This window comes from Helianthus annuus, chromosome 12, assembly GCF_002127325.2.
Source record: "Helianthus annuus cultivar XRQ/B chromosome 12, HanXRQr2.0-SUNRISE, whole genome shotgun sequence".
NCBI classification, from domain to species: domain Eukaryota; kingdom Viridiplantae; phylum Streptophyta; class Magnoliopsida; order Asterales; family Asteraceae; genus Helianthus; species Helianthus annuus.
Window position 1 is genome coordinate 160437118 of NC_035444.2, and position 72089 is coordinate 160509206.

The following is a 72089-nucleotide window of genomic DNA, read 5'->3' on the forward strand; positions in this document are numbered from 1 at the left end:
AAAAAATTCTTCTTATTTGAACCCTCCAATATATATATAGGTTTAGATGATTCATAAGTTTGTTTGAAAGTCTCGTTTGATTGGATTATGAGCTTAAGTTGGTTTTATTAAAATCGTGGTGTTTAATACATTTGATGCAATCTTTTTCGTGTGGATGTATTGATTATAGTTGGTAGATGTATTTGTAGTTTGGTATAGTTTATCTTTGGATTATAATCTAGGTTTTTTGATCAAAAAATAATATAAGGGGGATGGTTACTAGTGATAGAATTTCATCACTCACAAACATCCAATCAAGTTCCGCCATGTCACCAACCACTATTATATCACTCACAAGCCTTTTTTAGTGGCGGTGGTCATCACTAGTGATGGAATTCCATCACTCACAATTTTTTTTATTTTTTAAATTAGAAATTAACAATAAAACACTAAATTATAAATTTAATTAAAATTAAAAAATAAATTACATAGCAAAATAAAAAACAACTAAACATTGGAAAAAAAAAACTTAAATTAAACGGGTAGCATCTCCCAACCCCACCTTTCGCAAATCTCGCGCTTTTGTTGAATTACAACCGACTTAAACGGTTCGTCGAGATGGGCAATTAAAATTTATATAAAGATGAGGGACCTGAATTGCAATTAAAGGAAAGCTATTTAAAAATAGCTAACAAAATTCGAGGGGCTAATTTGCACTTTTCATGAAAGTTGCTATTAATTCACTTTCATAAAACGACAAAACAACAAAAGTGAATTGTTTTCAAAGCGTGATATAAACAACGCGTTTATATTTCAACACGTTAAAAAAAGTGGTGACGACGGTGTGTGATCAACTTCCATGTGTGTGGCCATCACGGACCACCCCACTCCCCTAAGGCCCAAAAGAGTTGTCAAAGTTCACAGAACAGAAGATACAAAGTCCATAAATAATTCTTCCTCTCGCTCTTACATGTAACAGGATCACACAAAAACATTAAAAAAATAAAAAAAGATGTGGAACCAAAAAGAACACATGAGTGGTGGTTGAATGATAATAATAAATGGATGAAGATGGGGACAATAAGGATAAAGGCGGTGGGCAAACACATGAGGCAACACGTGTTTACTTTTGCTTTTATTTTAACACCATCATCTTTTATTATTCGTTACTTGTCCGACTAAAACACTCACCATCTCCTCCTCCTCCAATCCATATATATTTAATTTAATTCGCTATACATATATATATATATAGGAGGAGCCGAGGAGGAGGAGGAGAAATTAATCAAATCAATCAGTAGGCAGTGAGTGAAGATGGCAGACTGGGGGCCCGTGGTGATCGCAGTGGTGCTGTTCGTGCTGTTGTCGCCGGGGTTGTTGTTGCAGATACCGGGAAGAAACAGAGTGGTGGAGTTTGGAAACATGCAGACCAGCGGACTCTCCATACTTGTCCACACCGTCATCTATTTCGGCCTCCTTACCATTTTCCTCATCGCCATCGGCGTTCACATCTACACCGGCTAGCTAGCTACCTCTTTTCTTTTCTTTTTTTTTAAACCTTCCTTCCTTTTCAATTCATATGCTGCTGCTGCTGCCGCTGTTTTAATTATTACTAGTTCTTTCTATCATTTTGTTGGTTGGTTTCATTATTATGAATTATTATTATTGTAGAAATATATGAATAAACACTAATACAAACAAAACAGAAGAAATAGCGACAAAACAGGTGACAAAATCTTATTAAACCAACCCAAAAATGATTTGCCCCCCAAATACCCAAAGATCTTACAATAACAGTAAGATCTGATCTTACAAAAGTAAGATCTAAAGTACAAACAATACAGAAACAGAATAGAAGATCATCTACAGATGATGATCAACAACAAACACAGACTACCAGAACAATCTCTCAGACACAGATGAGAGATTGTTCGTATACAAGATGATGAAACCCTAGCAGAGCGAACAAGATGATAACAAGTACAATAATGACCCAACTGATCAACAAGATCACTTAAATATAATGAAACTAAGGATATTTCACTTTGGTCCTTGTAAGTTGTACAGCTATCCAACAACAGTCCTTGAAGTTACATCAAGCCCCTTAGATATTTTGAGAACCTGTAACAATAATAACAACTCAACAATCACCAGGCCAACAACCATTAGTAACGAGTAGCCCAACATCTAAATGTCAGCCCAAATCTACAATAGCCCAATAGCTAAAATATAAATAGATATAAGCCCAATGAATGAAAGATAACAACACTTATAATTTCAACACCCCCCCTTCATTCATTTGGCTTGAACAGATCAACAAGAGTAAGCTTTTTACAAAATTCCTCATGTTGAATTATTCCAAGACCTTTGGTAAAAAGATCAGCAAGTTGACTTTCAGAGTCAACCTTGACAGTTCTAATAACACCATTTGCCACTTTTTCTCTTAAAAAATGTAGATCAAGCTCAAAATGCTTGGTCCTTTCATGAAACACAGGATTAGCTGCTATTGAAATAGCAGCTTGACTATCACAGTTCAAAGGCATTGGCAAACTACATTGAACATTTAATTCAAACAATAAATTTCTCAGCCAAATCAGCTCACAAGTAGCTGAACACATTGCACGATATTCAGCTTCTGCAGTAGATCTAGAGACAGTACCTTGTTTCTTGCTTTTCCAAGAAACAAGACAACTCCCTAAAAAAATACAAAAGCCTGTAACAGACTTTCTAGTAGAAAGGCATTTACCCCAGTCAGAATCAGCATATCCCAGCAAGTTAAGATTATCACTCTTCTTAAAACTTAGTCCTTTCCCTGGACTTTGTTTCAAGTACCTCAACAGTCTCAAAGCCAACTGTAAATGCACTTCATTTGGTTTGTGCATAAATTGACTCAAAAACTGAACTGTGTAGCTTATATCTGGTCTTGTTAAAGACAAGTATATAAGCTTCCCAATCAGCTTTTGAAAACCAGAAATATTTTTAAGTAATTTCTGATCTTTGTCAAGTTTTGAAGACACTAAATAACTTTGTTCTATTGGTGTATTAACAGGTTTACACCCCAAATAACCAAATTCACTCAAAAGTTCCAAACAATACTTTCTTTGGCTAAGACAAATAGCATTTTTATCATAAAGCACTTCAATGCCAAGAAAATACTTTAGCACACCTAAATCTTTAATCTTAAATGTTTCATTTAAAATGTGCTTAACTTGACTAATTTTATCAGTAGAATTACCAGTTATTACAATATCATCCACATACACCAACAAATAAACAGTAATTCCATCTTTTAAGTAAAGAAACAAAGAATGGTCACATTTGCTTTGTACAAAACCAAGATCTAATAACACAGTGGTTAACCTCTCATTCCACTTTCTTGGAGCTTGTTTTAGTCCATATAAGGACTTAACAAGCTTGCAAACTTTAGTTTCATTTTTTGAATAATAACCAGGAGGTAATTTCATATACACATCTTCAGAAATGGTACCATGTAAGAATGCATTATCAACATCAAGTTGAAACAATGGCCAATCAAAATAAACAGCAACAGCTATAATAGACCTAACAGTAACCATTTTAACAACAGGTGAGAAGGTCTCTCCAAAGTCAAGACCTTCTCTTTGGTTGAATCCTTTAGCAACAAGTCTAGCTTTGAATCTTTCAACTTCACCATTTGACTTATATTTGACTCTAAAAACCCATTTACAGCCAATGGCCTTTCTGTTTTGAGGAAGATCTGTCAGAACCCAGGTATCATTTCTGAACAAAGCTTCCATTTCTTTGTTCATAGCCTCAACCCATCTAGGATCAGAGGCAGCTTCCTCATAACAAGAAGGTTCTATAACTTTATTCAAAGAAGCAACAAAGGACATGTTTTCAGAAGACAAACAAGAATAGTTAACAACTTTATCCAAACTGTATTTAGATTTACTATTCAACACAAACTGTTCAAATTTTTTTGGAACAACAACTTTCCTACTAGATCTTCTAAGAGAAGAACCTATTCCCTCAGATGGGTTAATCTCATCAGTTGAGATACTAATGTCCTCTGCCCTACCATATCCTTCACTACTACTACTACTCTCATTTTCAGTTAATGATTGCTGCATATCAACATTAACTGGAGAGGCAGATGTAGAGGGGATAGGTTGCTGATCATCATCAGTAACCTCATGAGATTCAAGTCTCCCTTCTTCATCATTGGGAATTATAGGACTATTGATTAACACTTCAACACTATCAAAAAAGTTTAAATGATTTAGACTATCAGTAGACAAGCTATTTTGTTTAAAAGATTTAAAAGGGAAAACATTTTCATAAAATTTAACATCTCTAGAATAAAACTCTTTTTTATTGTCTAGACTCCAAAGTTTATAACCCTTTTTTACATTAGAATAGCCAATTAGCACACATTTCTCAGCATTAAAGGACAGTTTATCTAAATCATTTAAAACAGTGCTAAAGCATAAGCAACCAAAAGTCCTAAGATGCAAATAAGAGGGTTTAAATCCAAACATTAATTCATATGGACTTTTTCCTAGAAGCACAGAAGATGGTAACCTGTTAATGATATAAACAACAGTCAAAATACATTCAGACCAAAAATTAAGTGGCACACTACTTTGGAACATCAATGATCTTGCCAAGTTTAAAAGATGTCTATGTTTTCTCTCCACAACACCATTTTGTTGTGGAGTGTAAGAACAAGATGTCTGATGTAAGATTCCTTTTTGTTTACAAAAATTTTCCATTTTATTGTTCACAAATTCAGTTCCATTATCGCTTCTAAAAACTTTAATTCTTTTCTTAAATTGAGTTAACACTAACTCATAAAAACTTTCAATATTATCAAACACTTCCAATTTACTTTTAAGTAAGTAACACCAAACAGCACGGGTATAGTCATCAACAACTGTTAAGAAATATTTAAAACCATCTTTACTAGCCACTTTATAAGGTCCCCAAACATCTAGATGAACTATATCACCTAACTGTTTGGTTTTATGTTCACTTAAAGGAAAAGGTACCCTAACTTGTTTAGCTCTATGACATACTTCACATGGATTATGCTTTGTATTTTCAGTAATCCCTATATCACCTTTTAAAACTGACAAGACCTGATCAGCAGGGTGACCCAATCTACTGTGCCACAGATTATTGTTATTCAAACTATTAAAACACAAGTTAACAGTACTATCACCTTTATTAACAAAATAAAGACCATTATCTTGTTTACCAGTCACCAACACTTTCTTGGATTTCGAATCCTGAAGTAAACAATTACTCTCATTAAAAATAACAGTAATTTTGTTATCTTTAGACAATTTGTAAACAGATAACAAGTTCACACTATAAGAAGGAACATAAAACACATCTGTTAAAATGACATCTTTAGTAAGTTCTAGATTACCAATTTTTGACACCTTAGCTTTTGTTCCATTTGGATGAGAAACAGTTAAATCAAATTCAGACACATCAACACAATTAAACATGTTCTTATCTGTTTTGACCATATGCTGATTTGCACCAGAATCACAAATCCAATTATTGTCAAAACCAGAATTTATAAGACTAGAACAACAGACAAACTTATCTAAAGAACTAAAAACACAATTTGACTCACCTCCCATGTTAGGAGATTGAGACTCAGTGCTAGCCTTTTCACCCAACAAACTTAACAATTTAGCAACCTGCTCTGAAGAAAACTGAGCAACAGAAGGAACAGATGAAATATTTGATCTAGAACTAGTAACATTTTTCCCAGTCTGACCTCCAGGTTTCTTTTTGAAACTTGGAGGATATCCAACTAACTCAAAACATCTGTCTATGGTATGACCAATTTTGTTACAATGATTACATTTTAGATTAGGATTAGGACCTCTAACCTCTTTTCTTTTTTGATCAAATGATTGATTTGTTTTAGAAACAAAAGACACATTCTGTGTTTTAGATCCAACACTAGAGTTCCTATGTGACTCTTCTCTTGAAACAATTGAAAAAGCAACTTTAACAGTGGGTAATGGCTCTCTAGTTAACAAGTTAGTTCTTACAGGTTGATAAACATCATCTAAACCCATAAGGAACTGCATTAGCTTGATTAAAGTAGAAAAGTCATTAAAATCTTTTGCAGCTTGACATGAGCATGTGGGCAGTTGAAGCACAGCATCAAACTGCTTCCACATTGTATTCAACTTATGGTAATATTCAGAAACAGAACTTCCATTTTGAGTAATACAATTGATTTTTTTATACAAATCATAAACTATAGAGCCATCAACCTTGTCATAAGTTTCTTTTAGATCAATCCAAACTTCTGAGGCTAACTTAGAAAACACTTGTCCTAAGTATAGTTCCTCAGAAACAGAATTCAACAACCAACTAAGAACAACAGAATTACATCTGTCCCACTGACTACTTAAGACTTCATCATCAGAATTCTTTTTACATTTACCATCTATAAAACCAAATTTATTTTTAGCTTCAAGAGCCAGTTTCATAGCACTAGACCACACCCTATAGTTCTCAGTTCCTTTTAACTTTATACCAACTATAGTTAAGGAACTTGAATCACTAGGATGTAAGAACAGAGGATCTCCTATATCCAACTTACTAATCAAGGTCTGAGAAGACCCTGAACTATCATCTTTACCAGTCATGATCAACAACCAATAAAAGCAAACAAATATAATCACAACAAGATAAGAACACAACAAACCCTAAGGCGAAGCTGTATCAGTGTCCAGATTCCAGGTTCGTCACTTATAGTGCCTGGACAGGTCTTAATACAGGAGCCAACACCTAAGATCAATAACCAACTAACAACAACCACAGATAAGAAATCAATCAAACAAACAAACAAATGCCGGTCCTCACTACCCCGACTTCAACTAATCAACCAACAACAAAAAAACGAAAGAGAGGAGAGTGAAAGATCTCACAGTGGGTGCAAGCTATCCAAAGAATACCAGATCTAACTAGATCTGATGTTCCAATACAATATCAAAAATCAAGACAACTGGTCAGTTTGCCCTAAACCTTCGAGGGTTTAGAGACCAACACAGCTCTTCAACAAGATGTGAGAAACCCTAGCTAGGGTTTGAACACCAACAATCTCCCAAGATCCAGAAGATCTAACAACAACAGGCACAGATCTGCAACTTGAAGCAGACCTACACACCAAGAACAACAGATCAGATCAAACAACAGCGGAAACAAGACTGGATCAAGAGCTAAAAAGCTCTGATACCATGTAGAAATATATGAATAAACACTAATACAAACAAAACAGAAGAAATAGCGACAAAACAGGTGACAAAATCTTATTAAACCAACCCTAAAATGATTTGCCCCCAAATACCCAAAGATCTTACAATAACAGTAAGATCTGATCTTACAAAAGTAAGATCTAAAGTACAAACAATACAGAAACAGAATAGAAGATCATCTACAGATGATGATCAACAACAAACACAGACTACCAGAACAATCTCTCAGACACAGATGAGAGATTGTTCGTATACAAGATGATGAAACCCTAGCAGAGCGAACAAGATGATAACAAGTACAATAATGACCCAACTGATCAACAAGATCACTTAAATATAATGAAACTAAGGATATTTCACTTTGGTCCTTGTAAGTTGTACAGCTATCCAACAACAGTCCTTGAAGTTACATCAAGCCCCTTAGATATTTTGAGAACCTGTAACAATAATAACAACTCAACAATCACCAGGCCAACAACCATTAGTAACGAGTAGCCCAACATCTAAATGTCAGCCCAAATCTACAATAGCCCAATAGCTAAAATATAAATAGATATAAGCCCAATGAATGAAAGATAACAACACTTATAATTTCAACAATTATGTTTATGTTTGTAACTTGTGTGAAATGTAAATGCCAATGATTTCTATTTTCTAGTACCGACGTGTGTGTCAAGTGACGCCCGACTTTTCTCCTAACGCCACAACTAATATGTTTACGTGTCAGATCAATTTGGATGGGAACATAATATTGCCTTCATTTATCTTTTTTTTTTAAGGGACCCCTTTTTCTAATCTATAACTTGCACAAATTAAAAAAGAATTATGACATGCCTAGAAAATATAAAATAACTAGGTTATAACCTCGTGTATTACACGGGTCGAATAAATGAATTTTATATACTAACTAAAAAAATAATATATCTTTAAAAACCTCTTTTATTGCACGTGTTGAATAAATATAATTTTATATATTAAATACTAAAAAGTTATATCTATAAGAACCATACGGGTTGAATAAATACAATTTTATATACCAAATAAAAAGAGTTATATCTTTAAAACCGCAAGGGTTAGAAAAAAGACGTTGGGGTCCAAAAGGGTTAGAAAAAAAGGCGTTGAGGGCTCAGATGTTAAAAAATTATTTTTGGGCTAAAAGGGTAAAAGTGATATAACCACAGGGGCCAAAATCGTAATTTACTCTAATATCAAATTAGATAGAAAAAAAGATGTTGGGGTCCAAAAGGGTTAGAAAAAAAGACGTTGAGTGCTCAGATGTTAAAAAAATCATTTTTGGGCTAAAAGGATAAAAGTGATATAACCACGGGGGCCAAAATCGTAATTTACTCTAATACCAAATTAGAAAACTAAGTTTGAATTTGAAGTAAATAGATAAATATAAAAGTAATAATTAAACTAAATAAATATTTAGTAGGAGGATTATCTATAATTAATTAGAAAAGATTTAACTAAAATTATAATTATCCATAAGACATGACCTAATATGATGACAAATGTCCTCAAATTGGTTTCTTTTATTATATGTATAGATTTTCATATTTATTTATTTATTTCTTATATGATAATACAGTAGGATTTTCATATTTATTTCTTATATAAAATCGTATTCCTTAGATTTTTATACACACCATATTTTATGTCTGGTTAAGTTGTAAGAGTGTTATGTAATATAAACATTTTTATATTCATATGTATATAAAGTTATAAACAGATCGACTTGAACAAATAATTTTCGGGACCTTTAAAATTTTATTTTCTAAAATGCAATATATGTGTGATGGGTGGGGTTCATGAGTGAACAATGATGATATTGTGAACAAAATGAACAAATCCTAACCATTGATTTAGAAGATCATGAGATTAGACATTAGTGGCATTTTTGTAATTCTTAATCCATAACACCTGATTTAAATAACTTCTACGAGGGCGATTATGTAATTTCCATAATTTTTATATCATCGAAACCCAAGAAATCAATTATAGTGATCATAAACTACCTCCCTACATATACAAATTACACCTTATTCTCTCTCTTCAACAAAAAAACGCAGACCTTCAATCTTCGTCGTTCTCTCTCTTCCCGGCGAATCGATCGGGGATTTCATCAAACGGATTTTAAGCAAGGTAACAATGCGTAGTGTAATTTTGATCGTACAGAATATCTCTTCCTTAGATCCTCAGATTCTTGCATTTTAAACCTAGGGTTTAGTTTGTAGTGTATAAAACAATTGTAATCGTTCACATATGTTGGTTTAAACTTCTTATTTCACATTTGATTATTCTTATTTGTTGTGTATTTGTTCCAATTTTAACAATTTTTTGATGTAATTTGTGGTTCACTAGAGTTGACAAATGAGGACTAGGTTATTTGTGAAGCAAAACCTTGTTGTTTCTGTTAAAAAAAGCAGAAACAATCATGTTGTTTAAAAGTTGTTGTTTTTTTAGCTTAACAATTTGTAATAATAGACGGGTGTATAATGAACATGGTTGTTTGTATTGTTTAGTTTGAAATGATAAGGTGAAATGATGTAAGGTTTTAGTTCAGTAGGTATATGTTTGGTGAAATGATGTATAGTGGATACAAAATATAATAATACACATGTGTATAAGGGTGGTATATACAGACCTGTACACATATATCTACATATTATATACTAATGCTTCATGTGTTGATGTTATTATTACATTTTTAAGGTGTTTGACAAGGAACAAATGAGGAGATGTTTGGTATGGTATATGTAATTCATATATATGTATATGTCAGTTATCTAGGGGTAGTTATGTGTACAGGTCCGTATAACCACCCTTATGCACATGTGTATTATTACATGTGTATTATTACATAAGTGTGTATACCACCCTTATACACATGTGTATTATTATATAAGTTTACAATGCCCAGACTATTTTGTCACATTGCCCTTTTGTAAGGTCACATCTCAGTATGTTCATCAAATATGTATGCATATGTATTCTAAATCGTTTCATTGTTGATAAAAAATAGAATGCAGAAAATGCTGACCAAATCAAATTATGAGGACAACAAGCGTTTGGAGATTATTAGTAGCGCTTTGTTGGATGTATTGGAAGGAAAGTAGGAGTTGATGGATCTGAAAGAATATAGGAACCTTATATTTCCAATTCTTGAGCGCTTGCACTTTTATTTAGTTTTCTTTGTTTTAAAGAATATGGCGATCACGGTCATAGATAATATGCATCCATCTGAAAGTCCGGTGAAAGTTGTGAACAATAACGATTTTTTCTTGAAGTCAACTCTGATGAAAAGTGGTAAGTGTTTATTGTCATACAATACGTAAAGGTAATTATATGTATGTCATGTCCACCAGTGTACTTCAAATTTAATACACAATATTATTTTGTGTGTAGAAAGATGTTGTCGTAAAGTATCTAAAGTGTGTTGGTCATCCTCGTTGCTATGAGATTGAAGCTATTCAGCCCATTCATTTGGAAATTAGTTATGCGACTATAGGAAACTATGAAGATTGTGGTGTATATGCGATGCGCCACATGGAAACGTGGATGGGAATAATTGAAGGGCATTGGGACGTTGGATCCCTAACTGAAATGGCAATAGCGAAGAAAAAAATAACACGTCTTAGAAGAAGTTTGATGTGAAGCTGATAACATCGGATGCGAACGTACATCACGAACGAATTCTGAATGAAGCTAATCAATATGCCAGAATCAACAAAAAGAAATAGATCTCAAGTCACTAGTGTTTTATTTTGTCTAGTGTTTGTTCTGGTGTTTAAATAGTTGTTGTGGTTTATTTTGCTAGTTTTGGTGACCATACTACGTATGGTTTATCATGCTTTGTTTTGGTGGAGTTATGTTAAATGTTTTTTTTTGAGATAATGTTTAACTTAGACGATGTTAATTTCAGTTGCTGCGCATATTCATTTGTTGTCCATCATCACCTTTTGTACATACCGGGTGTTTGTTAAAAATATACATCGTTAAGCTGTATGATTATAACATGTTAATGTGCACTAAAGAGCACATATTATGCATCTATAAAGAGTTTTCCTTACGCATGTGTAATATTAACATTGTATGACTATATTTAAGACGTATTTGGATGGCCTACTCGCAGGTGATTTGAGATCGTATTACGTACAATACATACGTGTATGTATAATGCATTTTCCTTACACATGTGTAATATTAACATTGAAAGCTACTGAACTGCTAGTGAATGGAATGGTTATATTATACTGAGGTACCAGTTGCAGACACATGTCTAGAGTCCAGAAACAACCAGGATAATTAACTCTTAAGAGATGTTGAACTACTATTATTTAGGTGATAGTTATATCAAACATGTATACATTACCCAGTCAAAAACATAATATCTGTGGGCATTTAATGGAGTCTAAAAAACAAACACGAATGCTAATTAGAAAAAAAACATAAAAAATGAAATTAAAATTTTTATTCTTTGCATAAACTATTATCACTTGCAAAATCTTCGAATCCAGATTCTTCGGTTTCGGCTTCATCATCTACATCGTTTTCTTCGTCAGCTGATGAATCGTCCTTAACCAACTTGCCTTTTTAAGCGAACAAAAACCTATCAACATTGAAAAACTACACGGTAGATAGAAAGTCCCTCAAAACAAGTCAACAAATGCATGTAGTAATCGTAATATACAATATACGTATATGTATTGCATCAACATAACAATTTAATAATCAACAAATGCATGCAGTAATCCAAAACATTTTATTTGAATCATGTAATAACATAAAATCAAAAGAACCAATTTTTTAACAGAACATCTATGACAACTCGTATTTCCAAACCGACCTTTGTACTTTGATGTAACGTATGTGTACAATATGTGAATGTTATGTGAATGTTATGTTAACACGTGCTTGTGATTATATGAATGATTATGTGTTTACGAACCGAACCGCACAACGTGACCCGGATCGCACATCACCACTTGACCGCACAAGGCCTTTGGGCCGTATGACTTGTAATTGCACAATAGGGCGGCCCAAGTAGTGGGTTCGGCCCACCCTTCCTTAACCGAGTAACATTGGGAGAGTTGTAACTATTCTCCACTTTCTATCAAAAATCACACACACACAAGAACCCTAGACTTCTCTCTCTCGTCTTGCTTGGAACCCGACGGCGAACAACTATCCTTCGGATCAAGGATCTCGGCTCACCTTCTCTTTGTTTCAATCCAATCGGTTAGTATATGTTTGATTGTGTTCATGTATGATTAGTGTGATAATAACCGAATGATATGTTTCGCATGAATATTGTATGTTGATGTTGTTAATAACCGAGGATTCTTGTTCGCATGATTGCTTATGATAATAGTTAGTAATGTTTGTTAATCGGCTAACATGTACGGTTATGTTATATGCTCGGTTTATTGTATGATAATATTAATCCATTGTTATGTTCGGCTGTGATATGATTCGGATTGCTGTAATCGGATATGATTGTTGTTGATGTTCATAAATCGGCTCACATGTTTGGTTAGGGTTCACATGTATGATGTTCTTCGGTTTGATTTGATGATGATCATATGATTAAGTGTTATGAATGTTGTCATTGTTCATGTTGTTGTGAATTAGGGATCATACGGATTTAGTGTTAAAAATCCTGTTTAATCGATGGATTGCTAGTTGGATAATAGGAATTGTGTTAATTGATAGAATGATAATTTTGGTAACAATTGATAGATTGTAACCGAATGCATGATATCCGGATGTTTAAACTGATCGCACAAGCAGCACACAACACGGGACCGAGGTTGCGAGTCTGGATTTCGACTCGAGACCACAGCAGCACGAGCCGCAACCACGGTTGCGAGTCATGTTGCGACTCGTAACTGGACCAAGACAAGCCGAAACCGCTGTTGCGACTCGTAATCTCCTGTTGCGACTCGTAATCCCCTGTTACGACTCGAGATCGCCGGTTGCGACTCGAGACTGGTTATGCACATACACTGTTTTGGGCCTACACTGTCACGGGCCCAATCAATTGGGCCAAATAATTGGACTTATGACTGTTATGTTATTGGACTGCTTATCTGGTTGGGCCGATATGTTATTTGGTAATATGTGGTATATAATTGGGCCGGGTTATGTTGGGCCGAGATTAGAACGCACAAGTTATGCTCTTGACTGCTAAGTGTTACCATGTTCTATAAGTGCTCGAAACATGTTAACTTGTATGTTTCATACGTGCACTTCGTGAAGTCAAAACCTGACTTGTATTATAACCATGATAGGACGTGGTTGACCATTTACTAGCTTACCTGTACTCTTTGTGTATCTGCCGAGCAAACCAAGGTGAGTTCGCACAGCCAAGGCATGGGATTCCCGGGTTGGGGATTGGGTTGGAATGTTGATATGATATGATTACTCGTACTTACGCAATCACTAGACTATAGACCATCGTCCTCAGGATAGTCAGGACACGTTACGTAAAGCCTACGTAACCCAGTATTTGCCATTTGTCTCCCGGGTCGGGAGGACACGTTACGTAAAGCCTACGTAACCCAATACCTACTACTGTCTTCCGGGTCGGAAGGACACGCTGCGTAAAGCCTACGTAGCCCCCACGCGTACCACTGTCCTCGGGGAAGGGCACGTCACGTAAAGCCTACGTGACCCAGTACGTATTCCTGTTCTCGGTTTAAGAAGAACACATGGTTGCACTAGTCTAGTAAGTACCATAATGGGAAGCCCCCATTATAAAGGATAAACGTGAGAATCCCTCACCTGTAGTATATACTTGTATGGGAAACCCCCATAAGATGAACATATGCATTATTATACGAACTTACTTTCTGTGAACTCGCTCAACTAGTTTGTTGATTATTTGCTGCATGCCTTGCAGGACCTTAGGTACATTATGGAGCTTGCACAGGGAGGAGCAGGTCGTTGTGGGATACAGATCATGAACGATATCTGAACTTATAATTGTTTTGAGATTACATTACTATGCTTCCGCTACTTAAAAAATGTTTGGTTTTGAAACATCAATCATGTCATGATGAATCACATTAATTACTTTCATCACTATTAAATGCTATGTTTGATATGATTGATGGCTTGATCCTGGTCATGTCACGCTCCCAAGCGGTGGTACTCCGCAGGTGGATTTTGGGGGTGTGACAACATCACACTCACAGGCCATATAAATTACATTTTCATCCTTTCATTATATATACAACTTTAAGCTTGGTGTTTATCACGGATTTCACCATTTATGCAACCTAACGCATAAATTTTTAGGTAATTATTGCCTTTAATAGTAGTTCAGCAAAGAGAATCCTGCAAGTATCGCCGGGATAATTAAAGGCGATAGTTATACAAAGAGAATCCTGCAACTAGTTTCGTCAAACAACGAAAGTGAATACAAATCCAATAAACGTATATAATATGATGTTTAAAGAAAACCTTGAGGCTCAACGGTTGTTGTATACACACGATCTTCTTTCGTCGGTTCGGGCACTAGAGGAATTGTAGAAACACTAGGATGATCGTTTGTGTCTGACATAATATCAAATTATGTCGGAAAAAATACAAGAAACAATGATGGAAACAAAATGGACTGAATAAAAAGATTATGAAATCATCGATATGGAAGATGATGCTGTAGTTCCTTGATGGAAACGGAATGGACGTGGGTTTTTTTTGGGTGAAAGACGAAAGATGAATCCAAATTTACGATCTGATGTTTAGATCGCAAGTATCTAGGGGTAGTTATGTATATCTGGTTATTGATCTTTATTAAATTTAAATAATAAATAATGTTTAAATGTCTAATGACAATCCTACCCTTATAATTATTAAACTAGATCAAGGGCCAAGATGTGTTCGTTTTGTTCACAAATAGGGGTAAGGTTCACAAATGAACCTAACCCTATGTGTGATAATCCAAATAAGATAGTAAATTCCTTTTGTTAATTTAATTAATGTGAAATCTAATGAAATATCAAAACTCTTATGTTTTATTACCAATCAATTATACAAATAAATATGAAATAATATAACCTAATAAATTAGTGTAACTTATACTCTCAAGGGCGGCAGATCCAGGAATTTTTTCAATAGTTCTTTTTGATAAACTCTCACTGATTTTTTCTAATCTGAAGAAACACGGAATCGCTCCCGGGATGACTGGACCGCGTTCTACATAAGGGTGAAGAATCACATCTTGTTCTTCCTCTTGAACCTAGATCTGCAATGGAGAAGAGAAGAAAGTGGAGCTGTAGAGATTGCCGGTAGGAGAAGATTCTCCTGTTTCCAGCTACAAAAAGTGTGGCGGCTCCATATGCTCTGCCCTATTCAAGAGGTGAAGACCTCTTTATATAGGGGGATATGGGCCTCCTCTAACCTCAATGGGCCAGGCCCAGTTAGGGGTTATCTCTACAAACCCCGACCCAAAGTAGTGTAAACTACAACGCGTTGGGCCTCGCGGTTAGGTTAGTGGCAACAATAATAAATAATTAATATAAAAGCAATAAGTAACGGGAAGTCCGACCGCTCGGGTCGGACTTAGTACCGTACCCCATCAAGTCCCCCAGTCTAGTGCTGCTCCGCGTGCAAGCGTGGTAGGAGTACTAGACTTGTTAGGAGTGCTCGAAAGTAGATTGAGTTTTAGGCTTACCTGTCGCCCGGGTGCGGGAAAGTTGTTGGGCATGCTTGTTGCGTCTGTCTATCGCTGTGAATAGAGATAATGGAGGGGTGAATATATATGATATTGGTTGGGCAAACTTGGCGCACGCTGATTGGTTGCAGGCGGTTGCGATTGTCGGCCTCTGTCATCAGCAAGTTAGTGGAGATCGTGGGGTAGGTGTCTCTGCCTCGTGATTGGTACACGTAGGTGTCCTTGAGTACTTTTTGTCTCCTGCATGTCGGGTGATCGTGGAGCATGATTGAGCAGAGCTTGGAGGATGTGGATTGGCTCTTTTTGTCTACCATTTGTACCCTTTGTACTTTTAAGATGCCTTTACGCCACATCCTTCGCGACCCTTGCTGCGCATGGTACTGGCCTACGCAAGGTATGGGCGCTTGGATGCTTGGCTTCAGGATGCTAAGTTGTTGATTTGGCCTCTTTAGACCCCGCGCGATGCTGTCGAGTGTTGCCCTACCCACGCGAGGATGAGATCAGAATGTAGTTGATTAAGGAGTATCGTCCGTCACGCGACCTGGAGGAAGAATTACGTGGCTTTTTGGGACCATACCCCTTCGAGTCCCCCCAGTCCAGTGCTGCACCATGCTCGAAGTAAATGGTTGGAGTTCTGGACTCAGGAAAAGGAGAAAGGAAAGGCATGCTGGTCTTTAAAGAATTTGCTAGGTCTTGGTAGCTGGCACGCGTGTAAGTGTTTGTCAATTACTACGGCGCGGCTACCAGGCTTGTTAATTGATACCTGTTGCTTTTGAGAGTTGGCGCGCATGATCATTGGCTGATGAAGCATGCGGCACAACCCTTGCTACATTCAACTTTCAGTTTCGTTGTAATTTTAGGCGAAATATTTCTCGAAATTTAAATTCTGACAGGGTGCAAACGTCGTTGTTGGTGACCCTTGAGTTGGCTGCTGACACGACGATCATTATGTTGTCACTGACGGTTCGCCTTTGTCAGGTGAGTGTGGCCCAGCTTTAGCGGCAGTCGTGTGGCGATTGTAAAATATTCACCCTATGGTGTGACTTCTGTTGGTTAGCGCAAGGTGCGCGCGTGTCTTAAGCCATGAAGCGTATGTATATATAGTGTTTGAATCTTTGTAAACTGTTGTCTACAATATTTGCACGTGTTAATCCACTTTGAAAAGGTATCGCGAATGAGAATTGGCATAAAGTTGCGTCAGGAATAATGAACTGGAGATCCGAGCCTGCGCTAATCCTCTGGTGTGACAAAACAACAATGTGGCATGACGCAAGGAGATGCGGCTTGTCTTGAAGATTGTAGGTGTAAACGAAACTTTATTTCAGCCAATGCGTTTTTGCGTATACCCAAAGTGGAGCGTGCATTTGTAGCACAGTTTACGTTTTGTAAGCGTTTTCGTATATGGTTAAGCATGTGCGCGCGGGCGACACACACGCTCGTATGTAAAGCAGCAGGGTCACATGGGGATTAGCGTGCTTGCATGTGTAGCAGCAAGGCTCGCATGGAGGCTGAGATGCTCGTATGTAGAGAAGCAGACTCGTATGGAGACCGACATGTTGGTATGTAGAGGAGAGCATGCGCCTGACGGCGACTTACGTGCTCATACGTAGAGAAGCATGCGCGCTTGGCGACTTACGTGCTCGTATGTAAAGGAGCATGCGCCAGCCGGCGACTTACGTGCTCGTATGTAAAGGAGCATGCGCCAGCCGGCGACTTACGTGCTCGTATGTAAAGGAGCATGCGCCAGCCGGCGGCTTACGTGCTCGTATGTGAAGGAGCATGCGCCAGCCGGCGACTTACGTGCTCGTAAAGGAGCATGCGCCAGCCGGCGACTTACGTGCTCGTATGTAAAAGAGCTTGCGCCAGCCGGCGACTTACGTGCTCATGTGTGAAGGCGCTTTTTAGGCTTTCATCAGTGTGCGTGAGGATCGCTCGTTGCGTTTCACCGATTGAATGTATCGCCTATCCTGCAAATAAGTTGACATGGTAAATTGTAATAAAGAGTGATATGTGGAAAGCGTTATACCGAAAACTTCATCCTTAGGAGGTGTTTGTTCCGTGCATCCGTACTTCGCAATATGCGAAAGCAATTCTGACCCTCCAAATGGCATTGCACCATGCTAGTCATTCAGTTTATTGCGGCTAAATAGATGTTAGTAGCTTTGTAATAATATTGATAAGCAACGAATGTATACTATATAAACATACCGCAAGTGACGTGTATATGGAATGGTTTCCGAAAAGTGATATAAAAACATGTTTGCCAGTGGTTTATATTTAACATAATTGTTAAATTGCCTTTGAGGCGAAACATATGCCTCTTGAAAATGCCAAGTAAAGACATCATGATGACAGGCATGTCTCAAATGTAAGAAAGTGCCTTTGTATAAAATTTGAGGGGGTCATTTGTGCGAAATGTTGAGAGTTGAAGCTCAAACTTCGAAAATAAGCCATTAAGTATTTTTTTTTATCATATGCCATAAGTAATGGGTATGTCATTTTTTCTTCCAAAAAAGACTTTCAAAAGTGGCCATATAAGAACCAGCTGGCAAGGCATCATGATAGCTGCTAAATTTAGGCATTATAAAAAGTGTACCTCAAGCTTGTGAGTTAGGTGCACATGATAAGAATCACAATAAAAACCAACAAGGTGTTATAGAAAGCACCATTTCAAATTCTTTTCAATATAAAAATAAATGTTTCATATTATCCAGAAATCGACACCCAAAGATTTCTCCGGCGGGATACTTAAAAGACATCAGTGGGTTCGCTACATGCTGTTCCAGCAGCCACACCAGGCGGTAATGGTGCTTTTCCGGCGGAATAGGCCTTACGCGGGTGAGCTGCGCAACCAGGGGGTGTCGTCTTTCAAGTTACTCGCGCGGGTAGGCGGTGTACTCACGTGACAAAGTTACTCGCGCGGCGTGGTGTCGTCTGGCAAGTACTCGCGCGGGGTAGGTGGTGTACTCACGTGACAAGTTACTCGCGCGGTGTGGTGTCGTCTGGCAAGTTACTCGCGCGGGGTAACGTCTGGCTAGTTACTCGCGCGGGGTAACGTCTGGCTAGTTACTCGCGCGGGGTAACGTCTGGCAAGGTGCTCGCGCGGGGTAACGGCAACAGGTTCAGGTTAGAATGCCATCTTCGTTTGTGTGCTAAATTTGAATGATATGAACAGAAGCGATTCATGTTGATGTTTTCATTGTTGGCTTCTTGAAAGCTTACCGCCATACATGCTCGTAGTGATAGTAATAAGCCTCTGTTTGACGTTTAAATGTGTTTGATGTGAAAGTGATGATTTTGATAAACTTTTCGAGCTTTAAATACGACAATGGCCTCTTTTATGCTACTCGAAATGATGATGGGTATCTTAAATGTACTACTGATTATGCTCATAGTACAACCCCTTTATGCACACTTGAATGATTTATATATAATAAAGATGATGATGTTCATGTGAATGCTTCAAGAAGTTTAAAACTTTGTGCATGATAATGAAATGCATGCTTAAAAATGGTGAATCTATTTACGGCATGTTATCTGGGCCCTCTTGAAAGTGTACAACCATGCATGCTCAGGGTACAACCTGGTCATGCACAGTTGAAAGATTAGAGTCAAGGCATGATTTCTTCTGTTTGTAGTTCTAAATCGATGATGCTGATGAATCCGTTTCGACATAACACTAGAGCTTGATATTATATAATCATGTGTTTGATATTAGACCCAATAAGCGAATAAAAGAAGATAGTGATGATGATGAGTGATATTATGCACATAATATATGATCTGGTATGAGTCTGTTCTAATGGAAATGTACATATGAACATGCATAAGGTACAACTTGGGTATTTTGTGATTTGAAATCATTGGATAAAAACAGTTGTTTGTCTTTTTCTGATGGATCCATGATGTAGAATTGAGAGGTATGAATATATAAATTCTGTCACACACTTGTGCAACTCGCGCGGGGTAGGGTATGTCCGGCAAGAGGCGAGTGTACCTGCGCGGCGGAGTGCGTCCAACAGTGGTTTCGACGCGAGGTGGTGTTTGTGCAACAAGGCTCGCGCGTACTTGCGCACGGTGACATGGTTGTAAAACGAGTAAGCGTAGAACATGAGCGACCCGACGCGCGAGTAAGCGGAACTTGTTAACCGCGCGAGATGAAGAACATGTCCACATGTGCGCGGGTAACGGGGAGTATGCTTGCCATGCGCGGTGACATCGTTTTGTAAAACAAGAATTGTTATTTCGGTATATATGAGCATGTGCCAGTGTACGTTCTGACAGCTCATTAGCTGTTTGTTTGTCCTTTACAGCTGTAAAGGTTTTTGGAATTGTCGTATTTACCATGATGGCTTTCTCTTCTTTTTTTTTTTATTAAATAGTCTTTAAAATAACACAGCTCACCTTTAGGAAGGATGGAAGACAGCTGTATTTCCTTTAAAAATTATGGATGACAGCTAACCTTTTTTATCTATTATTTAAAAATAATTTAAAATAACAAAAGCTGAAACATCTCTCGGTTCCAAGCACCAAACTCAAAGCTATTAATCACATATTTCATGAGCTCTCCCATAATCACTGAATATAAATTAATGGAGCACATGGGGTTTTTAAAAGGTGATGTAAAAGAATTCTGCGATTCATTTCTTTTTTTGTTGTAAACATTTGTTTCACATGGTTTTTGTCATAACCTTACCTTGAAAAAGGTTTGCACCCGAAACAGTAGAGTAGTTGACTTACTTTTTTTATGCATAAATGATGGCGAAACTTGTTGATGGAGGCATAGGGCCCCCTTTGGGGCTGTGACTGATTTGTTCGTCTTTAAAGCCGAGAATCTTGTGGGATCTTGCAAAACATTTAGATCTAGAAGATTTGGAAAGACAATCACAGCAAGATGTGGTACAGATTCAAATTTGTAGGAGAGAACGAGAGATTGTTTTTGGAGCTTAATGGAGCTCGGATCTGATGATTTCTTGGTCAAAAACTTTTGGACCTGGTTGAAAAAAAAAACGCAGATCTGAAGAAAACAGATCTGGATCTAGAAATCTTAAAACAGCAGATCTGAGATGGGGAGAAGAGAACAACGAGTTTTGATTCTGTGATTTAGATTTTGAATAGGTGGGCGCCAATGAAGAAACACGGAATCGCTCCCGGGATGACTGGACCGCGTTCTACATAAGGGTGAAGAATCACATCTTGTTCTTCCTCTTGAACCTAGATCTGCAATGGAGAAGAGAAGAAAGTGGAGCTGTAGAGATTGCCGGTAGGAGAAGATTCTCCTGTTTCCAGCTACAAAAAGTGTGGCGGCTCCATATGCTCTGCCCTATTCAAGAGGTGAAGACCTCTTTATATAGGGGGATATGGGCCTCCTCTAACCTCAATGGGCCAGGCCCAGTTAGGGGTTATCTCTACAAACCCCGACCCAAAGTAGTGTAAACTACAACGCGTTGGGCCTCGCGGTTAGGTTAGTGGCAACAATAATAAATAATTAATATAAAAGCAATAAGTAACGGGAAGTCCGACCGCTCGGGTCGGACTTAGTACCGTACCCCATCATAATCATATAATATTCCACTAATTTTTTTTCAAACTGGCGAGTTTTAAGAAACCATAAAACCCCCTGAATCCGCCTAATATGAAAGTTCAGTAAATATATAACTCTGAAACATTTATTTTTGCCAAACCTTCTTTTGAGCACACAATCATCGTAAATTCACATAGTTATACATATACAATTTCCTTCATTAGCCAAGACACATATTATAACATTACTTGATATTCGATTAGTCGAAATTCACATCAAGTAATCTATCACATGAAAAAAAAAACACTTCAACACACAAAAGTCAGCAAACTTTATTTAGTCAACACCAGAAGCAACTTGTGCTTAATTCCTTCTAAACATCTCGACTCTTTCATTAGTTGCGTTACGCTCTTCAAGTATAAGCCGCTCTTTGAAAGATGAGATGTAATTGGATGCCCTTATGTCAACCCTAGCATCGCCACCACCACCACTAGGTCCATGAACATAATCATCAGAGCCCACCAAAAAGTTTGTGAGCTTGGTTAATGATGGAACCTTTTTCATGGATGAAGGTGGCTTGTTAGCACCATATGGGACGGGGATGGGGATGGTGGTAGGCAGTGGTGGTGGTGGTGGTTTGGTGGTTTTGTAGAAGGTACTAACTAGCTTATTTTTCACGAAACCTGCGGCTCTCTGCTTGGTGTTTGTCTCCATGTTTGATGTGGTTATGGTGCATACGAAGATTAAGCAATGATTTTTATATATAGGAGAGTAGTTAGGTTCTGTTGAATGTTATATCTTTTAGATATGTTCTCTCTATTGTTAGATGCTATTAGGATAACCTACTTAAATAATTATATGTCATATATCTTCTTACAAAGATATGATGCGAGTCTAACTACTAATATTAAAGCCAAAAGTTGACAAACTAATTAAACTACCTCTCCAATCGAATAAAGATGAGATTTATGATAATTTAAGTTACAAAAATGTGTTTTATTATACTTGGAAACTCAAGCTTAATGAAGTAAAAAACTATCACGTGTTTTTTTAAATAGTTCCTCTTTATAACATCGTAAAACCATCAAAATCAAGTTTATTTGTTGGTTGCATATTTGTTCTTCCTATCTCATATATGATTTATATGAATTCTAAAGAGGTTCCTAAATGAGGAATTCAAACTTGATTTTTTTTTTCAACTTGTAGAAATACAAATTTTATAACATGCGAACCGGCCTGCCAGATTCTTTCGCACTTTGAAGATCTACACCGAATCAAAGTATTATAACTTTTTTGTTAAAGTAAATGGTCCCATCTAGAAAGAACATCATTCTTAGAAATTTATTAAAAGTTGATATTTGATGAATACCTCTTAAATTAATTATATTAAATTAATCAACTTTATTTTCTCATTTTTAATCAACTACTCATTTCTTTTCGTCTAAAATATAGCTAAATCAATGAAGTTATGAATACAACGTATATAAAAAGTAGTATTTTGACTTGTTATATATCATTGTTGTATTTTCATGATCTTTTAAGTTGCTAATCATATTCCACGTTATTGTAAACCTCGTAATATAGTTCTTGGTCACTTCCTGCTTTTCAAACATAAATAATACCCATCTAACGTCTTCAATGCAACACGACGTTTCCAGCCAACCTTGATCGTCACACATGTCATGCGAAACATCTCTTCGGATGTTTAAGCATGTTGATGAAACAATTATAGACATTCGCCTCTGAATGGTTAAGCATTATTTTGAGTCTGAATGGTTAAGACCTCTAATCTGAATTGGTTAAACATTTATCACTAACAAATACTAACTTGCGAATACTATTTAACGAATACCTAGTAACTATTTGCAAATAATCCATTTATTTGTGAATACTCTTAAGTATTTGCAATTACGAGTTTGCGGAAACTTCTTGTTCTTCTTCTTTGGTAAAACCCTAATCCGATGTGATAATGGTGACGAATATATTAACTTTATGAATCCTTGTGCCCTAAAATCGACGCAAGTCATGCTTACATAGAAAACCACACCTTAATCAACTTTGAACTGAACTGAGCCTAACCAACTCTAGTGACCCCCTTCCCTGCTTGAAAACGATAATCAAACTTGCTTGTATCCTCGCAAAACCCATGAGCAAAGGCGATTATTATCTCCAAACTCGACTTCTCTCCCTACTTTCTCTCCTGTATGGAATCAAGATGGTTAGAATGAGAGTATTAGGGTTTTCTCCTCCTTCTTATATGTGAGGCTCAAATTACAAATTTACCCTTCAATGGGGTTCCCACCCAGTCCCAAAATAGTTGGGCCTTCCCATAAAAATCCATATATTTAACCAATTAATTTACAAATTTGGGTGTTATATAAATATGGTGTGTGGCTATATTGTTTCATATACTCATCGCCATCCTGACGATTTCCTACACTTCATATGTTAAAACGCTTTTTACAATAACCTCCAACACACATATGGTTAAATTCAGGTACAAATGAAATTATCGTACAAAGCGTACAAAGTGAAGGAAATACAATAAAAGCACGATGACATTTTTGTAAAACAACAATAACTTATATTTAAAGTAATTATTTAAATACTCTATAGTAATTATATAACTAGTCTCGAGTAATTATATGATAGCGTAATTATATAATTACTTTATAGTAATTATGATCCAATTCAAGCATATCCTATAGTAAACTTATATTTAGAGTAATTACACATAGAGTAATTATGATTCAACCCAAACATATCAACCCAAACATATCTTAGATTAATTATATATCTAGAATAATTTTGATTCAACTAAAACATATATTTACAAAAATATCACTATGCTTTTTTAATGTTTGTTTCACTTCGTAAGCTTTGTACAATAATTTCATTTGTATTTGATCTTTCCTTTCTATCTTCCTCTCTCTCTCTCTCTCTCTATATATATATATATATATATATATATATATAGAGAGAGAGAGAGAAAGGTTAACATACAAAAAGCCTTATCATACTTCATGTACGCGACAAGCAGAACCATCAGATCAGGGCCATAATCACGCATGGATCAATTAATCACGCATGGGAGCAGTTATTTGGTGATAATCACGCATGGGAGGTGATAATCACGCATGGAGGTGATAATCACGCACGTTATAATGTACAAAAAAATAATCACGCACGTTATGTTTTTGGTCGCGTAGGTTAATGTAGGTTAAGCAGTTTTGTACATTATACTTTCTCTCTCTCTCTCTCTCTCTCTATATATATATATATATATATATTGAGGTCGTTGCAAAAAATTAATTATTGTGATAACAACCTATATCATATACTTTTTTTTATCAATGGTTCATACTTTTTATGTATTTTAATTCTTTAATATGAATGTGGCCATCATATAACATAAAAAAACTATCAAACTAATATGTTTATATGTTTCCTTTTTTATGTTGAAACAACAAGTTGTTTAATTAAGGTGGTAAAGACGTTTAACACCTGAGTTGAAATGAAAACTTAAAACAATTAGCTTCTTATCAACGGTGTTTGATACAATTTAGAACATGTGTTTATTGTTGAGATGTTTCATGTTAATATAACTAAATAACCAAGTTCAGCTATACAATTAAGGTGTTGTCTTAGTTGAGAGAAAAAAGAAAAAAAAAAAAAAAAAAAAACTAGAACTTCTCTAACACACAATTTTCCACAGTGAATTACATGATCTGTCAGTGGTTAATTCTGACAGTACAATATGCTTTCAATGTTGTGCCCGGGAGCACAAAATTTGTTTTAAGAAAACTGTCTTAAACACATGCCTCAAGTTTCTAGTTTTACATGTTCTTTGCATTTTCCTCATGTCAATAATAATCAGTGACGAAACTAGAAGAAATATTTAGGGGTATCCCAAATTTTTTTTACCGTCAAGGGTTTGAGGCCCGTGTGCGACTAGTAAAAATAGGCCCTGCCAATTTGTAAACAAACTCAAAAAAAGCGTGAACATTATTATCTTAAGTAACTCGTCGATATCCTTTTGTTTAGCAATCCTTATTGTTCGCCAAACCTAAAAGAAATAAACAAAAAAAGTCAGATTTACATTTATATCTATTTAGGGTAAAATTTGTAGACATAAAATTTGTATTTTTACATTCTAAAGCATATGTTGATTATTATTATTTTTATTAATGGGTGTATCACATAAGTATTTTTATAGAACTTTAAATGTTATTTAGAGGTTGAGTTAACTGTTATTTTCGTCCCTATGGTTTGGGGAAAAATGTTACTTCAGTCCAAAAAATTTTTTGCGCCAGTTCCATCCTCAATATTTTTGAAACGTGCCACTTCAGTCCAAAAAGTTAACGTCTTGCGCCAGTTCCGTCATCAACGTTTTTAATGGCGCATTATCTTATTTGACTGAAGTAACACGTTTTAAAAATATTGAGGACGAAACTAGCGCAATTTTTTTTTACTGAAGTTTTATTTTCCACCAAACCACAGGGACGAAAATGACAGTTAACTCTTAGAAGTTTTATATATGATATTTAGTTTGTGATAAAAGTATCTTAAAAAAACCAAAAACTTATTAATAATGTGAATTCAATATTTAATAAATGATAATTAAACAAAGTTAAAAAAACAAGTAATGTTTAGAATAAATTTAATAAAGTAATTGGTTATATATTAAATAAAGTTTCACTGCAAACAATGTGACTTTTAAACTTGCTTTTACATTCCCAATTAAATTCTCTGCTGCATGTTCCACTTTTTATTCATTTTCCCAACAACTTCATCTTCTCCGCATGCTCTCTGCAAGTTTTCATCCACCAGAAGTCTCATTTCCGGCAACCGGAAAATTTCATTTCATTTTCTCTTCACCTACGTTTAGGGGTATCCTAATATTTACTCAGGGGTATCCTCTATAAATAAAATGAAGATGAGAAAGAAAATTGCACTTCGCCAACGAAGTTGAGGGGTATCCCGGGCAACCCCTACCCCTCACATAGGTCCGCCCCTGATAATAATAATAATCGTAATGTATGTCCCTTTAGGGTGTAGGGAGTGGTTAGACACTTGAAAGTGACAAACTTGAAAATCAACCAATGAGAGTGTGCCACGTGGTTCAGTCATAAGTGTTTAAACTATGTTGAAAAGTGTTGGCAATGGTTAGACACTTGGTGAAGTGGTAAACTTAAAAAAAAAAAAAAAGGTGTGATTGGTTAAAGATGGCATGGACCCCACTCCCCACACACACTTCTCCCTTTACCGAACGGTGATCCATCACCGATTTGGCAACTTTGCCGCACGTCAAACAAGTGAGGGGTGGTGGTTACCGAGCGGCAACCATGTTTGCCGATGGTTTGATTTGTAGCAGATTCCATCCTACCCCCTTAAAGAGAATAATATATATAGTGTGTGGTGTATGATTTGATGCCACAACACAAGCTAGGTTAGGTTAGGTTTATACATAGTGACTGCATTTTGAACGGATCTTCCACCTATGCAAAACAATAATTAAAGAAAAGCATGTTCTTCGTAATCCATAACCACACTAAGATGAATTAATTATTGGGAATTTGAAAAAGATATGCCATTCTTTCACTCCACCGTTAACACAAATAAAAAAATCAAATACCATAAGGCAATAAATAAATAAATAACATATGAATTCTAAATGAACTAAGGGGATACGGTGTGGGTGCGGTAAACGATCGGTGAAAGGGTTTGCCGATCGGTGTACACCACCACCAACCAATGTTGCCGCACGGTTTCATTCCCAATCGGTGTTCCATTGCCGAAGCGGTGAAATGAGGGAAGGAGAGAGTGTGTGTGGGGGGAGTGGGGTCCATGCCATTTTTAACCAATCACACCTTTTTTCTTTTTTTTTTTTTATAAAAAGTTTACCACTTTACCAAGTGTCTAACCATTGCCAACACTTTTCAGCAAAGTTTAAACTTTTTCTCCTCTCTGACGTGGCACTCTCTGATTGGTCCATTTTAAAGTTTACCACTTTCACCTGTTTAACCACTCCCTACACCCTAAGTTTACATCTATTCAGGTTTATCAACCAGATAATCACTATTATATTAATTAGCATTATTGGCGAAGTGATGAATTATCATCAAATTTAAGCAAATCAATATCAAGATTTGTAAGCTTTTTCATTCAGATCCATCTTGCATTGATGCTCTTTAGATCAAAACACAATACTGTTTGCAAACCTTGTTTTGGTTAACAATATTAAATTTAAACCTAAAAATACATTTTCATTACTTATATAATCTACTCCAAAATAAAGGAGAGTTTTCGTTGCATCATTTATCAATTCTTACCTTTGAATTTTTTTAATTACTTAAAAACATACATTACATATTGGTCTAACAAAGTTATTTTATTATTATTAATTAATTAATAATAGTAATTTATTTCTCCTACAATTATATGAATTAAGATATAGAATGCATAACTATTTGAACACTACAATTCATAATAAAGTAAACAATGAAATTTATTTATTCATGTGTTACTTGTGTTTTTTTCTATATTTAGATAACGTGAGATATAGTGGCGATTCTTTGTGACGTAGATGTTCTGTTATTAATACAATGGAAACAAATCAGTGGTTTTAAATTTTTTGATTATGTGCACCGTCAATAAAATCTAAAATTTGAACAAACATAAAATACAAAATTCTCCCTTCCTTGATTCCCTCACTTGTATTTGAAAAACAAATTTTGGGATCATTCATCGTCATTTCATAAATTTGTTGCTTGATTAAATGAGAAATGAAGTGATCCAAGGCTCCGATGACGACGACGATGAAACGTCGTCGTCAGGCCAGACTTACACCCAAGATAATGATCCCGTCGTCCTGGAAATGTCTTCCATTGATCCCGCCTCTTCATCTAAGGCCAACAAATCTTTCAAGTTAGTTTTATTTATTTCCACTACTTTTTATGGTTACAGTTGGAATAATCAAATGAGGAAGAAGATTGTATGAAGGGATTTATACGTCAAAAGTAGCATATATGTCACCTTGAAATCATTTATATTTGCTGTGCCAGGAAAGTAAAAATTAGAAGAAAAGAGTCAATACGTGGAGAATCTAAACTGGAATTATTTGGCTTCGATTCTCTTGTAAATATTCTTGGTCTTAAAAGGTACCGACCGCTCTTTTTATTTATTTATTTTCTTTTTTGCCACATCAACTCAGCTTAAGTTTGCATGAACTTCTTCACAGAAGTTGACATCTATTTGTTGTTATATGAAATATGTGGTTTGATGCTTCAATGCGTGTGAATATGTAAATGTTAATTTGTATATTGGTTTTTTCACAATAACTCCATACCAATATCAGCATGACCGGAGAGCAAACATCCGTGCCTACTAGTCCAAAAGATGGTGAAGATGCTTCACAACACCCAAAGGTACCTAGCTACTACAAATTATATTGTTTTCTATGGTTCTGCTGCTGCTATACAACAAGCCTACAATGATTTCATGAGCTATTATGTCATATGGTGCTTGTCATTCAATGCAGGTTATTGGTAGTGTCAAATTAGGAACAATGATGGGAGTTTTTATCCCATGCTTGCAGAACATTTTGGGAATTATCTACTACATCCGCTTTTCTTGGTATATCTTTTTGTAGCTAATAATATGTTTATGATTCAAATATTGATTGACTATACTGTGAATTTGGAACTTTGTAGGATTGTTGGCATTGCAGGAATAAGTGATTCCCTTTTATTAGTAGCCTTGTGTGGGTTGTGTACTTTTTTAACCGCTGTATCCTTGAGTGCAATTGCAACTAATGGTGCAATGAAGGTGTAGATTTGTCTCCTTTTCAATTTACATTTTTTTCTATTATTAGTAGCCTTATGTGTAAGTTTTTTTAGGGGATAAAATACCCTATAATGGCCCAAACGGGATAATCCTTATTTCTTGATGTTTATATGCTCTTTCTATTTTAACTTTTAGGGTGGCGGCCCATACTATCTTATCGGTAGGGCCCTAGGGCCTGAAGTTGGAGTGAGCATAGGATTATGTTTCTTTTTAGGGAATGCAGTTGCTGGTGCTATGTGAGCATATACTGTGAGTTTCTAGTTGCAACTATCATAATTTTTGTTGTACTAAAATCTATACTCGTAACTGTTTTAGGTATGTGTTGGGAGCAGTTGAAACATTTTTAAATGCTGTTCCCAAAGCGGGGATCTTTAGAGGTAATTAATTGGCAGCTTAACATATTACAATAGATATATACAACTTTTTCTTCTTCTTCTTCTTGTAGCTAATAACAATATAGGCTGAAAATAATTTATTATTAATACAGAGACTGTTACAGAAGTAAATGGTGCAGAAGTCGGAGAACCAATTACTAGTCCAAGTTTGCACGACTTGCAAATTTATGGGATTGTTGTCACAATAATTTTAGCTTTTGTAGTTTTTGGTGGTGTAAAAACTATTAATAAGGTGGCACCAGCCTTTCTTATACCTGTTTTATTTTCACTCTTATGCATATTCATTGGGATACTTTTGGCAAGAAGGGATAATCCAGGTGCGGTTTTATTGAAGAGTTCATTTTCTTTCTTTGACAAACATAACAACTAGTTTTTTTTTTCACAATTATTTTAGTTGACGGGGTCACTGGGTTGAGTTTGAAATCATTTAGAGATAACTGGAATTCTGATTATCAGAAGACAAATGATGCTGGAATACCTGATCCCGATGGAGATAGATACTGGAACTTCAAGTAAGTCAAACGTGAACATAAGTTGATATGACTCAATTCTTCAAATTGATTTAATAGTATTTTAACTCTAATCGTTTCTATACATACACAGTGCATTGGTAGGACTTTATTTTCCTGCTGTAACGGGAATTATGGCTGGTTCTAATCGTTCGTCTTCATTAAAAAACACACAACGGTCTATTCCTATTGGGACTTTGGCTGCAACACTGACAACTACTTTCATGTACATTATATCTGTATTCCTTTTTGGATCAGTTGCTACCAGGGAGAAACTGTATACAGACAGGTGAATTCTGTTATGTGGTTCTAACATTATGCATATAATAATACACAAATTTAACTGAAAGTGAAGTGAAAGTTTTGTTGTACAGATTATTGACAGCTACCATTGCATGGCCATCTTCAAGCATAATATACGTGGGAATTATTCTTTCAACCTTGGGTGCGGCTCTGCAAAGCCTTACCGGGGCCCCACGTCTGCTTGCAGCAATAGCCAATGACAACATCCTACCTCTTCTTAACTACTTTAAGGTGGCAGATGGCAGTGAACCACACATTGCTACATTATTTACAGCAATCCTATGTATTGGGTGTGTCATAATTGGGAATCTGGATCTTATTTCCCCGACCATAACAATGTTTTATCTTCTGTGTTATGCGGGGGTCAACTTATCCTGCTTTCTTCTGGACCTGTTAGATGCGCCTAGCTGGCGTCCTCGCTGGAAATTCCATCACTGGAGCGCCTCTCTATTTGCAGCATGTCTTTGTATTGGTATGATTCAAGTTCATCTATATATATATATATATATATATATATATATATATATATATATATATATATATATATATCAGCTAGTATTTGAATAACTCTTGATTTGGTTGCAGTGATCATGTTTTTGATTTCTTGGTTATTCACGGTGGTGTCACTTGCTCTTGTTAGCTTGATATACTATTACGTGTGCCTTAAGGGAAAAGCAGGTGACTGGGGAGATGGGTTTAAGAGTGCTTATTTTCAGCTGGCTCTTCGTAGTCTTCGATCTTTAGGAGGTGAGTAAGTATAATGTTAATTTAATGTTTTAGATGAAAATTGAGTGATCGATATTGTAAATGTGCAGCAAACAATGTTCACCCAAAGAACTGGTACCCTATACCGTTGGTATTCTGCCGGCCATGGGGAAAGCTGCCGGAAAATGTGCCTTGCCATCCAAAGCTTGCTGATTTCGCAAACTGCATGAAGAAAAAAGGGAGGGGAATGTCAATATTTGTGTCTATCCTAGACGGAAACTATCAAGAGTGTGCAGAAGATGCCAAAAATGCCTGCAAGCAGCTCGCCGCCTACACTGACTACAGACGCTGCGAGAGTGTGGCGGAGATCATAGTCGCCCCTACCATGTCAGAAGGCTTCCGGGGAATCGTTCAGACCATGGGCCTGGGTAACTTAAAGCCTAACATAGTGGTCATCCGGTATCCCGAAATATGGCGGCAGGAGAATCTCAAGGACATCCCGGCTACTTTTGTGTCTATTATCAATGATTGTATAGTTGCTAACAAAGCAGTGGTTATAGTGAAGGGCTTGGATGAATGGCCCAACGAATATCAACGGCAATACGGGACCATCGATTTGTATTGGATTGTGAGAGACGGTGGTTTGATGTTGCTTTTATCTCAGCTTTTGTTGACCAAACAAATATTTGAGAGTTGCAAGATCAGGGTGTTTTGTGCTGCTGAAGAGGATTCTGATGCAGAAGAACTCAAGACAGATGTTAAGAAGTTTCTTTATGATCTTCGAATGCAAGCGGAGGTGATTGTTATATCCATCAAGTCGTGGGATCATCGGGGTGGAAGGGAGGATGAAAATGTGGAGGCGCTCACGGCGGCGCAGGGGCGGATCAAGACTTACCTAGCAGAGATGCAGGGAAGTGTTGGTGTGGATGAGCAACAAGTGGATAAGTTTTTGTATACGACTCTGAAGCTGAACTCTACGATTATGAAGCAGTCTGGAATGGCGGCAGTGGTGCTTGTGAGCCTTCCGCCGCCACCGGAGAAGCACCCGTCGTATCTGTACATGGAGTATATGGATTTGTTGGTGGAAAGTGTGCCCAGGATACTTATTGTTCGAGGTTATCGTAGAGACGTTGTCACTCTCTTCACGTAGTCAAATATATTTTTTTCCTGTAAATTCCGTTTTTAGTGTATTAAATTCCTATAAGTTCCAAATGAGAAGTATCTTGCATTGAACCCATAAAAAGGGACAAAAAAAGGTACTTTTGAATTATGAAAACCATATAAAGCCAGAATTACGAGTCTTACGATAAAAGCCACACAATAGGTTCTTAATGTCAAATCGATACTTAAGCCCCTTTCCATCGCCGAACAAAATATGGATATGTTCCTCATGTCTCCACCACAATCACTTTCCTCAACACTACTTACCTATATTCGATGACAACCTCCCATCCCTCGTTACACCACAATTAAACTAACAAATAACACACCATAGATCAGAAAATCACTCATCGACTCTTTTATAAATTGGTATCCTAAATTTCAATATGTAAGGAACTTGATCAGAAACTCATTGTTCGACTCTTTTATAAATTAAAATCCGAAATTACAATACGTAAGGACTAGGGTTTGCAAGTGGGGTATGTTTTAATAACCAACATTGTTACAAAATGAAAGCATAAAACCCCAACCTAGTTAACTCTTTAATATATATATATATATATATATATATATATATATATATATATATATATGTGTGTGTGTGTGTGTTTGTGGTGGAGTTTAAAAGTGAACAATGTTAATTTTGTGAACAAAAATGAACAGATCCTGGCCATTGAATGAGGAGATCATGATTTTAGGAAATAAATGAATTTTTTAAATTATTAAAACAAAATATCTGATTTAAATAACTGCTTTAAGGCATACTCATAATTCTTTTGTTATCAAATATCATCGATCCCCACGAAAATACTTTTAATCATGCATCCGTGAAAATTTTAAAACCTATAATAATCGCCCTACCAGTTGTAGCTTCATAGCTTCATCATAAACTACCTCTACATATACTTAATCAAAGTATTTCTCTCTCTTCATAACCCAAAAAAGCAGACGAGATCATCTTCTTCGCTCTCTCTCTACCAGGCGATTTCTTCATTAACGGTTTTATCAAAAGGATTTCAAGCAAAACCAAAGTGATTATATTTGCTATGCTCATATATATATATATATGTATAAGTAATGATTTTATTTATTGAAATATATACATGTTGTATGGATTATTTGGCCAAGAACGAAATACCTTCGACTTCGAATTCTACTATTATTCCTTATTCGCACGATGAGAATGTCGATCTCGTGTCTATTGCGGTGCTTAAGGCGGACGTGGGTCCTAAATGAGACCCTAAGCTTTATTCCATAGAAGATGGCTGTTTTTCCCCTCGGATGCGAAGGTGCCTGACTACGGCAGTGACGACGAGGCGGAGGTGGTAACCTTGGACAACAACTCTATTTGTGGGACGAGGTCTCTGTGGCTCACACTGATCATGATTGACGACACCCTTGTCCAGAAAAGGAAGATGAAGTACTCATCTTGAAGGTGCCCCTCCAGTTATTGTTGTTGCAGATTCTCTCTATTTCTATTTCGTCTAACGTGTGCCCTTTCACAAACAATGACAATGGGTGTTAGCACGTGGACCATCACGAAGGTCCCTCCTATGTTGAAGGTATGTAGACAATAGTGTCCTCTCACTGACTGATCGTTTGCTTTGAACGAGAGAACACTAGAGTGACCATGCAAGACAATTTATTATTACGGGTGCCCACGTAATAACAACTTGTGGTGCATGGAAATCCTGGTGGGCTCTGCGGGTCAAGCTAATGATCACTATCCATTCGAAATTCTTAAGTTGTTCAAAATCTGTATCTAGTAGAACACTAACCGGGATAGTTACTATAACACTCTACAAAGTAGGAAATCTGTCTTTGTTTACCTTCGTGTCTAACACTTTTATATATAGTAGGAGTCATTTGGGACCCGGTAACTAGACAAGTGAAGATGGTTAAGCACTCAGGAAAGTTTTTTCTCAACACTTTAGGATTCTTGTGCTTAAATTTGTAAAGTATCTATAACACCCTATCTTATCCATTGTAGTTGCTACGATATACCCTATCATTTGACATCCGTTTTACCCCAAAAAGGGTAGTATGGCGGGAGCTGTAGTGTAACCCATTTACCGCACTCTATTTGACATTCATGGAAATCATACCAACCTTATTGGAACTCATGGAGCTCAAGTAAAATCAATGTATTCGTCGCACAGTTCAGTGCGACAAAGGGGTCCTCCCTACATTGGACAATCAAGGTCCATGGAGTATGGAATACATACTATAAGGGTATGTTTGGTATGGCGTAATGGAATAAATGAAGGAATGGAATGGACGAGGTAATGACATGGACAAAGGAATGAAATGGATCATTACATTCCATAGTCTTGTTTGGTAACCATGCAGGAAAGGAATAAATCATTACATTGTATTGTTTGGTAGGTAAGAAAAGAGGACTGAACTAAATCAGCGATGGGTGGTGGCGGTGATCGGTGGCGGCAGCAATGGGTGGTGGTGGTCAGTGGGTGACGGTTGTTAGCGGCGGCGGCGGCGATGGTCGTGGTTGGCGGTGGTCTGCGGTGGCAGGTGGCGGCGATGGTGCTGGCGACGAAGGTGGGTGATGGTGGTTGACGGTAGCGGGTGGTGTAACAACCCTCGCAAAATTTTCTATTACCTATTCCAAAAAGGTGCACTAAGAAACCCTAATTGAGAACCCCAAGTGATACGGTGCAACCCAAAATTTGAAAAACGGACGAAACCAGCAACAGCCCCCCTAAAACTCAAGGGGGGGAGTCCCCTAATTGATTTTATCCTCTTAAAACGGTTATAAAACATGTAATTTCGAAGTATGACGACTCATCAAGGCTATACCCGACACCAGGCTACGCTAGCCTAGGTGGGTCGCCGTCGCGACACGCGCCAGTGGCTAGGGTAGTCGGCGTGACACGCGGGGGAGACCCAAATCCAGTATAAAACTCAGGGACTTGGCACTTGACATGTTTGTATGTTACGACGTAAAAATCACTTCGTTACGTTGCTCAAAACTCCGTTTCTTTCAAAAATACAATCCGAATCCCGAACCTCTACTACGATAATAGGGTATGAACTTGATCACTGCTACGATACAATGTCTGATCGATTAAAACCGATCCGATGAATGTTTAAGTGCTGCCTGCATTAGGGCTATACTTTGTCATTCGTCGTGAGGGTTTCGATCTCGTGAATTATTGTAAATGTTGAATTAAGTTACTAACCTAGTTTCGTTTGCATTGTATATTTTACTAGGTTTACCAGCATAACCAGTAGGCAACCTGTGACTGTTTAAATCTGCAATGTGAGTCATTCTATTTTTATCAAAGTGCTTTTCAAAACCCTAAATGTTTTTCATTATATTTACAGTGATTAAGTCTTTGTTATCTTAAATTACTGACAGTACGTGGGGTTTTGTATACATTACTTATTTAGCGTCATTTTTAGGTGAACGGACCTAAATAGTGATAACGTCACTTTTGGGTGAACAAACCCAATAGTGATATGATCACAGTCACAGATCCGGTCGAGTGACAACTGGATCAGCTAATTATAAGATAGAAACAATTGTAATCGCTCTTAATACTGTAGATTATAACAATGTGTCTTTTGTAAATTGAATGCACTCGCCAGTATTTTTCGCTGATAAAATCTTTTTAAAACATGTTTCAGGTAATTTACTGTGAAAAAGGAAAAATGCCGCGTAGCACTCCAACTTGAATAAAGTGGCTCAGTAAATAGAAATAAACATGTTTTCTGTAACCAGGGGATTTTCCAGTGAAATTCCTTTCTGGTAAAATACGGGGTTTGTCCCGATATTAATAATAAAATAATGCAGTGTTTTCTGTTTAAACGGTCCTGTTGAAAGTTCCGCTGCCCATTTAAATACTAATACCATAGGTTTCTGTCCCGCGGCTTCTGAACCAAACAAAATGGGTCGGGGGCCGTGACAGAAAATGTGGTATCAGAGCCACTGGTTTAAGCAAATTAAGTATTTGAAAAATACTTAACTTTTAATCAGAAATTTTGTGCTTCTGTGAAATTTAATTGCAATAATTAAAATTTAATTTGGAATTTTGTGTCTGAATGAATTATCGGAAGCTCTCCGAAACTTCACGATACATTCCACTGAAATGGAGACTACCGGGATCCAGACCGGGTACCAGGCTGATACCGACGAGCCAATAGTGTTCCAAGCTCAGGAAAAACCTAAACCCAAAAAGAGAAGGAGACTTTTAGACTGGAAAAGGGGGAGAAAAAAGAAGCCTGCAGCTCAAAAAGTGAAGAAAACTGTTGAGTCAAAAGGAAAAGAGAAAGAAGTAGGAGAAAGTGCTGGCCAAGCTCCAACTTTACCACCCTGGGAGGAACTAGATAGGAAGCTGGCCAACTGCGACCTTTTTGGCCCAGCTGATGAAAACCTTGTGAACATTCTCATTCAAAACGAACTTCCAGTAAACCTGGAACCTACCATCCCTGAACCTATTGTCAACCCACTACCCCTGCCTAATCCAATTGAGGAGTGGTGGACCAATGACTGGCACTTCCAAAACATCATGAATAATCCTAACCCTTATTACCCACAGTTTGTGTGACAACTGGCACAAAACCAGTAATTCCTGTACACTTTAATTATTATTTAATGACTGCAATTATGTGCTTAAATGTCAACATTTGTCTGATTACACACTATACTTGTGAATTCATGCACGTTTTATACTACAAGAATTTCCTTATGCATTAATGAACTGCGTTGCATCAAAAATACTAGTAAACTCACCGGTAAGACAAAATGTGTCAACAGAACTGCAGAAAGCAGTCAGACATTAGAATTAGGGCCTAGGTGTAGGTCCAATGACAAGAATACATTAAAACCCAAGAGTACATACAAGGGTTAACATATGGACCTTCCGAAGGCAAAAATATGCACTAAAAAGCACCCGAAACGCACTTTAAGTGTAGGATTTTATTAAATTCAGCTATAATCAGCTTTTAAACGTATAAATATTATGCATAATTTACATTTTATCATCCAGAATATTTCCCTAAGTGTCGGGAATTGAAAGTATCACAAAAGGGCACTTAAAAGACACTTAACGGTGCAATTTAGCCCTTTAACGAATCGGTAATTAACCGAACAACCGGACTTTACCCGGAACACAAAAATATTGTCAAACACATTGTTTTTATTTTTCTAAGCTAGTTAGGGCCCCCAAACACCCTAACACACTATATATTAATTAACACACATAAACCACTAATTATTTCATTTATTTCCTAACTAGATTAGTAACTAACCATTACCATCCAACCAAGCACCCCCCCCCCTCCCCATCTAAGGGCCGGTTATAAAGGGACTCCACTTGTTGATTTTTTTATTATATTTGATATGTTATGAAGATCTTGGACATAATAACCATAGAATAAAGAAATGTTGGAGTAAAGTCTATATAAACCAAGGGATCTTGCATACTTGACATCATCACCCTAAACCACACTACACCTTCTTCTTCTCCTCCATTACCTACGGCTCCAACACCCCTCCATCATCTTAATTTTTTAGCTAAATTCCAAGTATTCTAAACATACATTGAGGTGTAAGAAGGTCACTAACGAAGCTTGGTGTGTTCGGAAGTTGAAAGACCACTCTCGTTTTCTTTTATCCACCACATTTATACTCTTGAACTCCCCTAGCCTTGTGCTAGTAGTAAGTGTCTTAGATCTTCATACTATTCATATTCTTGTTGGTTAATAGTAAAAAGAATGGTGAAATATTAAGAAACTCTAAGAACATAAACAAGTCTTGAACATAAACTAACAAGGTGATGAAGTATGGTTAAAGTAATGAAGAAATCATGTTATACTTATGTTGTTATGTTTGTTGTTTATTGTTTACTAGTAAAAATGATATGGTTCATCACATGGACTTGCTAGATCATGTTTAAAGACATGAACTAGCAATATGTGAAAGTTAGAGATATGTAGGATGATGGAATCATCCACACATAAACTATGAACTTGAACAAATAAGTGTTTTCTAGGAAAATAAAGATCAAAGTAAGTTACAATCTTGTAGATCTAAAGATCCATGAGTGGTTTTTCGAAAGAACCAAGTGAAAAGTTTGAGTTTTGTTAAAATTTGGATCTTACATAAACTTAACACATTTTTAGTGGGTAAACAAGTGTAGAAACACTTGTGTAAAAAGAAAATTTCACAAAGAAATATTTTTAGAAAATATGACTAGAAGTTGTAAATGTTCAAACTCTTTTAAAAATAAAGTTTTTAAAGAACTAATCACATTTTGGGAGGTAACAAGACTTACTAAATACACTAGTAAGTTACTACACATTTTTGTAAATTTTCAAGTTCATGAAATAGAGAAATTAGTGTATGTTGTTGATGATTGTTGTTGAAATTGATTGGTGATGATTTTTTTTAAAAAGAAAATAAACACATATTTTGAAAACATGGGAAACCTCCATTTTTAGGGGAAACTCTGTCAAAATTTCTATAGAATTTTGACACTTAGAAAAATATAAGTTTCGAGAAACTTATCCTCTAAAAATGTGTCTAGAAAATTTACCAAGGTTTCCCTAATTTTTATGATAAGGAATGATGATTTCTTCAAGACTAATATTGGTATTAAGTATGTATATTTTTGAGAAAAATATATATATTATTTGATCACCAAACTTTGTGCTAAGTGTATGTAGTATGTATTATACATGCTAGTGTATTAGGACTTGAATATACACTAAATACTCTTGAGAAGTAAAAACACAAAAATACACATACAACATACAAGATACATAACTCGGGTGCAAAATACAAAATACTTATATTAATTTTCGAGAAAATAATATAAGTAAGATACATAGTTAAAAATATAAAATATTTTTAACACAACAATACATATACAAAAGATAGTGACTTGTGCTTGTACGATACAAGTCTAGTGACTAACGATAATAAAACACGTTTAGGTCACGATGCACTATAAACAAATCCGGTGAAGTTTACGACGCAAGGAACGCAAAGTTGTGAGTTCATGCTCCCCCTTTTCTTTTAACTGTTTTCAGTTTTTTACTTCGGGGGTGAAATACATGTTACAATGTTTATAAATGGTATGATGATACGAGAAATGATACATGATACGAGAAATCGTGTCACGAATAGGGTACCATAAGCACCATTAGTCAACAATATACCTAGACCGCAGAACAAAAGGTTAGATCTAACGGGTGTAGGGCAACCACACTCTTGGTGAGAACGAGTACCAAGCAGTGCTTTTGTGTCTCAGAATATGCCAACTAGAAAAATGCCTAAGGTTTGGTTGCTTGCTATGTCGTGTCACATGTTAATGGCCTTGCAACCCATTAACAACTTGATACATACATGAATACTTGATTTATACATGAATACTTGATTTACACAAAATACATACCATGTTTTTCATACAAGTATACAAACGTTTAATTCTAGAACTGCATGAATTCACACCAACATTGTGTTGACGTTTTTTTTTTCCAAAACTCACATGTATTTCAGGTAACTAGAAGTGGATGTGCGCGCGGCCTTACTCATGCTTGTGGATGTCGTCTATGTTTATGTTTAAATAAAGTTGTAAACTTTTTAGACAATGTTTTATGCTATCTCGCGATGTAAACGCTAAACTTATGTTTTCAAATTATGAAATGTTTGGTATTTGAAGTCATTTTTATGAGCATGTAGTATGTTTACCTTTCGTATGCAATGAGAACCTTTCATGATCACACCTCGTGCTTCCACCGCAGAAAGGGGTGTGACAGTTTGAACCTGCCCCCGCTACTTTTCCACCCATGAACCCAGAAAATGTTGCTGAACTACGCCGCTACGGCGAAGAATTGGTGGATGCAGGGAATCAGATCCGAGTTGTGGGTGAGAACATCTCCTGGAAGTACGACGAAAGGGAATTTCACTTCTGAAGACCGTTAACCCTAGTGTAGAAGTTTTTGTATAATAGTAGTAATAATAAAATAACGTATAATAATATAAATCAAACATCTATAAATACAAGGCTTGTACGGATGCATAAATATATATATAAAAATAGAAATGTCGCAATGTCGACGACTTTGGTTATATGTGCTGACTTAATATGTGTCTACAATGTTGTGTTTGTTTGCTATCTATCTTTGTGATATTAACCCGTATGTTATAATTCAGATGGATAACGCAGTAAACCAATCGACAAATGAAGTTAATCAATCGGAACCAAATAATCAGGAACATTTTCTCAATAGAGAAGATATAGAAAATATAGTTACTCAGGGTATAGCAAATGCTATCCCGGCAATCGTCGCAGCCATTAAGAATCCCGTTGAACCTTCCAAAACCAACCATAGCAAACGCACCCGCGACGATAATTTCAGTTATAACATAAATGGAGGCAATAATAATAACGTAATTCAAGCCCCATTCCCTAAGAAGAGGAAAGTGATAACGACTGGTTGCGCTTATAAAGAATTCCTCACCTGTAAGCCAATCGAATTCGCAGGGAAAGAAAGAGCAACTACTGCACTATGTTGGTTAGAAAAGACGGAAGCTGTGATCAAAATAAGTAAGTGCGCAGAAGAAGACAGGGTAATGTATGCATCCCACCTTTTCAAAGAAGAGGCATTAAAATGGTGGAACACGGTGTTACAAGCCAAAGGAAGTGACGTGGCATATGCCATGAGTTGGGAGGAGTTTAAGGAACTAGTAGAAAGGAAATTTTGTCCTTCCTACGAAAAGGAACAAATGACAAACCAGTTCCTGAACCACCGGATGGTGGATGTTAATTACCGTAAATATACTTTGAAATTCTTCGAGTATGCATGAATAGTACCGACTCTGGCTTCGCCAGAACCTGTACTCATTTCTCGCTACATTTGGGGATTGATTAGCGAGATCCGCGACATAGTCAAGGCTGCGAGACCTAGGATAATCGACGATGCTGTCGAATTGGCCAATACCTTGACCGACGGATTGGTTCATACGAGGGAGGAAAATAGGAAAAATGAATTGGCTCAGAAAATTACCCAAGGTTTCCGTTTGGGTAATAGTAATAACTCCAAGAAAAAGGGAGTCGGACAGTCTTCCACCCCGCCATTTTGCAGTAACTGTAAAAGAAATCATTTTGGAAAATGTAAGGCATACTGTAATTTCTGCAAAATCCCGGGGCACCGAGAGGAGGAATGCAGGAAGAAATCCACAGTCTGCTACAATTGCGGAGAGGCATGGCATTCTAAGCCGAATTGCCCTAAATTGGTCAAGACAGCCGACAACAAAGCAAAAGCGATCGATGGAACTAATAAGAAGAATGCAAGAGCTTTTTAGCTGACAATGCAAGAAACAGATCTGATACCGGACGTGATAGCTGGTATGTTTCTTGTTCATTACATTTATGCGAAAGTATTATTTGACTCTGGTGCAAAACAAAGTTTTATAAATACTTCATTCTGCCAAGCTCTTAAGCAACCCTTAACCAAACTTAGTCAAGTTTATACGGTAGAAACGGCAGACAGAAACTCTATCAGTATAGATAAGGTACTTCAAGAAGGAAAAATAGAACTCTCAGGCCATAAGTTCTCGGCAAACCTTCTACCTATAAATTTAGTAGGGTTCGATGTTGTGTTAGGAATGGATTGGTTAGTAGCTAACCATGCTCTAATCCTATGTGATCAGAATTCGTTAGAAATCCGTACGCCAACAGGAGAAATAATTCTGATTACAGGAGATAAATCACGCAAGACAATGAAGTTCATTTCGGTAATGAAAGTCGCTAATTATGGACGAAAGCAAGGCATGGTGTATATGATTTCAGTAATCATTAACACTAAAAGCAAAGAACTTCAGGAAATTCCGGTAGTATCAGAGTACCTTGATGTATTCCCAAAAGATCTCCCTGGATTACCACCAGATAGGGAAGTAGAGTTTAGAATTCATCTAATACCTGGAACTGCTCCAATAGCTAAGGCACCTTATCGCTTAGCACCAGCAGAAATGTTAGAACTGAAAAAGCAGTTAGATGAATTGTTAGGAAAAGGATTCATACAACCCAGTTCATCCCCTTGGGGAGCACCAGTGTTGTTCGTGAAAAAGAAGGATGGTTCGATGCGAATGTGTATCGATTATAGAGAAATGAATAAGGTTACCATTAAGAATCGATACCAGTTACCTAGGATTGATGATCTTTTTGATCAACTTCAGGGAGCTAGGTATTTCTCTAAGATAGATTTGCGGTTGGATACCATCAATTGAAGGTACAGGAAGAACTACAAAAAAATGCCATTTAGTGGCACACACTTTTAGTGTCATTTACGTTTTATGCCACCAATTTAGGTTTTTAATGGCACTTTGCGTATGCTATAATTACTTAGCACACACTTTTAGTGGCATTTAGCTTTTGTGTTAATAACGAGTTAACGCCAACCCGCGCGTTGCGGCGGGATCTTTATTATAACTTCTCAATAGAATTTTCTTTTCTACAAAGTAACTCAAATTTATACATTTTAACAAATATATATTACAAACTTGATGATCCAAATTTAAATTTATGGGTTTTCTACTGAATTGGTGTATACGCATTATAGTCTAGTGGAGGTCGGATATGATCGAGTGGTTCCACTGGTGGCATGATGATACCCTAGTGGTTCGTCAACGATCAAAATTTGTCGTTTGCTTTTTTACACATGGCTCGGTTGCTTTTTCAAAAGGGTATAACGATTCAGATGGATGTATATGAATATGTTGGGTCATGACTTTTTTACAAAGGGTATAACGGTTTGGGTGGGTGTATATGAAGAAACAACATGTATAAATCGATGCAATTGTTTGCATGACGGTTACATTGAAGGGTCATCACTTTTTTTTTGTAAAGAGTATCACAATTCATATAAAAAAGGGATATGGTTTTAAGTTAAAGCATATGTTTAGTAAATAAGCGCCGCTTTCTGTATTGGATTTAATCCATACGACGCATTAGTTAAACGACATGATTTATGATCTAAAGTCATTTCTAGCCACACTTTTGACCGTCGATTCGTATGAGGGTTCACTAGTTCCACATATTAGAATTTTAAGACATTAAATATTATCATACCCAAACATAACATTACATAATCTAACTAAATTCCACATCAAACTAAATAATCTAACCAAACGCCACATCCCGGGTTATTTAAGCACCGCTTTCCAGTCTTCCACCGAACACCGATTCGCCAATTTCTTTAAATTCCGCAAATGTTTTTTTCTTATCTCCTCAATCTGTAACTGTAAATCAAAACAAATCGACTGGTTACAATCGCCATCAATAGTCATACTTTAAATTATGTTCATGCGATTCAATCATATGGTACTTCTATGTTATTCTCATTACATAATATGTTTTCTGGGTTTGTTATCATGTTACTGTAAGATTATAATCCAGAAGTTGCTATTAATGTTATTATAACATGAAACATATTGTTATTTACATCACAGAAGATGTTTGTTAGGTTTAATTAACGGTAGATGACATAAATTGATGTTGCCTATGATATTAACATGTATGAGACATAAAGTTTCTCAGTATTATGTTATGATAACATGAAATAATTTTTTTTTGCATATACGATTACATGCCATGAGTTTAATAATATTATACATAATATAATTTTCTAACCAACGTGATTTCTAAACGAAAGGGTATGACCATATAATTTAAAGTATTACCATAAAAATATAAAATGGATATCCTAAAGTTACTGGATGAATTTGTTGATGGGAATTGAAGGAGATGAAATGGATTTTAGAAGTTAAAGAATTTGAAATCCAGCGCAATGGTAACAGAACCCAAAATTTAGATTATTTAGTTACTTGTGAGAATGGACTTTTTTTTATATGTATTGAATAATATAGTTAATTTTCAAAAGGTGTGTTGGGTAATTTTATGGTTGTGTCTCAAGTTAGTATTTATGTGTATATATATATGAAGAGACACATCCCAATTTGCTTTTTTATGTATAAAATGAAAGGGTGTGAGTAAAATGAACTAATGGGTGTGACTTTTAAATAAATGAAACATAACTCAAGTTGTTAATTGTATAAGGGTATAATTTAGATTTTCAGTGGCACTTTACATATGCCACTGAAAATTTCAAGCATCTCTCTCAAGCATTTCCTAAATCGTTTTATTAAAACAATCCCCAAAAAAAAATTATTTACACCAAATTTCTGATCCCCAAATTCATTCTCCAAATAAACGTAAGATCATTTTCATAAACCGTAACAAGCATATATATAAGTTTGAAAAAAATAAAGATATGAGCATGCATTTATGTATACTTTTTAGAATATAATATGTAAAAGATTTAGTAAGTAGTACATTTTAGAAAATATAGTACTTTTCACGATTTTTATCATAGTTTTTTTATAGAATACATTTTTAACTTAAAAGCTAAAATCAACAAAACTTTTGATTTCCCTCTCAAAAGTTTTAATTTCCCTCCAATACCCGCTTCCTCAATTCAATCCTTTAAAAATTTATTTTCCTTACCTAATCTGATTCTAGAATCCAAACCCTAAACCTAACCGTGCCCGTTACCCCTGCCCCCTCCCCATTCCATATCTTGTCTATTGTAACAATGGTGGCTTCCGCAATTCTTAGGGCGTCAACTTTTACTGCTAGGGTTAGTTTACGGTTGAGTTGAGCAACGACTATGGTAGAAATTACAGTATGTGAAGGCTTGTCAAGGTTTTTGGCAACACAAAGAAGGATATTCGAATGATTTTTGGTTAAAAAAGGGCATTTGTGTCCTCCTCTGAACATTTTGGTGGAGGAGACGCGGTGGTGACGCTGCCTTAGATGTCGTAGACACCGAACTGAAAAGGGAATTCATTGACAACTAGTTGGCCCAGTGAAATTCGAGCTCTGTTATCTTCAATTCGTACATTGAATCGTAAGAAACCATCTCCTATTTAATTGTGTTTAACCAATTACGAGCAAACAACTGATATTCATGTTAATATGAGTAAAAAATCTCTTTTTTACATAGTTATTCTTTTTTGGTTGCGAATTCATGGATTTTTTATTTATGGTTTGCAATATTGTGATATTTACGTTGTAGGTTACTACCCACATTAGTTGTTTGATTAAATGTTAGAGTAAAATCACTTATATCATTGGGATTATTGTTATTTGATAAAAAATAGCTTTCTCTAGTAGTTGTTTGATAATATCTTGATTTGGGTGCATATGCTGAAGACCACTGATGCTAATGTGTTTGTTAGTGCTCAAATACCGATTTCATTTGGGATTTATTGCAAACTTTTAATAGAATCTATTTCAAGTAATTCTTTAAAGTTGATTAATATTTCATTCTAATAATCATTTTAGGGGGTATTTATTTGATAGTTTCACACTTCACCATGACAGGTACTTGGTCAAATTTTTGGTTGTATGAAATCACTATTTTTATGTAGGGAAGAGTTGAAGAGGAGAAAAAGGCTTGTATATATGTTCAAGTTATGCTATTTGTTGCCTCATTTTGTGAATTTAGTTGATATAACCGAAACAAATGTCATATGTTCAAAATGAATTTTATATACCATCCATGCTACTACTCTCTGGTGTTCGTTTGTGTGGATGACATGAGATAATATATATGTAAATTTAAGTTAAATCTGGCTTACTCAGAAAGCAAGCTTCATGCTATCAGAAAAGCTAGTTAATGCAACTAATGACCAACTATGGTGTTAAAGTAGAATTTTTAGTTTTATTCATCTTACATTAGCATATATTACACAAACAACAAATTTTATGTTCCCGGTTGTAGTTTGTAGTTCCTAGTAAGAAAGACTCAAGTTAATAATGTTTCTACAATTGGCTTGTATTATATTTTTTTATACATTTCCAACCTATTATAATGTTGCATGTCATAATCAACAATGTCTTTTAATTTGTTTTGCTTATACGGTTACTAATTTGTAACTCACAGGTGGCTGTGCATTTTCACAGTTTATTAAATCGAGAATTTTCTATAAGAAGGCTACAACAACTCAACAGTCTGTTAAATCTGTAACTCACAGGTGGCTCTAAATTTATATATTTTATAATTTTTTAATGAATATGAACATTATTTGGGCTTTGTCTTTCACTACTGGTAAATAGGTAAAGCCAGACAAAATTATAGGAAGTCTTCTTTCATTAAATGGATGGGTATCAAATGTTAAGTGACTCCAACACATGATGAGCAGCTGACTTTTTAGTTGACTTTAAGCATCAGCATAAAAACATTTTTGATTTTGAGCTCTAAGGTTTTATGAGATATTCAATAGCACCATCCAATCCCCACTAAAGCGTTGGCAACCCATTTCCATTTTATTTCTTTGTTTCATTGTCCATGTAACTTAATGCTTTTTTGTACTTGCTATGTTATAATACTGAAACTTGCTATGTTTATGTGTTGCTCTGTTTGTTGTTCACTTGTTCTAATGTATGAACATGATGAATCTGATACATTTTCAGTTTGGGCCGAGTGTAAGAAACTAAGGCTTTCAATTGATGGTGGAGCCTAGGAACGCTAGATTCTCGTGGAGGAGTGAAATGTCGACCATGGAGAAGATGAATCGACAAAGGGCTTTGGAAACCAACTCAGATAAAACATTGTTTGATTTTATGTATATTGAGGTTTGTGATTTGTTTTATTTTGTAAAAAAAAAGCTAAAAAAGCTATAAGCTTTATTAAAAAAGCCAGGCCAACCATCCCCTAAGTTGATTTTGCTATTTGGAATCATTGCTTATTCATTTTCACTATTCTATTAAATTTTCGGGTTTCTATCACTATTAATAATATCACTCTCTTGTAGGAAAGAAAGTATTGTCCGTTGTTTGGGCTTTGGATACTTATCAAAAATCATATGCATGGCAGAGGTTTAATTCAGATGGTGACAAACCTTCTACTAAAATGTAAGTGAAACTTAAAATTTTACACAGTATGTAATTATATAGATTACATCATTTTTATAACTTGGTTCCTTTTCTTGAATTAGTGGTAAATTTGTAGTTTTAGTTGCATGAATTTGGTTTTTGGTTTTACTGATACCAGATTAAATCAAACCGAATAAACGTATATAAGTCTGGACTTTTAAGCGATTTTTTTTGCAGGTATGCAACAGGTAGTGCACTATGTTTTTACTATGTGGTGGAAGAGACACGGTATGGGTTATCATTAAAACACACACTTAGCACTATTATATTACCTTTTGACATTCTAAGTTTTAACTTCTAACTACATGCTCTAAATACTGATTAGAGGTATTGAAAAAACCACCATCTTGGTTGAATATCTTGAACTAAGGTCAAAAGAAGTGAGGTTGCCTTTTATTAATTGCCTTTACATCTTTGATAATTGTAGTTATGAGAGCTAATCGATTTTACATTAACTGTGAATTTTCAGGTTGAACACAATGAGTTGGTTGTTGTGGGGCCAGTAAGTGCAGGAACAACTATGATGTGGGAATGTAATTTCTAAGAAAGAATAAACATGGGGATCATTATGTATGGCGATTGCACAAGAGGGTCACGAAGGCAATGAAGTTTTGAGTTTTTATTCAAGTATTTGTTAGTTTTATGTTTCATATGTTTAAGAATTAGAGTTAGATTTGTAAATGTTTGAATTTTTGGAAGACGATTTAACTTTTAATTGAATCGATGTTATGATTTCTATATTTCTTAATTCTATTTATTTTTATTATGAATAAATAATAATTTAGTTAAATAAGGTTAATATGATAAACGATTGTAATTGCATTTAATTTGATGTGATTTTGGTGGGAGAATTTATGTGCTACTAAAAGCTTAAAAGTTTCTAGTGGCAGATAAAAAAGTATCACAAAAAGGCTAAACGTTTGTAGTGGCATATTAAAAAGTGCCACTAAAAGGCTTTAGTGACACCATTTCTAGTGGCGCTTTTTTTGTGTGCCGCACATTCTAACAGAGGTCTTTAATGGCACTTTTTGGGCGTTTTGTAACACTTATAGTATGCCACTGAATGGCTTTTTTTTGTAGTGACATACCTAAAACTGCTTTCAGGACTAGGTATGGTCACTACGAGTTTACTGTCATGCCATTTGGATTAACGAACGCTCCTACAGCATTCATGGATATGATGAATAGGATCTGTAAGCCGTACTTGGATAAATTTATAGTTGTCTTCATCGATGATATACTTATTTATTCCAAAAGCCAGGATGAACACTGTGAACACCTGCATGCACTCTTAACCCTGTTAATAAAAGAAAAGCTTTACGCTAAATTTTCTAAGTGTTAGACCCTTAATCACGTTTTGACTAAAACGACGCAGCGGAAAATGAACTATAAAATTTCTTCCTTTATAGTTGTTCTAATGTGCCTTAAATCATTTAAATCAATCTTTCTTTAACTTAAATACATCCTTCGTTATAGACCAAAAACTACATTAACATATAATTACATCTATATCGCCACTTCCCCGTACAATCCATGGTCTTCAACTCGATCGTTGTCCACTTATCTCCCATGGTAATAATAATGATCTGACTAACCTGCGTTCACCATATATAACCAACATGTTAGTGAAATGGTAACACTATACACTTTAAACAATTCCACAGTAACTAATGATCACATAGCCTTCTATCAATGAATGGAACCCCAATAGCACGTTCTTCGAATTCGTTCCGTACACCAGGACTCCAACCTTCGTGAATACATCACTTACATACCTGCATTTCTAAGACCATTCTCGAAAGCAAAACAGTTAGCAACGCTTATTCCCCAACGTATTGAAAACTTACATCTTCACATAAACATTGGTAACTAACTCTTACACTCTACAATCATATGCCTCCATACGAGCATTCGAGTCATACTCACCCAACCACCTTCAATTATTGTACTTTAATTACGCGCAATAATTTATCTATAAGCATCCTTATGAACGAGTTTTATCTTCTCACCCGTATAACACGCTCTAACACATTCGACCACATAATTTAATTGTCTATAGATCCACACCCTCACATGAACTTGAGTTCTTAGTTACCTATTTAATAAGGTTGGTGCTTTCTTAAGTCTGACAAAGTTTACGAAGCCCTTTGGAACTTTACGAAGCAATGGGTCGAAAACAAGATCACCCGGGAGCGCGAAACGGCGAAAACAAGAATCAGGAACAGAGGCACCGTCGCCGACGCCTCATCGGACCGTCGGCGACGCCCTCTAGTTTTGTCCGTCGGGTGAGGGTCCGTAGACAGCAAATTAGAGCGTTGGAGAAAACTGGTTTTGCATGAGGCGTCGGCGACGGCCTCTCAAATGCTGGTTTTCATGCTGTGTTGTTTTTATCGTTCGAACACACGAAAACTCGCATAACTTTTAACCCGATTGTCCGTTTAACCTCCCGTTTCTTCCTACATGCTTGTAAATTCACAATCTATCATATAAACTTGAAAACCCATACCCGGATTAAGAAAATTCTTATCTTACGCACTATCGACTCACTACCTTTTTACAAGTTTTGACCCGTTCTTGCATTTATTAGAAATAATCTGACTATTTAACCTCGACTCCTCATAAGCCTTTTAATATCAACATTATTTATCATAAAGGATTGAATTCTTGGATGTCTTGCCTACTCTTAGCGCATTATCGCTCAAAAGCTTATTTTGACCCGTTGTGGGTATTTACGCATTAAGTGGTTTATGACATACAAAACCATACTCCACATTTTCACACTAGACCATAACCATTACACTAATCGAATAGCTTCCTTATAGTCTACTTTTAAGATTGTTCGCCCAACATACCCATTAAGGGCGTTTTAATCAACTTTATTCCCATTATGTACAATGAAAGACTTCAACACATAATTGACATCAAACATCATGTCTAATTAAATAAAGCATTGTATTACTTAAACAAACTAAGAAGTGACTACGGAAATCACTTACCTTGAGTACTCCAATAAGTGTATATGTCACCTTGCCTTATCTTGACCCGTTATCCTCCTATGCTTGAGCTCTCCTTGACACGTTCCTATTATCTCATTCCATTACATCCATTCAATAGTTAGTATATGTAATCATACGCATCACTAATCACACTTCTATTCACGTGTCAATCGCTTAACGAGTTCAACATGTATCATAATACTACAATGCTAATCAATCTAACAATTTATCATTCCATCATCACAAAAGTCATACATGAGCTTCTAGCATGCATAATTATGTATTTACATCATGTTCATTATTCTTTCAAAATTCCATACTTAGAATGATAACATTTTCTAAGTTAGGTAACTTGTTTCATACGTTAAACATTTCATACCATTTCTTAACACCTTGGTTTTTACACATCCATTCTACTATTTTCTATCAACAACCCGTTTCGACCCGTTGGTGCAATCATATGCATAAACTAGTTGGTAAGTGTTTTAGACACTTAAAACAATCAAATAACTTACTAATAATTTATTAAAATCAGTAGTTCATGATTCATACAAGTGTGCATAACAATACAACTACTTTTACTTAATATTTATACTAAAAATGTGCAGCAACTTTCTGCGCAGCAGCTGTTCACGACACATTTTAACCCATTTATCTTCTGATTCATTTCTTCATGTTCAAATATGAAATGATCTACACTCAGAGACCTTTCTAAGCATATAAAGATCGTAACAATCGGACGTTCCTATGATTTTATATGATTTTTACAAAATCAGCACAGAAGCTGAAATGCTTCCAAACAGCTTGCTGTCAAAACAGTATTGCCGACTTTGGGCACTGTTTTGGCCTGTTTAACATCCGAATTCAACAAACATGTTCAAACACAAAACGTAATATGTTTAAATAGCTTTTGAGCATATAAGGCTCGACCTCACGGGTCCTTCCTATGATTTTATATGATTTTTGCAAAATTGTTGCGCAACAAATTTTAATTCTAATCAGCTTTGTTACTCGATACACGTAGCATGTCATTTTGTACACAACATCATAACTAAGCACTTTTCTTACTTATAATACATAATCACCTTCATTACTATTTAATTAACATTCCATACAAGTGATAACACATACTAACCTATACTAGGCATTTCATCAAACACTTGGTGTGCGATCTACTTTCCAAGCATAGTGTACAAGTGGTTTAAGCATGTTCTTCCCAAATTCATCTCATGAACCATTACATTCAAACAAAATCATACTGTCACCTACATCATATTACTATCAAAACCTAATACATAACACATGCATCAACATAATCAAAATCATCACTAAACACATGTTCATCATAGTCTTTCTCATACTCATAAACATGGTTTCCTTCTAAATCCCTAAGATTACTAAAATTCAGCCATGATTCGATTTAAACATGATAACATTAGCAAGTATTCATGCCAATTTTTGATCGAATTCATACATTCATCAAAACCCACTTCACGGTTGTTCTCCAAAACTGAGAATCGAGACATACCTTGGTTACATCTTGCTTAGATTATCACTATTAAGGTTCATGCAGGTTCGATTTCGGCCAGAATCCTTCCAATTCGTTGCTTAGGGTTTGAGAAGGGCTCCCCCTCTTTTCTTCTCCTCTGCTCGTACACACACACACGCCCAGAAATGGGTTGTGTGATTTTTAATTTTGTTTTATATTTTGCCTTTCTCTTTGCCCATTTTCAACCCCTCATGTTTCTCCCTTGTTCATACTTAACCCAAATTTATATCCTTATTCCTTTTATCAAAGCATTTAACTAGGTTTAATAATCTAGTTACCACATCTTTTTCTTTTAATGTGATAACATATTAACAACTAGGTAATTCGAGTTTTGGGGTGTTACACTAAGTGTGAATTTTGGTTACAAGAAGTACAATTTTTAGGACACATGGTTAATCATGAAGGCATTCACGTAGATCCTTCCAAGATAGAAGCTATCACAAGTTGGAAAGTCCCAAAGTCAGCTACAGAAGTCTGAAGTTTTCTAGGATTAGCTGGATACTATAGGCGTTTTATCCAAGACTTTTCTAAGATAGTTGTTCCCTTAACTAAGTTAACCTGTAAAACTGTTAAGTTTAAGTGGGGACCTAAACAGGAAGAAGCCTTTAGAATTCTAAAGCAAAAATTAACAAATGCCCCTATTCTTGCCTTACCAGAAGGAAGAGAAGATTTAGAGGTCTATTGCGATGCTTCTAAGCTAGGATTAGGCTTTGTGTTAATGCAACGCAAGAAAGTGACCGTGTATGCATCAAGGCAATTGAAAAAGCACGAGGAAAATTACGTGACTTATGATTTAGAATTAGGAGCAATAATTTTTGCCCTTAAGATTTGGAGACATTATCTGTATGGTAGTAAGTTTACTGTCTTTACAGATCATAAAAGCTTAAGATATATATTTGGGCAAAAAAAATTGAACATGAGGCAAAGAAGATGGGTGGAAATCTTAAGTGATTACGACTGTTATATTCAATATCACGAAGGAAAAGCGAATGTAGTAGCAGATGCCTTAAGTCGTAAGTACCATGAGAAACAAAGACGAGTCTGTGCTCTTAGATTGAATCTACAGTTAGATTTAATGGAACAACTGAAAAATATTCAAGAGAAAGCAATCAAGGATGATGCTGAAGGAATGAAAGGAAGAGTAAAGGAATTAGAACAGGGAACTGATAGAATTTGGAGATTCCATAAGAAACGAATTTGGGTACCTAGACAAGGGAATCTACGAGATAGAATATTAGAGGAAGCCCATAAATCTAGGTATACAATGCATCCTGGTAACAACAAGATGTATCAAGACTTAAGGAATAACTTTTGGTGGATAGAAATGAAAAAGGACATAGCTAGATACGTTTCTAAGTGTTCAACTTGTTCACAAGTTAAGGCAGAACACCAGAAACCTTCAGGTTTACTTCAACAATTAGAAATGCCCGTATGGAGATGGGAATTAATAACAATGGACTTCGTTACTAAGCTACCCAAAACCAGGAAAGGTAACAATGCAATCTGGGTGATTGTAGATCGATTAACCAAATCAGCTCATTTCCTACCAATGAAGGAAACCTTTAGCATGGAAAGACTAGCTAAGCTATACGTAGACGAGGTAGTGTCACTACATGGAGTTCCACTCTCCATTGTGTCAAATAGGGATAGTTGTTTCACTTCGCATTTTTGGACAAGCTTCCAACAAGCCATGGGGACACGATTGAATTTAAGTACAACATACCACCCCCAGACAAATGGACAAAGTGATAGGACGATCCAAACCCTGGAAGACATGTTAAGAGCATGTGTTATAGATTTCGGCGGAAATTGGGACGACCACCTACCATTAATAGAATTCTCCTATAACAACAGTTATCACACGAGCATAAATGTTGCCCCGTTCGAAGCACTCTATGGACGAAAGTGCCGAACTCCAGTATGCTAGGCAGAAATAGGAGAAAGTCAGTTATCAGGTCCCGAGATTGTACAGGAAACCACCGACAAGATAACTCAAATCAAGGAAAGACTAAAAACGACTCGAGATCGCCAAAAGAGTTATGCCGATAATCGACGTAAGCCGTTAGAATTTCAAGTTGGAGACAAAGTACTATTGAAAGTTTCTCCTTGGAAAGGAGTAGTCCGATTCGGTAAGAAAGGAAAACTAAGTCCAAGGTATGTAGGACCATTCACAGTCATCCAACGAACAGGACCAGTCGCATATCAATTACAATTACCAGAAGAATTAGCCGGTGTGCATGATGTATTTCATATATCTAATCTTAAGAAGTGTTTATAGGATGAATCACTGGCAGTACCTCCCCAAGATATAGAGGTAAATGAGAAGTTAAAGTTTCTTGAAAAACCTCTTCAGATAGAAGACAGAAAGGTCAAAAATCTCAAACACAAGAGGTTGATTCTGGTCAAAGTAAAATGGGATTTCAAGAGAGGACCTGAATACATGTGGGAGCTGGAATCAGAAATGAAATGGAAGTATCCTTATTTGTTCCAGTAAATCTTGAGGACAAGATTTTAAACAAGGTGGGGAGGATGTAACAACCCTCGCAAAATTTTCTATTACCCATTCCAAAAAGGTGCACTAAGAAACCCTAATTGAGAACCCAAGTGATACGGTGCGACCCAAAATTTGAAAAACGAACGAAACCAGCAACAGGCCCCCTAAAACTCAAGGGGGGAGGGGATCCCCTAATTGATTTTATCCTCTTAAAACCACTATAAAACACGTAATTTCGAAGTATGATGAATTATCAAGGCTATACCCGACACCAGGCTACCCTAGCCTAGGTGGGTCGCCATCGCGGGTGCACTAAGAAACCCTAATTGAGAACCCCAAGTGATACGGTGCGACCCAAAATTTGAAAAACGAACGAAACCAGTAATAGGGCCCCCTAAAACTCAAGGGGGGATCCCCTAATTGATTTTATCCTCTTAAAACCGCTATAAAACACGTAATTTCGAAGTATGATGACTCATCAAGGCTATACCCGACACCAGGCTACCCTAGCCTCGGTGGGTCGCCATCGCGACACGCACCAGTGGCTAGGGTAGCCGGCCCGACACGTGGGCGAGACCCAAATCAAGTATAAAACTCAGGGACTTGGCACTTGACATGTTTGCATGTTACGACGTAAAAATCACTTTGTTACGTTGCTCAAAACTCCGTTTCTTCAAAAATACAATCCGAGTCCCGAACCTCTGCTACGATAACAGGGTAATAACTCGATCACTGCTACCATACAATGTCCGATCGATTAAAACCGATCCGATGAATGTTTAAGTGCTTCCTGCATTAGGGCTATACTTTGTCATTCGTCGTGAGGGTTTCGATCTCGTGAATTATCGTAAATGTTAAATTAAGTTAGTAACCTAGTTTCGTTTGCATTGTATATTTTACTAGGTTTACCAGCATAACCAGTAGGCAACCTGTGACCGTTTAAAGCTGCAATGTGAGTCATTCTATTTTTATCAAAGTGCTTTTCAAAACCCTAAATGTTTTTCGTTATATTTACAGTGATTAAGTTTTTGTTATCTTAAATTACTGACAGTACGTGGGGTTTTGTATACATTACTTATTTAGTGTCACTTTTAGGTGAACGGACCTAAATAGTGATAACGTCATATGACCACAGTCACAGATCCGGTCGAGTGACAACTGGGTCAGCTAATTATAAGATAGAAACAATTGTAATCGCTCTTAATACTGTAGATTATAACAATGTGTCTTTTGTAAATTGAATGCACTCGCTAGTATTTTTCCCTGATAAAATCTTTTTAAAACATGTTTCAGGTGATTTACTGTGGAAAAGGAAAAGTGTCGCGTAGCACTCCAGCTTGAATAAAGTGGCTCAGTAAACAGAAATAAACATGTTTTCCGTAACCAGGGGATTTCCCAGTGAAATTCCTTTCTTGTAAAATACGAGGTTTGTCCCGATATTAATAATAAAATAATGCAGTGTTTTCTGTTTAAACGGACCTGTTGAAAGTTCCGCTGCCCATTTAAATACTAATACCACGGGTTTCTGTTCCGTGGCTTCTGAACCATACAAAACGGGTCGGGGGCCGTGACAGGTGGTGGGCGCGGAGGATGGTGGTGGTGGTCGGCGAAGGGTGGCGGTGGTGGTTGGGGTGGCGGTTGTCGGTGGTTGCGGGTGGCGGCGATGGTGGTCGATGGTGGTGGTGACGACGACGGTGGGTGGTGGTGTCGATAGTTGTCACACCCCAACCAATGGCGGAAACATCGGGATGAGACGAAGTGTGAAGATTGCTCGAGACATCATAACGCTATTTGTGACAATAATTTAATAATCCAAATTTCATTTCCAAAATAAATTGTCAAAACATTACAAGAAAAGCAAATAACAACATTGTTCAACATAACATAAACAAAATTGATACAACACTTTAAACCTAAACGTCTAAGTGAGTATCTAGGCATCTTTGCTATCCGTTTTCATTTCATCATCATCAACCTGTAACATGTTTAAAAATAAAATTCAATGCAAAAGCAAAGGCGAGTATACAAGTTTGGTACGTACATAGCATAAGATAAAAAGTGTGAACAATTCCTCATGGCAAGCATATGATTCAAGATAAACATTAAATATGGCATGTGTCTAACATATCAAACCAAGAAAACGCAATATGCTCAAGACATAACCTCAAGTTTACGGGCGGGTCGTTAATCCTATAGCGCTACATATGTCAAGGTTTGGCTCGTACGAAGTTAATGATAAGTTCAACACATAAGAATAACCCAAGTTTAAAGTATCAAGCCATCACGTATACAAGCATGTTATAGGAACGTTCATGTGTTTAACAAAGTGTTCATGTGTAGGTTTTCAATAGGTAAACATGTTACACCCCAAAAGTGGTAAAAGTAAAAAGGGGGAAATACGAGTATACTCACGGTTTGCAAGTCTTTAGCTTGAGGTCCGAGAGTAAGTTGGTGGTTTAGCTAGTTGGAGCACCTTGTTCCTCTACACAAAGAAACAAAGTGTATGAGTTTGGGGGATTCGGAAGATTCGGAATTTAAGTAACATGAAAATGTAATAGAATATAATATCAAAGTATTCATCTTCCCTTCAACACTTGCATGACACTTGGTAACCACAAGGGTCTTAGTGATTTCATGAGTTGAACACTCATAAGAATCATGACAAGGTTTTAGGTCCTTAGATGATTATCAAAGATGTGTATGTACATATATATTATTTAACTTGTGGGATATATATATTTTAAGTATTCAAGTAAGAGGTAGAAGATTTATTCTTCATTTAGGTACCTCAAGATGTGTCATAGATGTCACGTATGGGGTAGGAAGACAAGCTTCCATTTAGGTACCCCTTTGATGTTCACCACTACACTTGATGTAAAAACAACCAAGGAGGGTCATGAACTAAGGTTATAATAAGTACATTAAGTAAACTAACTATTAGAAATCATCAAACCATGTGAGGATTTTATGTTTGGAACAACCCAAGTTGTTCCATAATCACTCATGTATCAAAGCTTAAGTTTGACATGATTTGTGGGTTAAAACCCTAAATAAAACACCAAGTTTATGAGGTTTAATCCTCTGATTTTTAAGTGTCTCAACCTTGTTTTTAAGCCTAACCAACCACAAAAGTGTTGTAAGCATTAGGACATAGGAATGAGATGAGTAAACTCAAGTTTGATAAGGAATAACAAGTTGTTGAAAAATAAAATATAAAACAGAAAGTTTTGGTCCATTTTAAGGCAAATCCAAGCATGATTCTTCCAAGGAAAAACCAAGGATTCAAACCTAAGGACATAATGAAGCATTAGGAAGAAGAACCAAGTGATTTGGTTAAGAAATGAGTGAGTTACACTCACTTTAGTAAAGATACAAGAAGCTGTCCAAACTCAGATTTTCTGCAGATTTGAGAGTGTTTTAGTGAAGAGTAGAGAGTTGTGAAAGTGTCAAATGGGTTGGAGAAGGTGGGTATTTATAATTAGGGAGTTAGAAGGTGATTGGAGGTGATTAGAGGTGGATTAAAGGTGATTGGGTGAGATTAGAAGATTGGATTTCGTGCACAACAGCTCAAGAAGCACAAGTCTGCCGAAACAGGGGGCTCGCGTGACGCCAAGGAGCCTCGCGTCACGCGGCGCCCTTGATCTCCAGACTTTCGTTTTGTTACAATTTAGCCCCTGAAGTTTTGAGTTTGATGCTTTTAGGTGCAAACTTGAGAGTTTAGGGACTTGTTTTGTAATCAAGCACGATAATCCTAACCGAAGTATAATTAAGCGTATAAGTTTCATAATCAAGTATTGTTTACGTTCAAAATACGTTTAATGCACAAGTTTCATGTATTTACAAGTTTAGTACATAGTTTCCAAGAATCACGAATAAGTATCAATCGTTCCATAAAAGTGAATGTTTGAGCATATAAAAAGTGTGTATAACATATTTGTATTCAGAATACGAGTTTCATTAATGATCCATGTCTCGGTTTGATAATGGTTACAATGAAAGGAGCGATTACAAGAATACAAGGTTTCCAAAAATAGAAATACGAACAAAACTTTCTAAAAATGGAAAGTACAAAAGAGCCGGGCGTTACAGTCTCCCCTCCTTTAGGAAATTTCGTCCCGAAATTTAGGAAGACTCAGGGAAAAGATGAGGATACTTAGTCTTCATTTCGCTTTCGAGCTCCCAAGTAAATTCAGCGCCACGTTTTCCTTCCCATCGAACTTTGACAATAGGAATTCGACTGCGCCTCAATTGCTTGGTTCCTTGGTCCACGATTTCGACCGGTTTTTCCACGAAGTGAAGTGTCTCGTTGACTTGCAGGTCTTCGAGAGGAACATGGAGTCCTTCGTCAGCTAGGCATTTCTTTAAGTTGGAAATGTGGAAGACAGGGTGTACATTGCTGAGCTCTTCGGGCAGGTCTAGTCTATACGCAACCTTGCCAATCCTTTCGAGAATCTTGAAAGGACCAACGTAGCGAGGTGCGAGTTTCCCTTTCTTGCCAAATCGAACCACGCCTTTCCAAGGGGATACCTTGAGAAGCACGTTGTCACCTGACTCGAATTCCATAGGTTTGCGTCCTTTGTCAGCGTAACTCTTTTGTCGGTTCCTGGCTTTCAATAAGTTGTCTCGAACCTGTAAAATCTTGTCCGTAGTCTCTTGTATAAGCTCGGGACTGGTGATTTGGGCTTGACCAATCTCGTGCCAAGAAATAGGCGAACGGCACTTGCGACCATACAATGCTTCGAAAGGAGCCATTTGGATACTCGTGTGATAGCTGTTATTGTACGAGAATTCAGCCAAGGGCAAGTGTGAATCCCAGTTGCCACCAAAATCTATTACGCATGAACGAAGCATATCCTCTAAGGTTTGGATAGTACGCTCGGTTTGACCGTCAGTCTGAGGATGGAAGGCGGTGCTAAGGTTAAGCTTAGTACCCATAGCAGATTGAAAAGTTTCCCAAAGACGAGACGTAAAACGAGCATCACGATCAGAAATAATATCAATGGGCGTCCCGTGACGACAGATGATTTCCTTCATGTAGACCTTAGCCAATTTCTCGACTTTGAAGTCTTCACGAATGGGGAGGAAGTGAGCTGATTTGGTCAATCGATCAACGACGACCCATATGCTGTCATGACCAGCTGTAGTGCGAGGAAGCTTAGTGATGAAATCCATGGCAATGCTCTCCCACTTCCAAACAGGAATTATTGGTTGTTCGAGCAAGCCAGAGGGACGTTGATGTTCGGCTTTTACTTTGGAACACGTAAGACATTTAGAAACGAAGGTGGCTATATCCTTCTTCATTCCAGGCCACCAATAGGAAGTACGCATATCATGGTACATCTTATCGGCACCAGGGTGAATAGAATATTTCGTGTTATGGGCCTCCTTCATCAGGAAATTGCGAAGATCGTCACGATTGGGAATCCAGATGCGATTGAGATAGTATAGAATACCATCGGGTTTGGACACGAGACTATTCTCAGCACCACATTGCATTTCGTTGTAGAGGTTACCCTCATTAACGGATGTATACTGGGCGTTACGTATGCGATTTTGAAGATCGTGGACAAGTTGGAAACAACGGATACTTTGGACGTGAGTTTTACGACTAAGGGCGTCGACTACTACATTCGCCTTACCCGGGTGGTATTTGATTTCGCAATCATAGTCGTTTAACAATTCCACCCAACGACGTTGACGCATGTTTAGTTCCTTTTGATTGAAGATGTGTTGAAGGCTCTTATGGTCGGTGAAGACTACACATTTAGTACCATAAAGGTAGTGTCGCCAAATCTTCAATGCAAAAACGACCGCACCAAGTTCAAGGTCGTGAGTAGTATAGTTTTTCTCATGAATTTTGAGTTGCCTCGATGCGTAAGCGATAACTTTGTCACGTTGCATAAGGACACAACCAAGACCAAGGTTTGAAGCGTCGCAATACACAACGAAATCATCGTTACCATCAGGAAGCGTTAGGATAGGAGCATTGCAAAGCATGTCCTTCAGCGTTTGAAAAGACTCCTCTTGTTCGGGACCCCAAACAAAAGGTCTCTCTTTTTGAGTCAAGGAGGTCAAAGGAACAGCGATTTTCGAAAAGTTGGAGATAAAACGACGATAGTAACCAGCAAGACCAAGAAACGAACGGATTTCGGACGGAGATTTAGGTGCGACCCAATTTTTCACAGCTTCGATTTTTTGCGGGATCAACGTGAATACCAAGTTTGTTGACAGTGTGACCAAGGAATTGAACTTCTTGTAACCAAAATTCACACTTGGAGAATTTGGCATATAGGTGTTCAGTACGAAGGAGTTCAAGAATAAGGCGCAAGTGTTGCTCATGCTCTGCTTGCGTCTTGGAATAGATGAGGATATCGTCGATGAAGACGATCACAAAACGGTCCAAGTATGCTTTGCACACGCGGTTCATTAAGTCCATAAAGACAGCAGGTGCGTTGGTCAAACCAAAGGGCATGACCACGAACTCATAATGACCATAACGCGTACGAAAGGCGGTTTTAGGCACATCTTCTTCGAGTACTCGAAGTTGATGATACCCAGAACGAAGATCGATCTTTGAAAAGCAGGTTGCGCCTTGCAATTGATCGAAGAGGTCATCAATGCGAGGAAGAGGGTATCGATTCTTGATAGTAAGCTTGTTGAGCTCACGATAGTCAATACACATACGAAAGGATCCATCTTTCTTCTTGACGAACAACACGGGAGCGCCCCAAGGAGAAGTACTAGGGCGTATGAAGCCTTTGTTAAGAAGCTCTTGAAGTTGACTCGAGAGCTCTTGCATCTCAGAGGGTGCTAAACGATAGGGGGACTTAGCGACAGGCGTAGCGCCAGGCACTAAATCGATGCGAAAATCGACAGAACGAGCAGGAGGAGGACCAGGAAGGTCTTCGGGAAATACATCCGGAAAGTCACGTACAACAGGAACGTCACTTATGCTTGGGCCTTTATCCTTCTTTTCCACGATGTGGGCGAGAAAGGCGAAGGTACCCTTGCGTAAGCACTTGTTTGCCTTGATACATGACATAAGCTTAAGGCCTTGAGAAGGCTTTTCACCATAGACGTGTAGAGAATCACCATTTGGAAGAGGCAAGCGAATAAACTTCTCAGAACAGACAACTTCAGCACGAACTCGCCCAAGCCAGTCCATACCTACTATGACGTCGAAACTACCCATTTGCATAGGTATGAGATCGATTGAGAACGTATGATCGTTAAGGATTAGAGAACAATTGGAGAGAACAGAATTGACATTGACGGTTTTACCATTAGCAACTTCGACAGCGAAAGATTTTGGCAACTTAGAGCGTTTACACTTGAGCAAAGACTCGAATTCTAACGACACAAAACTTTTATCGGCACCAGTATCAAATAGGCATGAAGCATAGACATGGTTAATGAGAAACGTACCAGTGATGACGTCGTTTGCATTTTGAGCCTGAGCTGTGGTGAGAAGGAAAGCTCGACCCCTAGCGGGTTCTTGAACCTGTTGTTGTTGTTGGGGTTGTGGCTGTGGTTGTTGTTGTCGAGGTTGTTGTGGTTGATATCGTTGAGGACACACATTGGCCATGTGGTTGGTATCACCACACGTGAAGCATGCTCGCACAGGAGCGACTTGATTTGGAGCCAAAAGAGCTTGGTTTTGGTAGGCCTGTGGGGGGATACGACAGTATGGCGAGAGATGCCCATACCGGCCACACTTGTCACACTTTCGACAATGAGCGTTTGGGGGTGATGATATCGGCATTTGTCGCACTTTGGGTGCGTTCCAGTATAAACCTTGCGCTCACCATTGAAAGCAGGCACAGGTTGAAGGGGTTGTGGGTTTGGCGGAGTGACGACCGCGCAGTTTTGGCTTGAAGCCTTCCGCTTCTTGCCTTGGTTTCTCTTAGATTGCTGGGAGGGTTTAGACTCATTAGGAGAGTCAATGGTGGCTTGGTGCGCATTCTTTGTTGAAACCTTGTCAAAGGTTCCATGAAGAACACAATTGTTGTTAAGTTCGGTAGCTATGCGGTACGCGTCTTCAATGGTTTGAGGGTTGGCAGATGCAAGATGGTTTGTTAAGGAAGGTGCAACACAACGAATGAACTTGGCCACGGTTTTGGGGGCGGTTTCTACTTGACCAGGGCATAGAACACTAAGCTGTTTGAAGCGTGTAATCAAACCATCCATGTCACTCCCTTTTTGCGTGAGGTTCCAGAATTCATTTTCCAACTTTTGGAGTTCGTGAGGGGGACAAAAGTGATCCTTCATAAGTTGTTTGAGATCGTCCCACGGCATAGCGTGTGCGACCTCGTTTCCTCTCTTGTTACGCTCAGTTGTCCACCACTCAAGTGCCTTTTCACGAAACACACCGGTTGCATTCAATGTTCTCAACTCGTCAGGGCAACCACTTTGTAAGAAGGTAAGCTCGATGGAGTCAAACCAATTCATCATGGCGGTAGCGCCATTCTTGCCGGTAAATTCTAAGGGTTTGCAAGCCATGAATTGCTTGAATTGGAAGGTGGCTTTGGGTTTGTCGGCCTTGGAGTCGACCGAACCATGTGGTGAATCGGTTTGGATCTTGCTAACAATGTCGGGTAGGACCTTTGCAAATTGTTTAGCCATAAACTTCATACAATCCTTTTGGGACATGGCGGAGGAGGTCGAACCCTTCTTTGACCTTTGTCTCTTGGATGAACTAGAAGACATCTAAAAGATTTGAAAGAGAAGGGAAAGGATGAGACTTTGATCATTAATTGAAAACAAGGTTTGTGTATGCAAAGCAAGTAGATGTTCAAGTACCAAGTAAAGTTCACATAAAGCATAAGTTTCCAACACACATTCAACATGTATAGCACATAAGTTGCGAATAGGAAAATATAAATTTAGTTGGTTCATGAGAATTATTATTGTTTGTGATTGCGATAATGTGCGACATGATTAAAACGACATTTCGAAATGAATGAACGTTCAAGTATAAAATCACATATAAATTGAGATACATAAAAGAGAGGCTCAATAAAACATAGGAATGTTTCGGGTAGAGAAACGTCGACAATTCCAAAGTGGGTCGAAAGTCCTTTCGATTTAGAGATATTGTGCTTTGGCCTATAAGTAAGATACTCTCGTCGAGAAGCGATTAACGGTATCTTACCCTTCCGGTTACTACACATCTCTAAATGATTGGAACATTCGGGACTTTGGCGAGAATAAAAATCAAGGAATGGGACTTAATCGACAAGATGCGGGTTTCACCCCTAACTTGACGATTTCGTACCCTAAATGTGGTTGGTACTTGTCGGCCGAAATAAAATTTCGACACTTTGACAAGGGTCCACTAGAGTTGAAATGGAAATTACCATTAAGTTGTGGATGTCACTCCTAGCTTAATGGTGAAATTTCGTGCAAAAATAGATTAAAGGTAGAGTGAGAGTCGTTTACCAAATTGTGGGTTTCACGCCTATTTTGGTAAATTCGTCTCGATAATGTAACAAGAATATATAAAAATATAGCATAAGTGTATTTGTGTTTGCCTTAGGAAAGGCACATAAATTCATTAACAAGAAGTGTAGCTAGGAAGCATGTAAGATAGAGCACAAATGTTTTAAACAACAAATAAGAGACAAAGTTCCTAAAACTATAGACTAGGGCAAAAGCATGGCAATTTTCCTAATTCCCTATAGTTATGGCTCTGATACCAATCTGTCACACCCCAACCAATGGCGGAAACATCGGGATGAGACGAAGTGTGAAGATTGCTCGAGACATCATAACGCTATTTGTGACAATAATTTAATAATCCAAATTTCATTTCCAAAATAAATTGTCAAAACATTACAAGAAAAGCAAATAACAACATTGTTCAACATAACATAAACAAAATTGATACAACACTTTAAACCTAAACGTCTAAGTGAGTATCTAGGCATCTTTGCTATCCATTTTCATTTCATCATCATCAACCTGTAACATGTTTAAAAATACAAATCAATGCAAAAGCAAAGGCGAGTATACAAGTTTGGTACGTACATAGCATAAGATAAAAAGTGTGAACAATTCCTCATGGCAAGCATATGATTCAAGATAAACATTAAATATGGCATGTGTCTAACATATCAAACCAAGAAAACGCAATATGCTCAAGACATAACCTCAAGTTTACGGGCGGGTCGTTAATCCTATAGCGCTACATATGTCAAGGTTTGGCTCGTACGAAGTTAATGATAAGTTCAACACATAAGAATAACCCAAGTTTAAAGTATCAAGCCATCACGTATACAAGCATGTTATAGGAACGTTCATGTGTTTAACAAAGTGTTCATGTGTAGGTTTTCAATAGGTAAACATGTTACACCCCAAAAGTGGTAAAAGTAAAAAGGGGGAAATACGAGTATACTCACGGTTTGCAAGTCTTTAGCTTGAGGTCCGAGAGTAAGTTGGTGGTTTAGCTAGTTGGAGCACCTTGTTCCTCTACACAAAGAAACAAAGTGTATGAGTTTGGGGGATTCGGAAGATTCGGAATTTAAGTAACATGAAAATGTAATAGAATATAATATCAAAGTATTCATCTTCCCTTCAACACTTGCATGACACTTGGTAACCACAAGGGTCTTAGTGATTTCATGAGTTGAACACTCATAAGAATCATGACAAGGTTTTAGGTCCTTAGATGATTATCAAAGATGTGTATGTACATATATATTATTTAACTTGTGGGATATATATATTTTAAGTATTCAAGTAAGAGGTAGAAGATTTATTCTTCATTTAGGTACCTCAAGATGTGTCATAGATGTCACGTATGGGGTAGGAAGACAAGCTTCCATTTAGGTACCCCTTTGATGTTCACCACTACACTTGATGTAAAAACAACCAAGGAGGGTCATGAACTAAGGTTATAATAAGTACATTAAGTAAACTAACTATTAGAAATCATCAAACCATGTGAGGATTTTATGTTTGGAACAACCCAAGTTGTTCCATAATCACTCATGTATCAAAGCTTAAGTTTGACATGATTTGTGGGTTAAAACCCTAAATAAAACACCAAGTTTATGAGGTTTAATCCTCTGATTTTTAAGTGTCTCAACCTTGTTTTTAAGCCTAACCAACCACAAAAGTGTTGTAAGCATTAGGACATAGGAATGAGATGAGTAAACTCAAGTTTGATAAGGAATAACAAGTTGTTGAAAAATAAAATATAAAACAGAAAGTTTTGGTCCATTTTAAGGCAAATCCAAGCATGATTCTTCCAAGGAAAAACCAAGGATTCAAACCTAAGGACATAATGAAGCATTAGGAAGAAGAACCAAGTGATTTGGTTAAGAAATGAGTGAGTTACACTCACTTTAGTAAAGATACAAGAAGCTGTCCAAACTCAGATTTTCTGCAGATTTGAGAGTGTTTTAGTGAAGAGTAGAGAGTTGTGAAAGTGTCAAATGGGTTGGAGAAGGTGGGTATTTATAATTAGGGAGTTAGAAGGTGATTGGAGGTGATTAGAGGTGGATTAAAGGTGATTGGGTGAGATTAGAAGATTGGATTTCGTGCACAACAGCTCAAGAAGCACAAGTCTGCCGAAATAGGGGGCTCGCGTGACGCCAAGGAGCCTCGCGTCACGCGGCGCCCTTGATCTCCAGACTTTCATTTTGTTACAATTTAGCCCCTAAAGTTTTGAGTTTGATGCTTTTAGGTGCAAACTTGAGAGTTTAGGGACTTGTTTTGACATAAAAGCATAGTATAAGATGTAATCAAGCACGATAATCCTAACCGAAGTATAATTAAGCGTATAAGTTTCATAATCAAGTATTGTTTACGTTCAAAATACGTTTAATGCACAAGTTTCATGTATTTACAAGTTTAGTACATAGTTTCCAAGAATCACGAATAAGTATCAATCGTTCCATAAAAGTGAATGTTTGAGCATATAAAAAGTGTGTATAACATATTTGTATTCAGAATACGAGTTTCATTAATGATCCATGTCTCGGTTTGATAATGGTTACAATGAAAGGAGCGATTACAAGAATACAAGGTTTCCAAAAATAGAAATACGAACAAAACTTTCTAAAAATGGAAAGTACAAAAGAGCCGGGCGTTACAATAGTAGCGGGAGGTGGCTGCAGAGGATGGTGGTGGTGGTCGGCAGAGGGTGGCGATAGTGGTCGGGGTGGTGGTGGTAGGTGGTGGCGGTGGCGATGGTGGTCGATGGTGGTGGCGACGGGTGGTGGTAGCGGCGACAATGATAGTTGGTGGTGGTCGACGGTAGCAGGTGGTTGCAGAAGAGGATGGTGGTGGTGGTCGGCGGAGGGTGGCGGTGGTTTGCGATGGCGAGTGGCAGCGATTGTAGTCGATGGAGGTGGCAGCGGGCGGCGGTGGCGGCAGGACGGTGGTGGTGGTGGTCGGCGGAGGTTGGTGGCGGGTGGTGACGACGGCAGGTGGTGGCGGTGGTGGTAGTTGATGGTGGAGGTGATGGGTAGTGTTTGTGACGTAGGCTGAGAGAGGGAATGGAATGGAAAAAAAACAGGGGGAGTGGATGGAATGAATTTGAGGGAATGGAATAACTTATGTAATAGGTGATTCCTTTACGTTGACCAACCAAACACATTTTTTTTCATTCCCTTGCAATAGTTCATTCCATTCCACCTCCGATTCCTACATACCAAACAATACCTAAGGACGGAGGCGACCACTCGATACTCCCCTCCTCAACAGATTGCTGCTCCATTTAGGCACATGGAAGGCGCACACAAAAAGATTCTTCTTGTCTTTCACCTCACATGCACTCTATCACCCACTACCCACATCACCACCACCATCACCCCTATCAGTACCTCCACACTCTCCATTCCACAGTGCACCCCATCGTTTAGTAGTGCGTTCGTACCCTTGAACCCGCTTTACGGCCGCTATAAGGCATAATTTCGATCTCGAGGAAGAGGTTACGTACTCTCACAGCCTTATTTCTGCGCTCTCACTTTCACACCCCATACGTGGTAGTTATGAACAACCCCCATCTTTTGGAAAGTATACCCGTTTTTGTAGAACCAAAGACTATTAAAGAGTTGGAGACTTGAGGAATCAATAAAAAAGCAAGGTTAAGAAAAGACCTCACCATATTTTTTATATTACTGTATGACTTGTATCGACCGGAGTGAGATGACTCCGAGGAGGTTTTTTCACAAAACTAATTATAATAGGTTGATATGTTATATATAAAAGTCGGTATTTGTCACACCCTCAAAATCCACATGTGGAGTACTACCGCGAGGCGTGTGACTGACCAGGATCCAGCCACCAATTATACTGAGCATTTAAATAATAAGAATGTTCACCAACCATATGGGTTAGTAAATACCATAGTTAAAGTTCAAAAGTTTCAAGTTCAAATAACCGTTCAAGTAAGTAGCAGAAGCAAAAGGGCAAAACAGTTTAAGACAAGGTTCATAGTTCAAGTTTATTATAGAACCCAACACACGGGTTAAGACGACCACTACACATCCCCAAGCTGCAAGCTCCTAAGTCACTGGGTATCTGCAAAGCATGCAGTAGGGTATCAACATAATGTTGGTGAGTTCACGAGTTTGTCCAGTTTTTAATTCCAAAAACTTGTTTCAACAGTTAATTTACTCATTTATACCATGCCATGGGGAGCTACCCCAAAAGTAAGCTACTAAGCTGTTTACAATACCGAATACTATGCGACCGTATGTTTCCGTAGAGTGCCCCGTTTGTCAATGTTCTATCATCATTGACGGTTTGCCAGAGTCTATTAATTCACTCCCGATCCCAAATGCAGGCACGGTGTGAGGCTGGTGAGACCTAAATAGCGCTATCAACTAATAACCCTTTCGCCTAGCCCCGGTGACTAATTGGTATTAAGTAGTAGGGACTTGAGTGATAGAGTTTCGTTTAGTATTTCTTGTTGCATCCAATATAAATAGTAATTAACTAAGGGTCCCGCATAAGGGGAGAAAAGTAGGTTTGTATCCCTCACAAGGGGATAGCGTTGTTTTAAGTTCCGTTTCCCAACCACCGGGAACACATGCTTTAAAAGTTGTGAACTCACCTTGGTTTGCTCGACAAATTAGTTTACTTGGTCAAGCACGCTGGTCACCACGTCCTAACATGGTTACCAGTATCTGCAAAGCATGCAGTAGGGTATCAACATAATGTTGGCGAGTTCACGAGTTTGTCCAGTTTTAATTCCAAAAACTTGTTTCAACAGTTAATTTACTCATTTATACCATGCCATGGGGAGCTACCCCAAAAGTAAGCTACTAAACTGTTTACAACACCGAATACTATGCGACCGTACGTTTCCGTAGAGTGCCCCGTTTGTCAATGTTCTATCATCATTGACGGTTTGCCAGAGTCTATTAGTTCACTCCCGATCCCATACGTGGGCACGGTGTGAGGCTGGTGAGACCTAAATAGCGCTATCAACTAATAACCCGTTCGCCTGGCCCCGGCGACTAATCGGTATTAAGTAGTAGGGACTTGAGTGATAGAGTTTCGTTTAGTATTTCTTGTTGCATCCAATATAAATAGTAATTAACTAAGGGTCCCGCATAAGGGGAGAAAAGTAGGTTTGTATCCCTCACAAGGGGATTGCGTTGTTTTAAGTTTCGTTTCCCAACCACCGGGAACGTATGCTTTAAAAGTTGTGAACTCACCTTGGGTTGCTCGGCAGATTAGTTTACTTGGTCAAGCACGCTGGTCACCACGTCCTAACATGGTTACCAGTATGGGTCAGGTTTGGGTACAGAGTAGTCACGTATATTCTACACATAACTAACACATAGCATGCATAACATACAATTATCCTTTAAGTTATTGGGCCTGTTCTAATCCTTAAACAGTTAATCAGCAGTTAGCACATAGTCCAGTTAAACATGCCGCCCAAACATGACCAAACACATTGTGGCCCAATAACTAAGGTAGGCAGCCCAGTCGAGACCAGGTGGTCTCGGCTCGAGAGCACGAGGTCTTGAGTCGCAACCAGCGGGTCTCGAATAGTGAATGTCCAACTCAAAATCATGCGGGTCTCGAGTCCCATCTCGAGTGCAGATCAGGGGGTCTCTACTCGAGATCGTACCAGTCTCGAGTCCCGGAAGTGTGGCTGCTGGTCTCGAGTTGTTGATGTCTGCTGCCTGGTCTCGAGTCGAAACCGGGGGTCTCGACTTATTTGTCTGATGAGGAGATCCTTCTAGAACCTCTGATGTACTATCCAATAGAATTGCAATATCATGATTTTATGTACTATCCACTCAAAATGCACAAACATGTTCCCTTGTCTAATTCCTAATCAAAATGGATCAAACACCCCAATTTTAAATATTTTTCATGATCTTCAAACAGTTCATCATTCAAGTTTTTATATTCAATCAACATGTTCATCCTACATTTAATCATGCATTCAAGAATCATAACACATAATCGGGATATCAAGGCAAATCTTGTAAACCATCATCAAACAAGGCATTTGTTCCATAATATCTAGCATAAATCGGATGGTCATAAACAATCCTAAACTATCATTCTTTTACCATTCAAAACATCTCACCAACATATTATCCTACAAAGGTTCACACTTTTCACAAAGGAGGTCATGTTCATCCAAGCATGCATCATTAACAAACAAGAACCCATTAATTCACACAAACACTTTCATCATACTTAAACAATAGTCACAATGCATATTATCACTTAATCAACATTTTTATCATGCATTTACATGTGTTTGCAAAGAGACACTAACCAGCTAAGGACCTAGAGTGTAGAAGTGAGTAGGTTTGATGTCCGATGATCCTCGAGTGGAGAACACAAGCTGATCCGAGAGCTTTCCGAGTAGAGAGGAGGAAGATTATGGTGGTGTTTTAGGTTTTTTAGTGAGGGAAAGTGAATGAGGTGAGAGAGAGGATAAGAGAATGGAATCTTTGGGATTTGAAATGATGATTGCTAATGCACCAAAGGGGAAAGTCGGCTAGCCTTATGGAGGTTTTATACCCATTTCGAGTGGTGCACCCTAAAGGGATTGCGAGTGGGCTCAAGGAGGGGTGCGGCCAATGGCCCAACTGGCTTGGTACACTCGAGACCAAGTGGTCTCGAGTCGGGTCCTTGTGGTCTCGGTTCAAAAACACATTCCTAATTATATATCATACGTACATATAACTTAATACCAGGATCACATAGCACATCAAGATAAATCACAAACTTTCATTTAATAATATATGTACACACAATGCTAATACAAGAAGGTTGCTTGGGAAAACCTAGAGTGTCACAGTATTTCCTTAGCAAGACATTGTTGTAACCCATTTTACTTCCCTACAATGGTGTGAGAATTATAGTGTGAAGGATTTGCATAAGCATCATTATGAATTATCTTACCCTTATATTCGTAGTGCGTGACAAATGAGCTTTACTTTCACTCATAAATATGTCTAATTTCGTCGATATGTTTCAAATATATGAAGCTCATGGCACCACAACGAAGGAACGTGTAACAACTCTCGCCAAAATTATTATTTCTTATTTTATTACTGTCCATTAGGAAACCCTAATTGAGACCCGAAGTAGTATAGCATGACCCATAAAATTTTCAGAACAGTTGGAACTAGGATCAGGGCCCCCTAAAACTCAGGGGGGGGGGTATCCACTAATTGATAATTATCTTCATAACTCGCTGTAAAATTTGAAATTCGTCGAACTGTTGACTCACCTAGGCTATGAATACACGAGGCTACCCTACCCTAAAAAGGGCGCCGTCGCGCCATGCGACAGGGACCATTTTTCAGTATAAAGACCAGGGGTTTGGCACTTGCATGGCATTGTTGTTACGACGATCAAATTCGTTTGTACGTTAAGTTATTCACTGTTTCGTTCAAAAACACACACAAGCATGAATCTCTGCTGTGATTACAGGGTAATAACTCGATCACTGCTACGATACAATGTCTGATCGATTGAAACCGATCCGATGGATGTTTAAGTGTTGCCCGAATCCAGGCTATACTTTGTCATTCGTCGTGAGGGTTTTGATTTCGTGAGTTTATCGTAAAAAGTTGTATTAAGTTACTGACCTAGTTTCGTGTGCATTGTTATTTAACTAGGTTACAAGGCTAAAATCAATAGGCAAAGTTCTGTCCAACGAAACTTGCAATGTGAGTCATTCTCTTTTTATCAAAGTGCTTTACAAAACCCTAAGTGTTTTTCAGTTATATTTTGCAGTGATTAAGTCTTTGCTAATCTTTAATTACTGGCAGTATGTGGGGGGTTTTGTGCACATTACTACTAAAGATTTATCACTTTAGGTGGGCAAGCCTAATTAGTGATATGTCCACGGTCATAGATTTGATCGAGTGAAAGCTGAACCAGTTAATTATATGGTAGGGGCAAATATAAAAACTCTTAATGCTGTAAATTTATAACAATGTGTCTTTTGTGCAAATTGAATGACTCGCCAGTATTTCCCCGCTGATAAAATTCTTTTAAACATGTTTCAGGTGACTTACTGTGAATCAAGGAAACGTGCCATGTAGCACGAAAAAGCTTGAAGAGGTGGCTCAGTAAAATAAATAAACATGTTTTGTAAAACAAAGGATTTCCGCCTGAAATTTCCTTTACTGTAAACTATGGGGTTTGTCCCAAATTGTGAAATATAAATAATTGGGCGTTTTCAGTTTAAAAGATCATGTCAAATATTTCCGTTGCCAAATTAAATAATAA

The 72089-nt window shown here is 37.3% G+C and overlaps 3 protein-coding genes and 1 long non-coding RNA gene across 7 annotated transcripts; 3 read left to right on the plus strand and 1 right to left on the minus strand.

Annotated features, from left to right (window-relative positions):
• The first annotated feature begins 1035 nt into the window (after window positions 1–1035).
• On the plus strand, window positions 1036–1655 carry LOC110896145. Its single transcript, XM_022143593.2, has one exon. It carries the CDS (start codon window positions 1294–1296, stop codon window positions 1501–1503), a length of 210 nt encoding a protein of 69 aa, XP_021999285.1. The 5' UTR covers window positions 1036–1293; the 3' UTR covers window positions 1504–1655.
• A 26571-nt stretch (window positions 1656–28226) lies between these two features.
• Window positions 28227–32355, plus strand: LOC110896146 (cation-chloride cotransporter 1). The gene is made up of 13 exons (XM_022143594.2): window positions 28227–28375; window positions 28513–28608; window positions 28806–28875; window positions 28989–29083; window positions 29161–29275; window positions 29429–29529; window positions 29609–29670; window positions 29781–30005; window positions 30083–30200; window positions 30292–30486; window positions 30572–30972; window positions 31086–31247; window positions 31316–32355. The coding sequence occupies exons 1-13, from the start codon at window positions 28227–28229 to the stop codon at window positions 32353–32355; spliced, it is 2829 nt and encodes a 942-aa protein (XP_021999286.1).
• Window positions 32356–44885: 12530 nt separating this feature from the next.
• On the plus strand, window positions 44886–48069 carry LOC110896147. 4 transcript variants are annotated; one of them, XM_022143595.2, is made up of 6 exons: window positions 44886–45296; window positions 46335–46425; window positions 46865–47026; window positions 47206–47305; window positions 47504–47514; window positions 47796–48069. In XM_022143595.2, the coding sequence occupies exons 3-6, from the start codon at window positions 46901–46903 to the stop codon at window positions 47868–47870; spliced, it is 312 nt and encodes a 103-aa protein (XP_021999287.1). In that variant the 5' UTR covers window positions 44886–45296; window positions 46335–46425; window positions 46865–46900; the 3' UTR covers window positions 47871–48069. The 4 variants fall into 4 exon arrangements, 3 of the variants coding, with proteins under 3 accessions (XP_021999287.1, XP_021999288.1, XP_021999290.1); XM_022143598.2 differs by having other exon boundaries at window positions 44888–45296; window positions 47504–47554; XR_002567715.2 differs by lacking the exon at window positions 47504–47514 and having other exon boundaries at window positions 47796–48066.
• A 639-nt stretch (window positions 48070–48708) lies between these two features.
• LOC110896148 lies at window positions 48709–51999 on the minus strand. Its single transcript, XR_002567716.2, has 3 exons — window positions 51851–51999; window positions 50323–50407; window positions 48709–48921 (listed from the first exon to the last, which is right to left on the minus strand). It is a non-coding gene; the product is annotated as an uncharacterized LOC110896148 (long non-coding RNA).
• Window positions 52000–72089: the final 20090 nt, after the last annotated feature.

What these genes read in the sequence shown, in the direction of transcription:
- LOC110896147 (XM_022143595.2), top strand. Translation starts at nt 46,901, where the DNA reads ATGGTGGAGCCTAGGAACGCTAGATTCTCGTGGAGGAGTGAAATGTCG. An exon ending in TTGATTTTATGTATATTGAG is followed by an intron (nt 47,027 to 47,205) that starts GTTTGTGATTTG and finishes ACTCTCTTGTAG; the next exon opens with GAAAGAAAGTATTGTCCGTT.
- LOC110896146 (XM_022143594.2), top strand. Translation starts at nt 28,227, where the DNA reads ATGAGAAATGAAGTGATCCAAGGCTCCGATGACGACGACGATGAAACG. An exon ending in GGCAAGAAGGGATAATCCAG is followed by an intron (nt 30,006 to 30,082) that starts GTGCGGTTTTAT and finishes CAATTATTTTAG; the next exon opens with TTGACGGGGTCACTGGGTTG. An exon ending in GATAGATACTGGAACTTCAA is followed by an intron (nt 30,201 to 30,291) that starts GTAAGTCAAACG and finishes ATACATACACAG; the next exon opens with TGCATTGGTAGGACTTTATT.
- LOC110896145 (XM_022143593.2), top strand. Translation starts at nt 1,294, where the DNA reads ATGGCAGACTGGGGGCCCGTGGTGATCGCAGTGGTGCTGTTCGTGCTG.